The sequence below is a fragment of the Antrostomus carolinensis genome, unplaced genomic scaffold (genome assembly GCF_000700745.2).
Source record: "Antrostomus carolinensis isolate BGI_N321 unplaced genomic scaffold, ASM70074v2 scaffold12648, whole genome shotgun sequence".
Lineage (NCBI taxonomy): Eukaryota > Metazoa > Chordata > Aves > Caprimulgiformes > Caprimulgidae > Antrostomus > Antrostomus carolinensis.
The window spans coordinates 1-72028 of NW_010333738.1; the positions used below are offsets into that span (position 1 = coordinate 1).

At 40.6% G+C, this 72028-nt stretch overlaps 1 protein-coding gene across 1 annotated transcript; it reads left to right on the top strand.

Moving 5' to 3' along the window:
- Positions 1-4: 4 nt before the first annotated feature.
- Positions 5-53227, top strand: EFCC1 (EF-hand and coiled-coil domain containing 1; the record flags this gene model as incomplete). Its single annotated transcript, XM_010173970.2, has 8 exons — positions 5-55; positions 1433-1839; positions 38271-38416; positions 41652-41784; positions 42098-42263; positions 49006-49164; positions 51441-51510; positions 53094-53227. Coding segments are annotated over 8 exons (1266 nt in total), but the record flags the coding sequence as incomplete, so codon positions are not given.
- Between the last annotated feature and the right edge of the window lie 18801 nt (positions 53228-72028).

A 72028-nucleotide genomic window follows, 5' to 3' on the forward strand; every position in this document is an offset into this window, starting at 1 on the left:
GGAGGACATGCGGGCCGCCCTGCAGAGCAGCGACGCGCGGTGCCTGGCCCTGCAGGTGAGTGCCCGGCCCGGCCCGGTTCCTGGGCGGCATCGCCCCCGCTTCTGCACGGGTCCGGGCTCGGCTTAAGCGATCCCTGATTAAAGGGGAGCTTAGGAAAGGTGCTGCCCTCGGAAAACCCAGTGTTAACAACCCCTCTGCCCCCAGACCCAGTTCCAAATGGAGTGTGGCACAGACCGAGGTTACTCTGTCATCTTCAGCATTAACTTTTTAGCAAAGTTTGGCTACGCAGAGTCTTAAGGAGAAAGGTTCTATTTTCACCAGGTGACATTATATATATTTAAGGGATCCACTAAAAACCACGCTGCTAAAATTGTGTTAGACGTCACTTCAGCAAACCCAAGTGCATAACGCGGCTTTGCCTATTGCACGTGCAGCCAGTCAGTTCCACACCAGTTATGCACCCTTGTGGGTTCTTCTCCAAAGTAAGAAAGAACTTTTGCATTCTCACCTGCACAAGCACACGAAGTGACTCAGTCATAAATGCCTGACAGCTTTGCCTCAGAAACACTAGAAATGTGGCTTTTTCAGAGCGTGGTCATGAGAGGTCAGAGTTGGAGCCAGTTCTGCAAAGGGGCTGATGAATAGTCTCTGGCTCCAGTGCAGAGCCCCATTAATTCTGGGGCTGGTTTCTGTTTCTGCTGTTTTGGCTCAAGTGAAACACATAATACTTAACAGCAGTTCAACTACTCTGGCATAAAATAGCATAGAACAGGCACAGCACTGGAGGGCTGAGTTCACTGGGTGTCCCAGCAGGTCTGATCAGGTTGGATTTAAAGTTAACACAACACTCACAGAACTCGGCCCCAGGCGTGACAGACACTTCTGTCTGGCATCAGCTGGCTGTCCATCTTCCCCATGTCCAGCATGGCAGGTCAAAGCCACTTTTACCATTTCCATTTGAAAAGTGAAAGGAAGCCAGAAGCAAACATGAAGTCACCAAAGGCCCTAGAAAGAATCAGAATGACAAAGATTAGAGGTCCAGGAAACCATCACTAGCTGCTCTCTGTTCACTTCTACTGAACACGACTTAAAAATCAAAACTGGAGATATTTTTTTTCATACACTAATTGCTTTTTGAGGACAGACCAAAGTAATGAATTAAAGCTGTACAGAAACTTGTGCAATAACCTAATTTTCCATTTTAATTAGAAGTTTTAAAATTTTAAAATTTAAAATTTAAAATTACATTCCAGAGGTTGTTTTCTTGTCTCTGTATTTCACCAAGGTAAGTAGCTTATTAGTTGCTAATCATCACAAAAACAAAAAAAAACAAATCCAAAAAACAATCCAGCCATTTTCAGTCTTGATTAAAATATCAGTTGCTTTAAAACACATTAATTTCTCCCTGCTTTCTGCTCCTGTTCATTATAGGTAGGACTGCGGAAAAGCCACGCTAACCATAAGGAAGACGGGACCTGTTTTGTAGGGAGTAAGAGACAGTTAACACAGAACCACCCCCAGACCAAGTGCCTTCAAAGTGTCCTGAAGGAAGTGGAACTCATCCGGAGCTCCAGGGATGGGCAAATTGAAGAAGCAATCAGGTTCAATCAAGAGTTGGAAAGAGAGCTGAAGAGCTCTCAGGAAGCTCTGGTCAGTCTGGAAGACTGCAACCGTAACTTGAAGAGGGAACAAGCAGAAATGAGGAAGAAGGTGGAAGAGGCGAGACACGCCGTCCTGAACAGTCTTGGCAAAGTGAAGGAGCTAGAAGTGAAAGCTAATGAAGTGCCACATCTGCAAATATACATTCAGCAGCTAGAATCGGAACTGCAGCACTATAGGTAAGTTTGAGTCCGTCAAAAAATGCCTATAAAATCACAGTATTGGGACACAAGTTAGCTTGAACATCACTGGTTGTAGCTTATTCAGTGTCTCCAAGTGCACCTTCTGAAGCATAGCCACGGGGGAATTAGAAGCTACTTGGCAGTTTTCTTGGTAGAGATCCACAACAGAACTGGGCTCAGTCAGTGGAAGGTAGATCCAGGTAAGGATGCTGTTCTACAGAAAGCTGAAGTTACTCTTGAAACACACAGCACCAGGACTCAATGCAGTCATACTTCGAGAAAGCCTCAAAATAAACTGCTGACAGTCCTTCAGAATCCATTTCCAACATTCATTTCTTCACCTTCACTAATTAATATCAATTCAGACATTTCCTGGTAGTTAAGTCACACGTACAAAGCCAACTCTCATCCGATGGCTCATACTCTATTTCTCATGAAAGCTGTTCAACTTTTCATGCAAATTGGAGAAAAACACACAAGGCCAACTTCTGGCCAGCAGTTTTAAACTCTGCTGTGACTTTACTGCTTCTTCACTGACAGAGTAAGTCATATTCCAGAAGAGAAAAGTTAAAAAGTTTTCCTAAAACCACACAATAATAATGTGGGGGACTCAAACAAAAAATACATCATCCAACTAAACCCTGCTTTTGTAATAGTATAAATATGGTTCCAAAACTCAGAAAGTTGGTCACAGATTTAATAGTTTACTGCTTCTGTTGCTTTTTATCTCAGACAAAACTTGGACTCACTGATGGTTATTAAGTGCTAGGCAATTCTGCTCAAGTTTCAAGCTGACCTTTGGAATAAAATGTTTATATTTATACTGATCCAAAGTAAAGCTAATATTTAATATTTTTTCCTAACTATACTACAACCGTATTTTAGTATAATGTCTATTCTGAACTCCTTATCTCTTCCTAAACTTATACTTCCTCTGTTTGCTTATAAGAAGAATTTGTAGTGAGTTATTTGTAGCACCATAGCTATTGTACTGTTCTATGAAGTGAGGAAATTCTAAAAATAATCATTTTATCCGGTGTCTTTCTGTAACTATTGTGTATGCTAATACCTGTGTGGTTGAAGATAAAAGCATTTATTTAAACATCTATAGGATTTAAAAACACATAGTGTCCAAGATGACTGTCATTTACAGGGATACAACTCTTAGTGCTGAGAGAGATCATACTATTTGTCTATAGTCTATCGAGTTCTCCCTGGCACGAGCACCACAGACTTGAGATGAGTTCTTCTCCTGGAAAAGCAGAATTGCTTTTCCAAATTATGACGAAGCATAAAAAAATCACCTTTATACAGGTGCAGATGAACTAGTTAAAAACAATAAGAAATGACAACTAGGCTTTGCAGAGCAGGAATCTTCATAAGTTACATCAAAACAACCAGTGTGAGTTTTTAAAAATGTGAATTTTATGATCTTAGTAGGATAATCTTCATCTGTAATATTGATTTTAGAGTTGCATGCGAATTTAAAGTGAGTGTAAAGCTCAGGATTGGTGTTAGACTGACCATTAGGAAACTACACCCCCCATGGCACGTTTAGCACGGGACCAGGCCAGCTTCCACATGCGAGACCCTTTAATGGGTCTTGATCCTATGTCAGCCATAAAGCACTGTCCATGTCATATGGCTCTTGGCTTAAACAGCTTAACAACAGAGGCACTTCATGATGACTATCACTTACATGCCCGTGGTCATATTCCACTCTTCCACAGGGTATGGAATAACATATATCCACAGTGTGGCACAGAGATCATAGACTCACAGACTGGTTTGGGTTGGAGGGGACCTTAAGGCTCATCCAGTCCCTACCTAGTTGACCAAACAGTTCACAGGTAGTTCTTGTCTTAAGGTGCTCACCCCATTCTTCCTCCACTGGCTGCACGTGTTGAGTTTTTCCCCTTTCTCCCCCATTAGAAATTTGTACTGTCTTTTAGTTTTTAATCCCTGTCAGTTTAATGAGTCAGCTCAGATACTTTAAAGGTAAATTTAAGAAACTTTCCACTGAAAAGCATGAGTTAATTTCAGAGGAAAAAAACATCACAAGAAATTGTATGTTTATTGTGATATTACATCAAAAAAGCGTAATTCACAGTATCAGTATACAGAAAAGTTTAGGAAGTTATGCAATCCCTTTTTTTATGGAGTGCTGCCCAGAGAGTTACTCTCATTTTGTAGCGGTGCAGTTGATTTCATTTTCCCAGGTATAAGACTTTTCATTTGTTACTACTGAAGCTCAACTTTTTGATTTTTGGACTACTCTTCCAGTTCCTCAAGATGATACTGGGACTAACCTCCAAATTGTTGTTCTCTCCCAGTTTGGTGTCCATAGCACACCTGTATTTTCTCTTTCAAAAGCTGGAAGCCTCAGTGAACATACTGGCTGGGCCCCAGGGCAGATTCTGGTGACATGCCCTCGATAGACTCCATCCGAGAGCACATCATTAACAGCTATTCCCTAAACTCATTTTTTCCTAGCTCCAGGTGACACCATCCATGCATTCTCATATAGTTCTATGATTTGTAAGTATTGTTTATAAGAATGGCACATATAAAAATGTTACTACAATAAAAATGTCACATCCGCTGCTTCTCTTTATCCATTTAGCCTTTTTCCCTGTCAGAGAAGGAAATTAGATTGGTTTGACATGAATTGTTCCTGCCAAATATAAGTTGACTCTGTTTTCTATACTGCATTGTAGGTGGCTTAGATTAACTTAATAAAGTTTACAGATTTTTTTATCTTTAATAACATTGGAGGGCGTAACAAATTTAGCAACCTTTTTTTTGATCCCAGTGTACCAAATAAAAGGTCGGTCATTTAGAATTGAAATAGACTTCATAATGGAGATGTTCACAGAGTTTTTACATTGCTGTGCTAGCCAGCAGCACAGCAATTATATAGGTCAGTGAAAGGGGCCATAAAATACCAAAAATGCTTCCCATATGCGTGGTCTGTCTCCCGAATTACTTAATTATCCATCAGCATTTATACGTGTTAATGAGGAGGAATCCTTTTTACATGGAATGCAGAGGCTGGTTTCATCCCTTCACATTCTCTTACAAATACGAAGATGGAGGCCTCTACCATAGTTTCCTCAATTTGTTTCTTTCATAAAGTCACCAGTGTTATTTTTTCTGAAAAGTTATGCTTTAAGTTATCCTAGACTGGAAGTAGCTCAATTTTTCCTGTCTTTTTGGAGACAGTGTCCAGATCTTGTCAATAATTTCTCAGGTTATTATTTACTCTGCAAAATATGACAAGATGGACCAAACAGATCCAAGTCAATAATCCAAGAACAGGAGAGGAATATGGAAATATTCCTGATAGAGAGTTGGCTCTGCTAGATGAAGGAAGAAAAGCCCTAGGAAGGAAACCCCGATCCACAAAAGGTGGACATATAATAGGTTATTTCCAATCTGAATAGAATTTCCAATAGAATGTTGTGAGCTGTAAGGGACCCACAAGCATCATGGAGTCCAACTCCTGTCCCTGCACAGAACAATCCCAACATTCACACCATGTCCCTGAGGGCCTTGGCCAGATGCTTCTGGAATCTTGTTAGGCTTAGTGCCATGAGCACCTCCCTGGGGAGCCTGTTCCAGTGCTCCACCACCCTCTGCCTCAAGAACCTTTTCTTCATGGGCACCCTAAACTTGCCCTGACACATCTTCCTCCATTTCCCCTGGCCCTATCATTGGTCAGCAGAGAGAAGAGATCAGCGCCTGCCCCTCCTCTTCCCCTTGGGAGGAAGTTCTAGACCATGATGAGATCTCCTCTCAGTCTCCTCTTCTCCAGGCTGAACAAACCAAGTGATTTCAGCCTCTCCTTGTATGGCTTCTCCTCTAAAACCTTCACCAATTTAGCGGCCTCCTCTGGACACTCTCCAGGAGCTTTAGATCTTTTTTATACTGTGGTGCCCAAATATAGGCATTCTAGTTTTCTCTTTTTCCATTAAAAAAATTAGATATTAAATAAAGAAAATCTGGACAACTTTCTGCTTGACTAGTGTCATCAATATCAACTACTTGCTGGTTGTAAGGTGAAGTGCATCTTGGTAACTTATTTTGGATGGCGCAAGATTTACAGGGAGACTGTGAGTGTGTATGTGCTAGACTACAGACAAGACTGGATAGAACCGCAGACGCTAAGCACGTCCTTGGCCGAGACAGGGACAGGCAGGGAGTGGTGACTGATGGCAGTCAGTAAGAACGGTGACACTCAGGGAACTGAGCTCACAGAGGGAAAAATAAAATCTTCCTTTGCAGAGCCTCATCTGCAAGAGCACCCAAGCAGATTGTTCTGGATGAACTGATGTGATTTTATTTTCTAATTCTGCTTATACCTAATATTTTCTCTACTTAAAACTGTAAGAAGTTATATATTATGTAGAAATTTTCCCCAAACCCCAGAACTTAAAAGTTTTTCAGGAATGTGAGTATGTTCCCAGCACACAAAGGGACTCAGACTACTCGCATGTCCCTAGTCACGGAATAATCATAAATTAAACAAGTAAATCAGATTTCTACTCATTTGAATTACTTTTTTGATTTCACAAAAAGGGATAATGGAAATTATCATGTATGGTAGGGAGGACTGTACAGTGCAGTGCAAATACATTAACTTGGCACTGAAGATGTATAGCATCTCTTTCCATGGAAGGGTTAGTTTTATTTCTAATGGGAAAAGTGTCTTGCCATTTTTTTTAACATGACTACTTGGGTCCCAATAGCAAAACCTCGACTTCGAATCCATTCAAATTAATGCAAGTGAATTTATCCACAAGGAAGCTTGTACTCGTGTGCTAATTCTGACACTGGAAATGTAGCCAGTTGTCTGGCCTTTTCCAGTGCTGGACTCTTAGTTACACAGTGTTTATTCCTGGGAGACTTTCCCTGGTTTCTCACTAAATCCTCCTTTTCATCTGCCTTGCCTCACTTGCTGTAAATCACTGTGAGCACAATGGCAACGCCACACATAGGGACACTGCCCGTTCACTGGGTGGACATGCCTTCCCCGCGTCCCGGGCTTCCCCCCGCAGCTCCAAGCAGGCACCGTTTGTTGAACCCGCGGTAGCTGTTGCTTCGCAGCCCCCGTGGCACGTACCTTCCCGGGGACAGAGAGACTAATGCATACTGCAGGTGCCACAGTCAGCAGTAACAAAAGGATAGCTCAGACCAAAGGAGTTGGTTTTGTCATCTCATGCACAGTATCTGCCACGTGCAGCTGTCTCCTGCCCTTCTGTGTGCAATGTGAATCACGCTAACGCCTCCTACACCAGAGAGTGTTTTTTCCACAGGGAGTGCAGTCCGTGTTTCTGCAGCTACTCTCCCTTGAATTAGTGCCTGGAAATTCAGCCAGCAGTTTGGTGGACCCCACAGTGACAGCTGGGCACCTCCCTCCTTCATCTGGCTGCCCTGACAAGCTGTATCACACCTCTCTGGCTTTGGAGTCTTTCCCCAAGAAAATGGACACCTTTTACCGCCCAGATTTTCTAGGTGATGCAACATATTATCTATTTTAGTTTATGCCAGCAAAAATTAAAGATTAATTTAATACTCAAAGCTAACTTTAAATTAAAGAAAAACTCTACTCCTCTCACCCCTTTCATATCATTTCATAAGACCAGACTCCCTAGCAGAGGCTATGCCACACCTCCCAGAACAAAGTCACTTTCTTGCCATCATTGCAAGAACCAAAATCAAACAGAAATGGTTCTAGCCCATAAATAGCCCTCAGCTGCACCCCTCTGGATTGCTTGGGTGAGCTCCCGTACAGCTCCTCTCTATGTCAAATACTAGCAGTGTGTCACTTTCTGCCATAAAGGCGTCCTCGGTACCTTCTGCCTGGTGGGCCCAGCTGGCTGCTGACAGGACATCACTGCCATCTACTGCTGTTGTGTTCAATTTATAGACCTGAGAATTGCATTAACCTTGATATCATCCATCTGGCACATCCTGACACTCTGATCTCGCTGCATGCAGATACAAGCACAGCAAACTCCATGCACTGGGGTTATTCTGGGAATGGAGTTCTCAGCTTGACGAGACTGGGACCTATGGATCTCTCTTGACCTAAAAGCCAATGAACATCAGCGTAGGAGAGCTGCATAAAGAGAACAGTCATTTATTACCAAGAAAAATGCATCTGCAAGCCAAGAGTTTGTAGCCTCCTGTCACAAAGTGTCACAGCTCATTATGAACCTCACTGGGGAGCCAGGAGGACTGTTAGGTGTCACCTACATAGTCCCACACTTGGCCTCTTGTTTGTTTCTTAATCAAACCTGACAAGTTTGTAGCCACTTCTATGCAAAAGCAAGCTGGGGAGGGACTTTTCATAAGGGCTGTTAGTGACAGAACAAGGGGAAATGGCTTTAAGCTGAAAGAGGGGAGGTTTAGATTAGATATTGGGAAGAAGTTCTTCACTGTGAGGGTGGTGAGACACTGGAACAGGTTGCCCAAGGAAGCTGTGGATGCCCCCTCCCTGGAAGTGTTCAAGGCCAGGTTGGATGAGGCTTTGAGCAACCTGGTCTAGTGGAAGGTGTCCCTGCTGCTGGCAGGGGGGTTGGGACTGGATGATCTTTAAGGTCCCTTCCAATCCAAACCATTCTATGATTCTGTGATTCTATGAAGAGCACCTGCAGGAAAGGATGTTTGCCAGAGCCCTCCCATTTCCCCACCTCACTCAAGGGTCTCTGTATGACCAGGTCTCACTGTGCTGCTGCTCGTGCACTCCTGTGATCAGACCTGTTGAATTCATTAGCAGCATTCCTTGGCTTCTAGGAGTAACAAGACCACGACTGGGTAATGAATCTTTTACCCAATAGAAGTTTGCCAAACCTCCCCAATAGATGATTTGAAGAGCCAGCAGTATTTTAAAAATTCCTTTTTCTTCAGGTCAGTTTTGTAAGACAAAGCAGTAATATGTAACCTCAAAGTCTAACCTGTGGCTTAAACTTCGGGCTTCTACGTTTAGTTCCCTGAATGTCAAAGGTATTGACAAAAACCTGAAGTAAAAACACCAGGGGTCAGGTCCTGAGAGGACCAGAGCATTGACAAGTGCTTCTGGCAGGCGCTTAAACACACATGTAGTATAAAGTACTCAACGACTCCACTGAGCCCCTCCAGAGATAAAAGTAAATCAACCAACCGTATCTCAAGTGCGTTTAGTGCATCTTATTTTTACTGACAATTCACATAAGTTAGTTTGAAAACCAAACACAGCTGATCATGTATGCTCAGGCACAAACAGAATTCTGCATTCTTTAAAGCTTTTCATTCTGCTGGAGAAATAAAAAGGGAAGGACTTTTATTTTTTCTTTTCCTCATAAAACAAAATTCATGAAAATGAGGAGAGGTGGAGTTCTACTAAAGCAGCAAGAAGTTGTTATTTACTCTTTGTTCCTCATCTCACTTTCCTCCAGGGTACAAAACAGACAAGGTAGTTTGTAAGATAGATGCTGACAACCCAAGTTTTCAAACAGATTAAACTAATTTGTTATGTTAAAATAGTCTGCTTTCAGAATATGGAAGGATTCGTGATCTGCAGGGGAGGAGGCCTTATCTCTTGAATACATCCCAAAATGGACAATGATACGACAAGATGAGTGAAGTCACCCTAGAATAGTTCAAGGGAAATTTGTGTAGGTTATGCTTAAGAAACAAAACAAAACTCAACAAAAAGGCTTTTTAATTTATGCACAGAAAAAAAGCACAGAATGATGAAATCTGGAAATGCTAGAGGGACAAACCCATTCAGACCTGTCCTTTGATTTAGAAGAAACACGTTCTGTTTCAGCAGCTTTCTACTACAGTTAGCCATCCAGAGAAAGGAGTTAATCCAGCCTTTCAGTAGATGCACAGGCAACCATCCTATTTCGTCCTTAACTTAAATTCTCAAAAAGCTCCTCTATGTAACTGTGATAGTTTCAAACCAAAAACCAGGACAGTAACATAAGTACTAAAATACCTGGAGACCTGGGGAAACAACTAGAAAGTAAAATTAGTTGACTCCGTGACCACACTGGGAACTTGCCATAATGCAAACCCACAGCCAGACTAAGTCCTTAAACCCCATCCTTAGGGTAGCACAGGTGAGATCAAAAGATTTCAAAGGCCATCACATTACTGCAGACACTGCCAGGGATACTCACATAGAGGCAGACAGTTAATCTGTACTTAAAACTGCCTGGACTCTTAAGCAGGTTGGAGGATGAGCTCATAAATGTCACTATGTTAGGAAATACAATATAGGCAATTTCTGTATTTTCAATGACACCAGACAGTTGTTTAGCAGCACTGCAAATATTTGCTGGAGTTTGTTCTGTTTACCCATCTTCTCCCTGCAGCTGGAATTCCTGTTGAACCACTGGCCATGTTTATTGCACTGTAGTGGTCCCTTCATTCACCAGTACATTTTGTCAACTTTATCAGCATCTCGTCTGCCTGCTTAGCAGAATTATTAAAATCCAGACTGATATTTGCCTCTCTAGTGCCTGGTTTAGGGTATTCTCTTTGTGATACTCAGCATATTTTTGCTGGATTTGCCTGGGAATCTGAATCTCAGCTATTCACAACTGCAGCCACTGAAACAACCCAAGAAAAACTTCAGTCATAACCTAAGAAAAATGCTGCCCTCCAAAGAGAAAAGAGCTAGAAAAGAACACCCTGCACTCTAAGTAAAATTGTTATTAAATGCATCTGACCTCAAAGCTTCACATTTTAGGATAATCCTAAACTGGAAGAGCAAACACAGACTGAGATTTTTTGGGAGGAAGGGGAGAAGGAGGGCAGGAGGATCAGCTGGTCAAAGTATTTAATTCAGTTCATTATAAAGAAGAGATATTTCCACAATTCTAGATATGGAACCTATCTGTGTGCTCAAGTCAAGCAACCTGAAAGTTGTGAGATATATCAAGGGGCTGGCTTTAGTTGTTATTTACAGAGATCATGCTTTATCTATGAAAAAATGAATTTTAATACATTTTTATAGCTTTTCATAATGCCCATCTGAAAACCTGAGAAATTCTGATGAAAATGAGTAGCTATTTGTGTCCTTAAAGGATCACAAAGTTGCAGCTCAACTTCAGAGACTGAAAACACAAAGCATGGAATGAAGCTTGATCATTACTGCAGATAGTGTATCACAGGACACTGACTGTATTCTGTTCAATGCCATTTCACATAGAGATGCACTTTATGGGAAAAAAAAAGGTTGGAAAATAAATGTCAAATGTAAAATTTGGGCATGACACATCTTTAGAAATGTACTTCTGTGTAACAAGTAACTTCAGCCTTCACAGCATCATTCTTAAAACCACTTGAAAAATAAGGTGTAGAGGCTGTGAGTGACTCTGTGTTGCAGTCCCTCCTTGTTTGTGGAAAAAAGTGTTCTCTGAAGGGTGCATGAGCTTCACGTGCTAATTACCATCACGTCACACATCATCCATTTCAAGAAAAGAGGTGCCGAGTGTTAGGAATCAGATTACAGTGGAAAGACCCCAAAACCTCTCAATAAATCTAGAGAATAAAATCAGGCCCTGTGCTTTCTTTTGTGAAGAGTCTCTTTTCACAGCAGAATGTTTCAGGGAAGGTTTGTGATGTCACATTAATCATAACACTAAAAAATCTGGTATTCACAGCACATCTGCTCTGCTTTTATTCTCTGTACTTGACCCCATCACATGTCCTTGGCATTAGTTCACAACGTGAAAGTGTCTGGAGGTGAGGTTTACCTCCAGACAGAGCAAACTATATGGTGAGGTCAGCCAAGTGTAAAGCAGAACATTGTCAGGTTGAAGCTGAGCTCTGAGAACAGTATTTTCACAGTCCTGGAGCTGGTAGGTGTAAGCAGCACTGTGGTTAGCAGAAAATTACACAAGATGGAATATGGGCAATCAAAGCAAAGCCAATGCTTATGAAAGTTGTAAAATGTAGATTGTGCTACCCAGTTCTGTCGCAGCATATAGGCAAATGTGGGATTTCCAACAGTATAGATGCAGCTGGGGGTACACCTGTGTTCTGCTGTGCCTCAGGGTGCAGGCTCCCATCGAGCCCGCTCTGGGGCTGCGGGCAGGGTGGCTGCATCACCACGACCTCTGGGCACCCCACATCTCCCAGTTCTGCCGAGCTGCGCAGCACAAACACCAGCTCTTTGGGATTAAGGCAGCTGGTTTTACACTGCACAACATAGGCACACCCTTAAAAGCACAGGTCTCATAGACATTCTCTACTGCAGAACAGAGACATCAAGGGGGCTGTTTATAGCGGTTTAATTCGGTGGCCTGACAGAACTGGCAGAAATGAGGTAAATAGATGGACCACTCACCTATAGCAACTGCTCTGATCTAATTTCGACCCAGGCAACGTACTCAAGCAGAGTAGTTCATCCTCCAAAAATACAGTTTGGAAACAGTTTAAACTAGTTGCATATTAAGGTTACATCAGGCAAGAGTTCATATAGACAAAAATAAAAGGAAAAGCATAAAAATTGTGGTCTTTTATTTGGATGTTTCCTTGCTGGAGTGTCTTGATTTTTCCTATCTGAATTACATTACATCAGTGTAGCTAAACTGAATTTCAAAATACCATTTTAAGACATAAAAAGGAAATTAAACCAAAATGAAATATTTTATTTCATGTTGAAGAAGCAGTTTCCTTAGATGCAAAACTTGTTTTAATCAGATTCCTAATTCAACCAACCAAAAAAAAAGAGAAAATATTTTAACAGCTATAAGCTAAAGTTACAAGAAAAGCTGTTCTTAAGTCTGGAAGACCTGTGTTTCCATTAGTGAACATACATAGCTCTGCTTAATTTCCAGTGCTATCCACAGTCCCCAGGGACAACTCCTTTAGCAGAGGGAAAAGAGTAAGAAAACTAAAAATGAGAATGGTCTTAGCTGATACTGACAGACTGCCTATTTCTGTACTGCTGGAGCCCTGGCTGCGATGTGACTGGTTTTGCAGAAGGAGAGGTCTTCTGGCTGTAAAATATGACCAGCACTGGCACAATGTTCTCGGGTGAATGCACTGACTTTGAATGAAAGACCTTTCAGTGTAGCCAGGGGGTTGGTATCTTTCAGGAAAGTTATGATTAATCTCTATACAGAAGAATTATACACCAGGTCTATTCTTGTGCTGTCAATCTAACATCTAACTCTTGCTACTTTTTGTCCCTTGTTAAAACAAACATTCTTTGTACTACAATGTCCTTCCCGCTGTTTGTGTGGAGTTTTCTTCTGTTCACTTTCTCCTGTTGTTACTAACCTGCTTTGCTGTCTTTAGTTTAGGGTTTTTTGTTCATCCTGATTTACAGTTTCCAAGGGATGCTTCAAAGGCATAAATCAATTCAAAGCTTTTTAGGTAGATACTATGCAGTACATGAATAATCTAAGCTCTGTATTCATACCAAATAATCATTATTAAAGATCTAAAATCCTGTGATTTTTGAGGTGTTTAGATCTGTACTTTTATATAAATCAGAGAAACTGTCAGTCCCTAGGGCTTGAAATTTGGTGTGAAGTACAAGTAATTTATACTTAAAATTGCAGTTCTCAGTTAAGGCTCTGCTTCTGCAAAAAGCACTGTCTTGCATCAAAGAAGTCTTTTCTTCTAGTTAGGATACAGATTACTTATAAATTGCCTCTTTATTAAATTATGTAGTTCTTAGAAGAACATATAATATTAATGCTGGAAAGGTAGCCATTATTTCTTCCTCTTCCAAGCAAAGTGAGCTTTTCTGTGGCAGATTCCCATGGACTAGCTACATTCATGGAACAAGCATGGCACACAGTACAGAAGTCACCAGGAAGTAAAGGACACTTTGCTGCCTCATGTACTCAAGTCAAAACTCTAATTCCATTAATCTGCATTTACATGTCATTCTGCACAGGAAACAAACAGAAAATAACCCCTAAACAAAGCAATGACTCCATAAGCAGAGCCCACAAAAGACACCCTGAGCCCTCCAGTTTATCTAGTCAGTCCCTGGAAGGCAGAGCTGAACTGGCAATTCCTTGCCTTCATGTGACTCTCTAAAGAAAGAAAAGGCCATGGTGAACAGCAGCGGGGAGAGAAAGAGCAGTTCTGCTCATTACCGTGAAAAAGGAGCTGTCAAAGTGTCACCTTCTTTCATCCTTCCTCCCTTGCCAGCCTTTTTTTGACCCAGGGAATGGAAGCTTAAATCAGTCAGAATGACTGATGAAACTGCATAGTTTGTACAACACAAAACAAGAGGCTGTTGAGCAGGGTAAAAAGGGGGCCCATCCGAAGGCAGCGGCCAACACTCAGCTGTTATTTCCTTGATTTCATTAGGAGAGAGGCTGGTGCTTGAACAGGCGTGGTGGGAAGACAGACCCCCTTCCTTTTGCATCTATAAACACAGCCTGTAAGGTTCCTGCACGCATCAAACCAAGTGGGATGCGTGGATATCGATCTTCGGTCAAAGGGAGCAGGCTCAGCAGGACAAGCAGCGTAACAAAGATCTGAGCTGTCATCAGTCAGGCTGCAGAAAGAGTCAGAGTACGGGTTCAAAATGAAGTTTTAATATTGGCAACAAGAATGGCTGATTTTAATTAAGTTGTGTGTTGGAGGGAGAAGGTTGTAACAGCTCAGAACAGGCAAGATAAATGTCAACTGGGAGATCTGTTGAAATCCAGAAAGAAAACCATGGACTGTGTTGTTTTAAAAGCAGGCTTATGAATGATCCATCAATTCCACATGCAGAGGCCCAAGTTCACTTTTGGGTGTTTATTATTTTTGGTTAAGTTAAGCAAATCAATGCTTCTGAATGTTTGGTTTTTGTTTTAACCTAACTTAAAATAAAGCAACTTCTCAAAGACAAAAATCCTCCCAGGGCCCTTGAACATATACCTCTGCCATGCTTATGAAAATGCTAGATTTTTTCCATCCCTTTATAAATGAAACCGTAAAATCATGATCTGTCTGAGAATAATAATATACAAAGTGCCAGGTCAAAGGTGAGTGCTATAAAACAGGTGTAAAAAAGGTTTCTGTGGCTTAGATTGTGTATCTTAAATTTAAATGGCTTCCCCCCCCAATGAAACAGATGCATACTGCATGCATTGTTAGTGTACTTAGTGGATGATATGCATTATAGATTTTGTATTTTTAAGATATTAATTTGTGTTAAAAGAAAGGGTAGTCTGCCATACATTAAAAACCATGATATATCAAGAAGTTCCTATCTCATTAAAAACATTGCAGAAGATACCATAGTTCAGAGGTGAGTCTGAATTAATCTCTGAAATTAAAAGCAGTAAAGTTCCACCTCAGTAATTTGATTCATGTCTCAACTAAAAGTGCATTTGAATCACAAAGCTTGGATTCAGATCAGAAGAGCCACTGTCTGAGGGGGAGCTGGACACACAGCTTCAGATTAATCCTAATTCTAACCATCATTGGTAGTCTGCCTGTTAGTACTTGAAAACATGCTTCATTTGGTCTGTATTCTAGTTGGAGAAATATGCTTTATACCACATGGTAAGGAAAGCTACAATAATGTGATTATAATTTGATTTTTAGGGAAAATAAAAATTAAAAATTTTTAAAATTATTCAATTAGACAAGATGTTAAAATCAGGAGGAACTGTGAAGAATTGCAGAATGATTGTAGGATACTGAGTGACTGAATGATGGCACGTGATACCATGTGAATGAAAACTGATGCACTTTGGGGGAAAAAACAACCAAACAAAAAACCCAACCTCAAACAACAGTGCCAGCTTCAGTGGAACAGATACAATGATGGGCTCTGAGCTTATTGTAACTGCTCAGGAATTATATCTTTGAGGAATGTATCTGTTCAGTTGCTGAGTTGCAGTGAGAGAAGAAAATATAATATTAAAATTTGTTAGGAAAGGAATAGAGAACAATACAAAGAAAACAATTATGCACAGTCATAGAACACCAGTATCAGAAAAAGGAAAATATGATCCTTCCACCTGAAACAGAATAAAACTGGGAAAGGCACAGAAAAGACAACAACCATGATGAACAAAAGGCATGGCAACTATTTTAGCCACTTGCAGATGTGGAAAATAGATAGCTGAGGAAAGATGTGAGAAAGGTCTATAAAATTTTCATCGAGATGAAGGTGATGAATAGGGAAGAATTGTTTGGTGTCTTCCAGTGCAAGAGCTATGAGTCACGGCATGAAAGCAGGAGGCAGGTTCAAAGCAGACCAAAAAAAGTGGCTCTTACACAGCAGGTAAAGCAAGCTGTGAGTACCTTCCTGCAAGATGCTTAGCTCAATTAAAGGTTACATGGATTAAGAAAGCAACTAAAATACTGATTTAAAGAAAAAAAAAAAAACCCTTAGCAGGTATTGAATAGAAAGAAAGGTGACACCTCTACCTGAGTCACCAAGCAAATCTACACACATACTGCAGAGTGAAAGGCCAGGAAGGACTAAGGATGCATTAGGGTACGTGAATACCAGGGGAAACGTATGTGTAGGTGTTCTCTTTGAACTTTTCATAGATATAAAATGACAAAATACAGTTCAATTCCAGGAGTGTCTCTAAGATCTGAAGGAATCTTAGGTCACTGCTCCAAGAATCAAGCTTACCTCATGCAGCTGCAGTTTAGGAGGACTCATGCTCTAAGCTTGGCCCTGACTCAGACCATAGCTTTGGAAGAATCATTGATGTTTTTCCTTCACATCAGTTTCCCCATCTAAAAAGTTAAGATTATAATGACCACAGAAGTAGGGCAGCTATTACTCACATTAGTTAATGGTTCTACAATGGCCTTTAAGATAGCAAAAGATGAAGTGTAAGTTTACAGATGGTGTTTAATTCTTTATGCATTTAAATGAGAAGTGGTTGCTACAACATATTACTGATACGTGAAGATTAACAATTCAAAAAGGATTAATTATTACTCTGGTAAGAAGAACTTCTGAGTTACAGTGATAAATATTAGCTAGAATTTTGGAAAAATCTCTGAACCTTTAGACACAACTTTCCCACTAGCAACCTATCACAGGATTTCTTGCACACTCCTCAGAAGCATCTGCTTGTGGGACATCATGGGTAGGATGCAGGATTAGATAGCTGAAGAGTCCAGCCAAATTTTAGTATGCCAAACCCCTGCACAAGTCCCTGCCTTCAGGTCATGCTTTCACACTCTAGACTCTGCCTGAGGGATGCCTGTTGTCCAGCCTCAAATCACTTAATTCATTTCCATTCAAATCACAAAGTTCCCCGCTGAGCTGGAAACCAGCACAGCTATTCAACCTCCCTGTCAGGTTTTGTGTAAGAGACAGCCACACTAATATTGCAAAGATCCTTTTTAGCCATTCAGGCCTACAGCAAAATTTAATCTGAAAAGCTGGGCTTCGGGTTTCTGACATGCTGGCACAGCAAAGATTTTCTTCCATAACTGAAAAAGATCATTTGTCAGCCTATGGGCCCAGCGGTTACCCACACAGGCTGCCATCCGGGGCAAGCACAGCACTTGTTGTAAAATACTGTATCTTTATCAGAAATAAAAGATGTACTTTAACATTTATATTTATTTGGCCTTCATGCTGTTTGCAGCTGTCATGGACATATGCTGGTACTTCTCTGTTCACATTTTCTCACTTCACTCCAAGTTGCTTGGTACGTGCATATATACACAACATGAAATATTCTGTTCTTTCATGAACATAGCCCCCAGTACTAGAGGGCTATGTGATACCTTATGTTCACTGTGCATACATAAGTGCCTCACCTATATCTGCCCATAAATGCACATCTAACTTGGTTTCTCACACTCTCAGGGCTGTCAAGGAGAGAAAATGGTGTTCTGTAATCCTGGAAAGAGGGGTTTTTTTGTCATTGCTAGTCCAGGTAGTCTTGAGGTAGAAATAAAACATTCTATCTCATTGAAAAGTGAATGAAGAGGTTCTAAAACATATTAATAGGAAATCCTCTTTTCCTTTAAAACCTCTACAAGGGTATAAGAATAGCCTGGCTATACAAATGGAAGAGAATCAGACTGAGATAGCTGTCCTGTAAAACACAAAACTTAAGGAGATTACATGAAACAAATTATTAAATACATGGCACACATTCAGACCACGTGCATTATTCACTTAATGTTCATAAGCAAAGCAGTTATTCTGAACTTAGACCAACAGCATTGCTTAGGAATACAAACAATTGGATTTTAAATAGTGTTGCTGCTGCCATAAGCAGGAGGTTTTTACTAATAAATATACTATGACCACTCAAACTGTACTATTAGACTTACTTCAACCATTGTAATAATTCACATCACCAGAGTAACAACTGTTCTGGAAAGATGAGAAAGTAACTTTGCAACAGATCTTATTAATTTGTTCTGTGCAAGTGTGGCCAAAGATTTACATATAGTTTGAACTCTGATAGTGACATTTGTTATTTCAGAATCTACTATTATAGAGGTTACTGTGAACTTGCCAGAACCTAAGTTATAAAATATGGACTGTAGCCTGAATATTTTAGTCCTGGATAAATGTATATGTGATAAAGGAGCATGATGAAATTACCTGTTTAGATTATGAAGAAAAAAAAAAATTAAAAATATATACACATCAACATATGTCTTGGAGAAGACTGCATGCTATGAATTCTGGAGAAGCCCCTCATGAATACCAAGTACAGACAGTTTAAAAAGCAAACAGTAATTTAGAAGGGTTACACTTGGACTAGATGATCGCTGTAGGTCCCTTCCAACTGAACTATTCTAGTCTACAAGGAGAATTCATCAGTTTTGTAAACACTGCATTGCAGTCTTGCCCTTCAGGAAATTTAATTTTTAAAAATAAACCATGTTTTATCAGTTTACAAAGTTTCAGGTTTAATCCTCACAAAGTTTTCCTTTATGGATTTTTTTTGTGCTATTAACTTAGGGAACTTTTTTCCCATTGTTATAGGCGCTATGCTAGCAAGTAAGTATAAATACATAACAGCATGTGCTGCTCTATTAAAACTTATATATGTTTTTTGGTAGGTTTTATATATGATGCTAAAATCGATCTCTAAAGCACTTTTCAATTGGCCACAGACCCACAGGGAACAAAAAAAGCATTTAATTAAAATAACCTACATTTGGATTTCAGAGTTGTTGCTCAGGAAATGAACCTGTGCACTAGATGAGACTGGTTTGATGGCAGTTTGAGATCTGTACTGGCATTACGCTTCAGGTTTGTACGTTTTTATTTTGTTTTTATACATCTTGTAGAAGAAAAGTCAAATATGTTGCCTCAAAATGATGTTACTTTGATTTCAGCATTTCTTAGAGAGGGTTAGAGAATCTCTTGGAGAACATCAGGTATAGTTTGGAGAGGTCCTGCTGATACTGGCAGTCCACTGAGAGTAGAAAGAATGAGTAAATCTTACCTCTCTGTGTCAGCCATATCAGTCACATGAAGTGAGGCAATCCAAATTGTTCCACAGAAGATGCAGCTGCTAGAGGCAGTACAATTGTTATACTTACTATTTAAAAATAAAAAAGCAAAACCTAAATATGTAAAGAGTTACAGGCACTGAATCTTTGGCAGGTTTTTAAGGAGCAGAAAGCGAGTATCTTTCAAGCTGGCATCTCATGAACGTGTTCAGATTTTTCAGCTTACATTTTCTTCTGTAATGATGTAGTGACGTGAGAAATCAATAACAAGAGCAGCACTGAACAGGGCAGCACCATAACTCTAGTTCAAAATCCAATTTTCCTCAGAAAAACAAAAAAATTTGTCAACTAATCCCCCCCTTGGCAAAAAGGCTATTCTGCAAGCAAAACAGTCTGCTCAAAGCCAGTCTTTCCAATTCAGTGGGACCACAGCAATAGACAGAGCTCGGAAATAGTAAATGTGATTTCTTTCTTAAATCTTCTACGAGACCTCTGGGGCTTTCCGATGCACTGTGCATAAGCACAGTCTGGTTTTACTATACTGCAAGAAGTGCAGGTCTGTCTACTCAGCATGAATTACTGTCGGCTGTTTGTCTGCTGCTGCAGAGCCCCTTACAGTAACAGGCTGTAGCCCACGCCAGGCTGGCTTGGCAGTGCTCAGAGGGAGCCAGCAGCGAGAGAAAACGGGCACCCCACACAATTTAACCACAACACCGTTCTCAATGGGGAGGAATAACACTGTCCAAATTAATGATACAGTTCTGTGAAACTGTTTAAATACTCACAGAAGCTTTTACATGTCCATAAGGATAAGCTTTTGTACGTCCAGTAAAACACCACCCAAGTCCATATGCACAATCTGGGTGTGGAAATTTCAAAGTGCTGATTTTACTGGAACCTGGGAAAGATTGCTCTGGACTTGCTCTGTGCCTGCATTTTGTTTTCTGAAGCACCCACTATAGCTCCCTGGCAGAGACAGGGACAAGACAGTGGACAAGGTGAAACTCAAAGCATAGTATGGTTGTTCCTAAGTTCTTACCTTCTTAAATCCATTTCAAGATCAATATATTCTTGTAAGCCTTATATTTTTTTTGGATTTCTGTAACTTGTTATTCTCTAGCATGGTGATGTAACATCCCGAATTGTACTCAAATTGGGCTCTGAGTGGCTTAAATCAAGCCACTGGTATCATTTTCATGATATCAGATTTGGGTTCTAGATGATGAAGCTCCAACTTGTGGGCTTATCTCTGCGTAAGAAGGTACAGAAATTTGATTACCATTTGTATTAAAGGAGCAACTGAAAATCACAATAATAATTGGGTCCTCGTTCAACTTTATAAGCAACCTCTGCTTCAAGTCACTTCTAAAATTCAAATCAGTGCTTTAGAAAACTACCTTTGCTATTTTAGAATGCAATAAAAACTGGAACAAGGTGAACGTCACATCATTCTGGGGTTCTCTGTAAACATTTGATCACTCAATTTAACTTTCACACAAGTCTGTATCTGCTCAATGGCTAGGACAGTGGGCAGATCAACAGGGACACATTTGCTATGAACGTGTTCACAAATACTCTAAAGGTACAAGTTCAGGGAGTGGTTCCATCACATTACAGTTGTGTCTCTGGGTTTAGAATTGTACTGAGAAATCCTCCTCAGTCCTTCTGCAACTTCAGCTACTGAGTAAGTCACCTAAATCCTGTCCACGCCAGTAGCACACATCCATCAGACTGGGATGTGCTGGCACAACCACATTATTTCATGGGAACTCTCTACCCCGGTTTTAAAAACAAATAGTTGCAGAAGTAACAGACACCAGAATTTCAAATGTGATGGATATGGCTCTGCTGAGTTACCAGATATGTACTGGGACAGTAAGATACAGTGAACAATATTCCACTTGTCTCCATCTCTAAACACGGGCTAGTCAGTCAGCAGTGCGGCGTGCACGAAGTGGACACACAAAACAGGCAGCTTTTGTTTTAACAGCCCAGCTATCACTCCTACATCTTAGAATCATTGGCAACAGGAAAGTTATAATATACATTCAACTGAATAAAAGTACACTGGCAATATCAAACTGCACATGCCCAGAAAAAAAAAATATTTCCTAGAATCTTGCATAGTTTAGACTGGAAAATAGAGCAAATGAAACTTTTCCAGAGAATTAAATTGCCTGGGCCAGATTAGAAGGCTGCATACAAGAAACTCCCTGGAAATAAAGACAGGCACTGAAGTTCTGCCATCGGGCAAGATTTTGCAAAGAGCTTTACTAAATAGTAATGATACACTCTGAAGTAACGTTTGATCCTGCACAGCCTAAGAACTGAAGTAAACAGGGGTCTTAACGGTTACTGGGAACTTGTACGTACACCATCATGTCTCCCCTACACTGCTATGGACCTAAGAGCCTAAATTCCCATTATTCTGATAAGTGTATTTAAATAACAACTTCTAAAGCAGCTGCCAGAAATCTCACCACAAGATACTCCATCATCACCAGTATACACACCTGAAGGCTGCTTGAGGCAGTTGTGCGTGACATGGTTTTAAAGTCACCTGAAATACATCTGCATGTGACAGATCCTTTCTTTCTGTTACCAATGATGTGTTTGGGTTTTAACTATAGATCTGGGAATGATCTGGCATTTTGAACAAATGCTTCTGCTAGAAAATGAAATTTATGCACCAGTTGGGTTTTTTTTTTCTTTTACCAGCTTACACCCTTCATCAAATCTGGAGCCTGTCACTTCTCAAACAAGCATTCAGATGTCCCTTACATCTGAAACTAAGGTCATTTCTTTTCCCAATAGGATGGAGACCTGAAAATAAGCAGTATTTTTCCTAAATATTCCAGTCCTGGCCAGGATGAAAGCAACTCAATGAGCCTTTGCTAATGCAAACCAGACTTCTGCATGCTCATGGGATGCTGTCATTAATCCTTCAAGGACATAAACGTACAGCTGGCTTAGTTTAGTGCCAGCATCTTGTTTTTCATGACCCTACAGATATATGATGTTTAATGTACTCATGGCGTTTCAAGGAATTTACAATCAAAACTGCAGGCAGAGCATAGTAAATCCCACCTTTAGCTGTTGTTGCCAGCCTAATCACTATAGCGTATAAAAATTCTCTCACAGAGGATTATTAGAGTCTCTCTCAGTTGCTGAACAACATGGCACACTACAGAGCAGAAAACAATCACTTAATGGAAGATTGTTGTGAGTCCCTTCAAGTAATAAGTACAGTCAAGACAATTTTAAGAACCGTAACTGATGGTTTGGAGAGGGAAGGGGTCTCTACAGGTGAATTTCAGGCTTAACAATACAACAGTGTTGCACTTTGCACAATTATATTGATTTTTTTCCCCATTTAGTTGTTTAAAGTACTTACAGAAAACAAAACCAAGACAAATCTACATACACTACAAAGACCTATTACTGTTTTTTGGGTTTTTTTTTAGTTTATCATTTCAGATGAAACAGTATCTTTAGATTCTGTGTGAGATATATATAGACAGACACATCTGTTCAATAGTTTTAACTCAAGCAACAAACAAAACCCCTCAGGCTTCATTGTGGGACTAAGCTGAAAAAAACCCAGAAACACTGCAGCACATCAGTCCTGGTTTTGCTCTTATTTCAATCAGACTATTTCAGATCTGCAAAGCCTTTTACACTCACTCAAACGGCAACTTTAAAAAGCAGAATATGCCATACCTGAAATGTTTCCATTAAATTCTGGTACGTAGCTAGTACAGCTTTTAAAGTTAAAACAGCAACATTGCCAGCCAAGTAGTATGAATGAAAGGAGTTTGGGTTTAGATGCTTTTGGGCTGTAAGGATTTTGAACTTTTATTTCATATATCTCTTGAAACATAATGTTGCTAATTACTAAAAACCTAGCAGTAAAACTCAGGAATGTATTTTGCTTTCATTTTTTACCCATTTCTGTATTAGAAATTGGCACAGAATGTATTATGCCTAACGTTCTCAAATACAAACAACCTACTGTGAAGGCCAAATCCATCTTCTTCCTGACACTTGGCTGTATTAAATGTTGAAAGTGATGGTAAAATTAAGCTCAAATTTATTCTTAAGTATTTACAAATTTAAGGGTTTCTTCCTCAAAAATTGTCATCCCCCATAATACATCCCCATTTTCTAATTAGGCTAATAAGCTTCCTAATGCAGCCAGTAATCAACTGGAACATTTTCCTGGTGTGACTATATTTGCTTTTAATGTGGAGAGTTGCAAACTTTTCAGTGCTGGCAGTAAAAGTTAGAACAACTTCTCCATGACATTTGGAACTTCATGGGAGTTTGAAGATGGATCAGAAAGGAACTTCAGTGTGAAACTTCTAGAAGGTTTTCATTAACAAGTATTTCTGCATGTCAGATTTTGACAAATTTTATCCTAACCTGTCTTCCTTCTAATACATAAATCTCAGAATTTGAAACTGTATTGCAGAATGTAAAAAAACTGAGGGAAAAGATTAAGTCTTATATTGGTTACAAGAGGAATGGATCTGCATTAGAAAGTTTGGGATCTCATCCAAGGCTAAGGGAGATGAGAAGTTTTCCTAAAGAGTTGCCCAGGGAAATAAAGTGGAAATAGAAAATTTGGTGTAAAAACCTAGTTGCAGAAGTTTAAATGTTAGTCACCTACTGTCAACTAAAATTAAAGGCTAAATATATTTTCATAAATAGCTGAGGGTTCTAATTCTACTATAGCCCTATGATGTTAAATTTAATCATTGTTTTTATGGTAAGATAATACAACTTGTAGCACCTACCATTTCAAACAACCACATTTATTTTAAGTCTTCCTCCTAGCGCTGTGTTACAGAGAACTTCTGAGAACTGCTTCCTGTTTTTCATACAGATTTCCCTCTTTTCCTGTGGAAATCTATTGAGGAAACTCTATGAAAACAAAAGGAAGTATCTGTTTCTAAATACCTGTAAGACAGTCCAAAAGAACCATCTTTACCCACTGTGGGGCTCCTGTTGAGTGTAGGGGCTGCGTCCAACGTGAGCAGCACTGCGTCCAACGTGAGCAGCACTGCGTCCCACGAGGTAACTGTGAGCCCTCAGACAAGCCGCATCCAGCTCAGATGCACCAGGGCTGCTGCTTGGAGGGGTGGGGAGCCCAATAAAGAGGGAAAAACCTGCAATTAAGCCTTGTCTTAAAAAAAAAAAAAAAGAGAGAGAAAAAGAAGCAAAGAGCCAAAGCCTTTTGTTAGAATAATTTAGAGTAATGTTGATTGGGAAAACATGAATCCCAGTTACCCAACCTTCCTCTGAGGAATTTTCCAAGTAACAACTTCCATCTGCCCCTCTCCCCTTCACCTCATTTATTAGCTCTCCTACTTGAGAGGAACCATAGGGCTGCACTGCAGTCTGGGATGTCCACATATGACCAGCCATTACTCAGGGAATAAGCCACAGTAGCACTGAGCCACACAGGACTGAAGATCTTACCTACATCATGTATCTTTTTTAATAACCTAATGTTAGGAAGTTCTGTAATACCCTAAATATACAGCAGCTGAAACAGAATCACTCTCAGAATTGTTTTTTGCATCACTTCAATTACCTTTAAGGTAGCTCTGATTTGCTTCAGACATTTAAGTTTCTAGACTGTGGAGCTAGAAAATCCAAAACAAAAGTAGAAAATGTACTTAATGTATTTCAACATAATTTAGTGTCTGTTCCTGGCTTTTGACAGCCTGCTGGGCTCCACAGAATCTGGATGAAATTTACTCCTCAAGTACTGCAGTTCTGCTGCATGGCTGAGCATTTCAAAGAGAAACTGAGCCACAGGAATTGTTAAAGGATGGAAGGTGGTTTTGTTTCAATTTTTCATACTCTTGTTAAATAATCTATATGCAATTTCCAGGGCATTAACTACATGCTCAATCAAGTTTTTTTGCTTGTTCAATTAAAATGTAGTTGAAAAAAATAGGAGGGAGGGATGAGAATTACTTTAAGTTACCAATAAAATCTGTCTGCTCCTTTTTCCTGCAAGAAGAAGTCCTATTATCACTGATATTATAGTTCTTTTCAAGAACTCCTGTCAGGATTTAATTGTACCATTGTCCTAATTAACAGAGGAGACACCTCACCCTGGGCGCCTCTGAAGGGTCTATGTACATGCAATTTTAGAACATTATCCCAGCCACACGATATCACTGCCAAATAAATTATAACACCACTAGGTTTTACTCTTCCTTTTAGAGACCATTATTGATCTCGGTTTTATCTCAGTAATACCTACTAATTGCAAAAAGGTTAGGTCATAACTCCCTTACACTGACACAATACACATTTATGGTTAAGTTTCATCATTTACATCCAACAGTGCTGTGCTTCAAAAACACAGCCCCATGCCACATGTGAGGAGGGTATCACAAAACTGTCCCTACTAGTGCAGTAACATTGCAAGACATGAGAAACCATCGAGGGCTGGCCAATAATCCATTAGCATTGAGCAACACTGCCCAGCTAACACCAATATGACTGGTGACATTTTTAGTTTCTCTCTTTGCTGGCCCACCCTGTCCCCAAGTTATACTTCTTAAATGTCTTTTCATGTATGCTTATTCCCATACTCTATTTGCATAACCATTTTAGCTTATAATACCTTGGAATACCACGTTTGGTCTACTGTGAGTCATCAGTAAAACCTGGAGGTTTTGTATCCATTCATACATTAACCTACCTTTACAGCATCTAGTTTTTCAGAAAAAGGCAGAAACAAGTTACTCACACCTTTATCCACCATTAAATATTTATACTAATTTATGTTGACTTCCTACAAATGTTCAGTGATGTTGTGTATGGCCACCCTGCAAATTCCAGGTGATTCGAACTGATGGAAGAGAGGGGAAGAACTTTTCAGGGGAGTAACTAAAGATTGCCTGAGCCTAATACGAATCACAATTTTATGCTGCTGAACATCATGGAAATTAATACAGTATAATCATAATACAGAACCTGAAAAATGGCTTATAAGGCAAAAGCTTGAGGAAAGCCATTAAATGAACTTGTATAAACCATAATCTGAACTTGGATCAAGTGAATTACATTAAAACAGTAACATCGAAATCTTTGATTAGTAAAACATTTAAGGAGGTGTGCAACTTCATTTATATAATGACTGCAACTGATAAAGTGAAATTAAGATGTAATTAACCTGGTTTTATGTCAATGACACTGCATATTTGGTTAAAATTATGCACCTGCTTAAGTATTCTGCTTTAATATGAAAAATATTATGTAAAGTTTAAACTTAGAATTTTAAGTAAGTTTGGTGACAAACACAATGCAAACCTGCTTGGACTGAGGTTCATCAGAGAAAGAAATTGGAGGTACTGCTAAGACAAGCAGAGGTCCACGCTTGGAGAAACCAGATGAGCCTGAGTGCCAAATATAGTGTTAGAAATCAGTTCTCACATGCAGGGAGCAGCTACATATGGTTATGTTACATTACATTTCTGTCACGCTTTTTTCAGCCTCCAAATGTTTCTTACTCAACCATATAACCAATAAAAGACGAAATAGAAGCTGCCATATTTGTTGTCAAAATATACCTAGAGCCCTAATAAATGTAGGAATACTGGGCAACCTTTTCTGCTCTCTGTGAAATGGCAAATAACTTATAAACATTTGGAAAGGACAGTAATTAATTTGGGATTAATATAAAGGCAGTGTTATTTTTCACAAGTCACCTACCAGAGCAATAAAGAACATGCTGCTTTCAGGAAACTTAGAACTATTTCAAAAAAGCATCAGAATAGCAGGCACAGAGCTTAAATATGAAGGAGCATGCAGAATTATACAGTATCTACTGGAGAAGAGCGGTCTCTAAGGATGTTTTTACAAACATCAGTGAAACAGAAAACACAACAGTATGAGGTAATTGTTATTCTTGTTTCCTGATACAGGATCTGAGGAACATGGAAGTTGCGACTTCCCCACATTCAGAGCAGCCAGTTGCTGGCACTGACACTTCAGGCTCCGGTCTCACAGTAACTACGTGCTCCCTTCGCCCCCTGAGCCTCTGGGCTCAGCAGTAACAGCAGCACAGCTCTCCTGTGTGGGGTGCTTGAGAACTTCCAGGGACCAAATGACTAGACAGACCTATATGCAATTGTCCTGTGAGAGGTTAAGAAATACCTGGCTTAGATGCAAAGTCAATGGTTGCAGCCCCTCCTGTTAACATATATTGACATCATGTTTTCCCAAATGCTTACTAAGAGCTGGTCAGAAGTAACTTGCAGCCAGCTTAAGGCACGATGTTGCTGTTAAGTGAGCCACCATCTTCCTTCCTCTAAACCTATGAACTTCTGCAATAAGTCCTGAAGGAATTTACATGCTGGTATATAGGTAATTTCAGAGACGAGACCACAGCTGGCAATATCTGCAGTTTTGTGTACATCAGAGACCTGAAAAAGTCTTTCGTCAGATGTTTTAAGCTCTAAGAGTTGAATTCAGTAGGATCTCCACCCTGCTGCTAAGCACTCCCTGCCTCCGTTTACAAACAACCATTTTCTTATCTAGGAGACATTAAAAGGATCACTGGGCATTTGATCTTCACTGACATACACTCTAGCATGCAAGAGATAACAGAAGGACTCCTTGAGATTAAATAGCACATGTCTACGTGAAGGAATACATGAGGAGGTTTGTTTGTTACACAAGCAATGGCAGAAGGAAATTACCTACTGGATCACAGCTCTGCTGCTCTTCATTATCTGGCTTATGTGCCTTATACCAAGTACCTTGGTTACAGCTATCAGCGTTGTAGAATTTCATGGTATTTTAGTTATTAGTTTTTAGTTGTAGGCTTTCAAGCATCTTTCTGTAAAATATAAGTCAGGATACCAGGAGAGAGAGAGAATTTTAAAAATAGAAGTTTGGAGATCAGGAAGGACAAATAAACTTAGGAGAACACATACACACAATTCATGCATACATAGCTGTGGTGGGGTGGGGGTGGTGGTTGTTTTCACGTGCCTCTGTCACTATTCCTTATGGGCTGGGCTAAAAGGAGATCTCAAAAAACATCCAGAGAGGTTTTGCCAATGGGTCTGTCTGTCTGACTAGAAGCAGAGAGGGCTGGAAATCTTAGAATACCAGGTTGGAAGGGATCTCGAGGATCATCTGGTCCAACCAGATGCTTTTCTTGTCAAAAGCACCATCTTGAGTGAGAACTTCAGCCTCACATCAGACCCATACTTCCTGATCAGCTGGAGAAGTAAACTGTTTGCACTGCTTGTCTGAAATGGACTTGTAACATATTGCCAATACAGAGCCTTCAGCACACTCCAGACTCCACACTACATCCTGTCCTGGATGGAGGGTGTTGACCTGAGGAAGGGCACCCACAAGATGTCAAGTACCTTGTGGAAAGCTGCTTGGCACAGACCCAAGTGCTGGAGTGGCAGCCAGCAGGCTGGATCCAGGCCACTGGCAACACCATCATCCCTCTCCTGTTGTAGCTGGGAAAGAGCTGTTGTGGAAGACAACTGAAATGGCTGTCATGGCATGGTGTGAAGACCAACAGCAGAAGTCTTTGTAACTCACCTGCACACAGCCAGGTACTCTGAACTACTGCTGCACTCACATGGTCTACTGGGAAAGTCCACCAAGGGGTATTTGGTTCTCTGGGCTGAAAAGGTTTAGCCATGTTGGTGTAACAGGGAAATGCTGTTATTTAGCCAACAGTTACTCAGTGGGTCAGTACAATATTGAATAAAGCCCTTCTGGTCCTTCAGCTGTCCCTCAGTATCAACTCTTAAGACACAGACTGCTGTGCTACTTAGCATTATCGTGGGGTCTAGCACCAGTCCCAAGTCCACACACATTCTGTCGAGAACTTCTGATATTGCCAGCTTAACACAAACTTCAGTTATGCTAAATTAAAATAATTGTTCCAATGTGGAAGGAAGGGAAACTCAAAAGCAGAGCTGTGTAACAGATAAGAGGGAGTAATGGGTCTACGACTTCCATTTCCATTATTAGAAGGAAAGCTGAATCCAAGTTTTTAACTCAGGCTTCCAAGAAATCCTGTGCAAGCTTTAGCAAATAGCTTTTGTGCTAATAGTTCAATCAAGAACAAGTGATACTTCCACTTTTCCAGCTTTATTTAGGTCTCCATTGTGTGCATCCAAACTCTAGACTTTCAGTGCAAATATCTGAATTTCTAGCTAGCAGGGTGTGGCAACAGAGTTCTTTATTCCAGTGGAACAACATCTGGAAATCATTTCCTTGATTTTGTCACAAAAGAATTCATTAAGGGGCAGGAATATCTGAATGACATAATTCCAAAGTGATGTATGTTTCTCCTGGACAGCACAGTGACTATTAACCATAAAATACCCCACACAGAGCAAAAAGCAGTCTGATTCTCCAAGGATATACTCAAGAACTACTGTCATGCAATATAATCCCCTGCTAGGTACAGGATTTATAAAAGCACTATAATTACCTCATCTGTTTAGCCTAATTATCAAATGTTATCTTCCATGGAGCAGCCGAAATGGCTAACAGTTTATTAATAATGGTAAACTAATGGTTCAAGGCCAAAAAAGGTTAAGGAAAAGACCAAACAGTGCGACTGAGATCTTGAGCTGCATTTCAGAGCTGAAAGGAATGTATTCTGTAAGTCACAGAATGAAACCTGCCCATGCAGTTTTAATTCGGCCTCCTTAGTCATTTATTTGTGATAAATGTATGTATGCACGTGTGTATTCATGCATAAGAATACCTATTTTGTACTTAGGTGGGTCTTGCTTAATGCACTGATATTTATCTTAACTGTAAATGTGACCTTAAGCATTACATTGCAAATGGAATGATTAGGTTTGTAGTATGCTCTTCATCACAGTATAAATATACCAGACTAGACAGTCTGGTATATTTATACCCTCTGCCCAGGGAGGGTGTGGAGTCTCCTTCTCTGGAGACATTCAAGATCCACCTGGACACCTTCCTGTGTGATCTCATTTAGGTTCCTGCTCTGGCAGGGGGATTGGACTGGATGATCTTTCGAGGTCCCTTCCAATCCCTGACATTCTGTGATTCTGTAACATTTTCTGCCAACTTTAAGTGCCCACTCTGACTTATCTAAATGTTCACAGTACCTAGTATTTCAGAGCAAACAACACAAATCAGAACTTCCATGATCCCATGCTTCAGCTGCAGTTCTCATGCCCCACAGTCTCAAATTCCACACCAAAAAAAAAAAGTCAGGAGCCAATTATTATCTGTACACAAGTAACACAGTAATTATGTGCAGAAAGCCTAACTAAAGTAATTTGCCTATCATTATGTAAGGGCTCTGGCAGAGACAGGAGTCGAATCTGCTTCCTCAAAGGAGCATCTAGTTGATTTTACAAGGACACTATCCATTCTGTTCCTGTGTCTCACCCAACTTGCTACTTACAGCTTCTGCAGATGAGAAAGGAACCTCCTGGCAGAAGTTTCCTTCTCTCTGAAGCTGTGGTCCATCCACCAGAAATCATTCATCCCCTGTCTTGAAGGAGGCAAAGGTCACACAGGAAAAACAGACTGTGATTTGACAAATCACAACTACATGGTAATACACGTGCTCCAGGGGTTAAGGCAACCTCCTGACATCTGCTAAGTTGAGAATCTTAAAAAAACAAATACACCTAAAACACAAGACTTGGTATCAGGCAGCATCATCACAACATCTGTGCTTTCTACCAAGAGGGTCAGATTCTCTACATTCTCTGCATAGATTTCTGCTCCGAGTTAACTGAGCAACTGACAGCACAGTAAATTATCATCCTCCATGTGGACCTGGGGACGAGGGAGGAGACACTCATTTGTGGATGGTTTTCCCAAACATTTACTGATAGGAGAGTAATGGCAAGACTTCAAGAACTTGGATAATATCCCAAATTTTATCAGGGAGTGTGTTTGGCCCTTAAGCACTTCTTTCTGCATATTTCATCTTCTGCCCCTTTATTTCTACCCCAACTCTGTCTCCCTTCTCCATGTTCGAGTCTGCTGTTGGTGTAATTCCCATTCTCACTTTAAGCGCGGTACCTATTCAGGGTGCAATTCAATTGCATGTGTCCATCAGCAGTAAAACTCAATCAAAAGGTCTCTCCACCTGCTTGCTCCTGTCACAGCCCTGCATTTTGCCATCCCCTGAAAGACATAACTCTTAGGGCTATACACTTCACTCCAAAAATGAGAGGATGAAATATTTTAAACACACTTAATTTCATAAATCCAGTTCACAGCAGCACAAGCACTTGCACAAATCAGAGCATGCAGGATCAGATGGGATGATGCAGAATGGGAGCAAGGTTTAAAGGAGACAGATGGTAAGAAAGAGGGAGTTTTTCTTCCAAATTTATTTGGACTACTCCTTCAGGCCTAAAAAGCTCCTCTGGTCTTTCCTATATGTCAAAGTCCCCACTCCCTGTGCTAGTGTCCTTGTCAGGGAGAGCACTGAGAGTGCAAATCTTCCTGACCCCATTCTTGGCTTTATGCAAGGCATGCTGGCGCCAAACAGACATTCACAATGGTTGGCAAAATTTTATACATTTCTTTATGGCCGTGGACTGGAGGATGTTCAGTACTTCAAAGCTCTTAAAAACGGTGCTCCAGACAAAGGAGATACAAGGCCTTTTAGGAATGCACTTACTTCTGTTATTCTTGCTTACTCGAAACCTAAAATATCAGCCTAAGAAACATTTGGACTGTGAGAAATTCAACCCAAACAGCATGGAAAATCAATATGCAATGGAAGGTCTTTGCATCTAAATCTTTGAGAATCAAAAGTATCAGGAACACCAATGTACCACCCAGGAAATATATTTTTCTAATCTGATCTCAATTTTTAAGAAGCAGAGTAACAAGAAAGCAGTTGACAAATGAACAATAAAGACCTGCACTGAGAGTAGTTCATTTCAGAAAAACGATTTCCCCCAAACAGTCTGAGCTTACAGAAGTTTCTCTTTGGAACAGGACAGTGTGGGCAATGAAAGGCACATTTCTATTCTGTAATTTCACCATGTCTGCAAAGGTTTGTGTTGTCTCTAAAATGCCTGAAATCAAGGTAGGAAAAGCACTGCATGACAGCAAGGCACGACTTTGCTACTTGTGACAGCACCATTGTAAGCTTTATCTGTTTATAAACAATGTGCAGAAAGATGGAAAGATTCTGCAAAAACACCACACTGCCATCAGCAAAATGAATTCTTTCTAGAGGGTGGTGACTTTGGCAAGAAAATAAAAATCATCAGCCAGTAACAGGAAACCTCCCAGAACTGTAACCAGTATTATAGAGGCTCTTTAGCTACAAACTTCTCCTTATTTCAGTATAATCCAGGATATTTTGTCATCTTTATTATAGCTCCTAAAAATTCGTACTTCAAGCTATTTAAAACCTGAGATTAAGCAATTTAAAATAATTGATCACAGAAAGTTCATTCATACGATTTCTGTTAGAGAGGAGTTCACAGCTTACAGCACCAACCAAAGACAGATGGATTCAGAAAAGCTACACAAATACTTAGCTCCAGTGGGAAAACATATTTAATCTGAACGTTAAATGAAAAGTCATAAAGAAGTCAAAAATATGCACACCTTCTAAACTCTGTAATTCCCTGTAGGGGATAAAGCAAAACTGAAACCATTCTGACTTCTTTGAACTCTGACAGTTTGAGTAAAATAGTACAAAAATAAAAGTCACACCTCATTTTAGTTAAAAACCACAAGTCATACACTTTTAAAATAAAGTATAGCTTAGTTTGTATAACTGTACTTAGGGCAATGTACATGTTCACACAGCTGTTCGACCTGCTCCAAGTACATCTCTAAAGAGACTAGTTAAAGGTCTACGAATGCAAAGCTAAATAACTCCTCAGAGTTATTTTATGATTAGTCAGGAGTTATTTCAGTTAAAGATCTGTTTAGCACCAGAAGCAGGTGGGTTTTGCTGCAGTTAGAAGTTTCCATAACAATAACAGGAGAGCCAATTAAAAGCCAATTAGTCATGGACATTATTTTAAGGTCCGGTACTTTGCAAACTCTCCCCTCTTCAATTTTCTTTCCCTCCAGCTGCCCATTATCCTCAGTACAAAGACTTTAAAATGAATGTGGACTGTTTGCCTGTCTCCATGGAAGCCTTGCCATGCTGCTCCGTACACAAACGCTTCCCAGGCATCTTCAGCACCACTTTCACTCTGATCCTTGCCCTAAACAAATGTGCTGTTTATTCACTCTTCTCCTCATTTATGAAGACCCATTTGATGCTGTATGAATACTAATGAGAAAAGAATTAAACCTATTTTTAAGAATAAGTGAAGATTCCTCCTTTTTACCATGACAGCGAAAGCGTACTGGCTGGTGGCTTTCAGTATGCTCTCCTTTAAATCCCAAAACCTCTGCCACTCAAAGATTACGAGTTCAGATTTGGCATTAAAGAAAATAAAAAGCTCCCAGACAGGAAAATATGACCTAGTGGTTAAATCACACGAGGAGAAATCAGGAGATCATGGTGTTTCATTGTTCTGCTACCAAAGAGCACCACCATGACTCCACCACCTCACTTCAGAACAAGGATGAAATGCTGTGTACTCCAGCAATGTGAACTAAGGAGCATGAAGCAACCCTAAGAAATTAAACCTTCCATACTGTTTGGTTGGATCGGCTTTAAAGACCAAAAAACTGGGAAAATCCACTCAGAAATTTGCAATATCCTCCAAACGGAATGTAGGATCCTATAGCGATGGCAAAATTAAAAGGAGAAAACAGCCCCTTTCTTCCAATAGACAGCAAAGATTCATTAGGATCCCGAATGCTGTTCTTCTAGCTCTGTGCCACACTGCTGATCAGAACTTTCTTCGCTCCATCTCATGTTTAGTTTCTAGTTATAGTTTAAAGCAATGGTAGGTTTGCCCTTGCAGGTATGTGAGCAGTATCAGCAGCCCCTGTCCTGCTTCACAATTTCTGTATAGCCAGAAAGATCTCCAGCTGTGCCTCCCAATCTTTGGCACCAAACCTCACAGATTATTGCCTTAAACTCTTCTTGGATGACCTGAATGAAAACCAACTGTGGTGATACATCCCTCCTTTGGAGCTCTGCTGTGCAGGACACTCCCCCTCTCTTTACCTCTGTCACTAGGCTGTTGGTCCTGTCCCTCCCTGTCACCTTCCCTGGTCACTACTGTGGATAAGCCAGTGTCCAGCAGCACATTATAGCAACTCCTGGCAAGATGTACCAAAACAACGAATTTCTAGCTGTTATTTCCAATGGAACCTTGACATTATATATTAGCTGATCAAATATTAAATCTCTTGGGTTTGTTTAAATTTCTATATCTACTCAGGCTACTGCTTGCTTTTTTTCTTCATTTTTATCTGGCATGGACAAGCTCTAGAGTTCCAGCTTGTCTGACCACATGTTTCTTCACACACATTTAAAATCTGCCCCATTCCTAGACACCTTGAAATAATTTCCATGTGTGGTTCTAGAAAACAAGGCTGCATCTTAATCTGTGCTGCCTTTTTATTTAGGGTGTAAGGTACACTAGCTTCACTATGATTCTTCTGTTGGGGAAACTAAGGCACAATGCAACTTGATGCAAATGATAGGGCCTGTGCCAGAACCAAGATTTAAATACTGAAGCACCTGGGTCTGAAAACTCTTGCTGAAAATTTACATTTCTTTCTAGTTTCCCAGATTAATATCTCCAGAGAAGACAGCCATGGCTGTCTTTAATCAATGTATTGGGCAAAAGGACCTAGCAGAGCATGCTGTCTGCCTGGCTCCCTTAATTTCTCTGCATTAAGAGAGAGCTGATGAAGGCCTCTCAAGAAAATTACTACGGGATAATCAGAGTTTGTACTTTATATTTCATCAACTAATTATAAGTTCCCTTACAAGAGAAGTAAAAGCTATTATTCAGGTCTGTCTTGAATCTCATTAGGTAGAGGGAGTCTGCTATTCTAAGTTCTGAATTATATGGGAAGGATTGTTTTGTTTCACCAAACTACTTAATGTTCCTTGGACTGCAAGCGAAATTGAAACCAGGCTGCCAGATGAAACAAGTCACATCTCCCATTAAACTTCACAGCACTTACCCACTTCAGCTAGAAAAGATTTTCACGATACTTGAAGAGTCTCAGTATTTTATGGGTTAAAATCTTAACCAACTTTGAGACTACAGTTAATATTCACTGAAATGTCAACATCTCTGTATTATGTGAACTAACTCTAGAAATCTTTGAAATCCAAACGGATCTAAATTATACTGCAGCCCAAAACTACGAGAACAATCTGAACAATACCAGCTACAGTCCTCAAGAAATTGTAAGGCATTTTTATTCAGTACCAGACCCCAAAATATTTTTGTCTTAAAATGAAGGAAATTAGCACATTTCAGAAAATTAAAATGTAGCATTCTTGTGAAAGGATATACTAGTATATAGCACAGTAACTGTCCAGAACACTGGAGCTCTGCAATGCTTCCAGGAGGCCTCATTTTGAATGTCCAAGCTTAACACTAATTTTTATTTGTGCACTACTTCATAATTATTTCTTCCATAACTAACGAAGCTAAATGACTAGTCAGGCTCCATTCTGGAGACTGCCATTTCCCTTGATTTACAGGAAATCCAGTTGTTGCTACGCTAAATAATACCATCAATTGTAAATGAAACATGTCATTAGTTTTTATGCAGTCAGCTCTACTCGAGGGAGTACGTGCTGGTTTCTAAGCATGGTTTACCTCAGCTTCTGTCCTTACAGATATTTTGAAATACTGACTGTTGTTGTTAAATTCATGATCATATTTACTTACTATACTTTCAGAAGCAACAAGGGAACTAATATTGGTGTGGTTCTTCAGGAACTGACAGCAGCTGTGTTAGATTAAACCAAAGCTCTCTGCAATACTTATCTCTGACTTGGCATCAGCTTTTCTATTACTACATCCAAAGTCCTGTTTCTAGCAGCACTTGAATTTACAGGCAGGAAGTTTTTAGAAGATTTGTACAAAAAGATCATATTATACAACTGGTTTCAGTAGGAGCAATTTGCTAAGGGATTTAACTCTCACTTTTTGTTGATGAATCTTTAATGTGTTAAGTACAAGGAATATTTAATAGTCACCAGACCAAAACTAATCTTAGGAAGAATTTGGAAGGAACTTAATTTACTCTAAAACTCCTAAATTTGGTTAGCTTTCCTCTGCATACAGATTCCTTGTGAACTACATGACAGCTCCTACTAGAAAAGGTATAACCACATTATTATATGGTCTAAATAGGAAAGTAACCTGACATAACTATTGAAAGTAAACTGAAATAGTAAAAAAGGAAGCAATGGAAGTGTACTCTGTAGGAAATGTACAATGCTACATTACACAACACAGCTGTAATGTACACAAGCTTATAATGGACTGGACTCGGTGTTCATTTAGCTCCATACTGAGAGGCAGGTAGCTCATTCCTACCTCAGAGAACATCTGATATAAACCCTACATGTGTGGACTGATATGTCAAAATCCCATTTATCCAATGTAACTATGAGTTTCTTACTACATTATAAGAGTCTAATTTCTTAAATTCTACATAGCTCTGATTTCAGTAACATTTTGTGGAATTAAGTTATATATTATGTACACTGTGTGAAAAAACAAGACTCCTAAGATAAATTCAGTATTATGTGTTGCCTTTCAATTTCATAGACTCTATTTACTATTTTGCATGTAAACAGGAGTGTTTGAATTAATGTCCTTTGTCAACTATATCGCATTCTCCCATTGTATTTCCTCTCAAATAGGATACTGTCTTTCGGTACATCCCTGTGAAATGGCAGGTAGGATAGCCAAACTGAACCAAACCAAATGTATTCCAATAAAAAGAGAGTAGTAGTTCCAATGGACTCATCATGACTATTATTTCACATTCCATTCCCATTCTTCCCAAAATTTATTAGACTGTTAGAAAATAAATCTATGTCATTAGATTTGTTAGATTTTGTTTCCCATACAGTAAAAGTTTCCATTATCCTACACCAAATAACTTGTACTCTCTTACATGCTTGGGTCTTTTCTTGATTGGGTTAGAACATTCTCAACTCAACTACATGAAATAGATTCTGGATTTTTCCTCTAACATGTACTACCCTGAATTTCCTTGAAGATACTCCCCCAATACTGTCCATTTAGGTAACTATAAATTCCTCAGCCTGAACAATCACTGTTCTTCATTGAATTAAATTACTTTTTTCAAAATATTTTTTAATTTTTGATTTTGTTGGCAAGTTTAAGGACACATATTAATCAGTTACAGTGTTTGATCTGTGTAGCATCCCTTGAAAGGTGTTTCCTTTAAAACACATGGATGTAATATCCTCTACATTCCGCTCTGAAAAACATACAATTTCAGATGAGATTGTCAGCAGATCAGAAACCCATGGCCAAGTGACTTCTTACCTACAACTCACTGGTTTTCAGATGTGCCACTCTGTTTATGTATCGTTCTTTTTGACTTTTCAGTCTCTTATACTGCTTCATCTCCAGTACTCAGAAGACTTAGATCAAAACTGCCGGACATTTCTCAGTCTCAGTACCAGTCCAAGTGACCAGGTGCAAGACTCTCTACCCTAGCTCTGGTGCCCATGTAAAAATGAAGCATGCACTGCCATATCACTGTCAGTGGAGCAGGGAGAGCATATGGCTGGAGTAGACTGTTCCCATATACAGTTTCTAGATGTCTCTGACCTGATCTAAAAGCTGTAAGTAATGTTGTGTTCTTGTTACCAAAAGAACAGCTGAAATCCACCTTCTTTTGATTCTTGGTGAAGCACTCGAATGCAGCCCTTGGGGGTTTGATTTTACAGGCACTGAAGGTAGATAGCCCTGTTCTACAGCAGGTCTGAACAACTGCATTCAATCACAGCCATTCATGTGCTACGTTGGTTTGTCAAATCTCCTACAAGCCCATTTTACTTTGCCCTTCTTTTCCAGGTCAGAAATGGTGAGATTCCAGCTCCCCTCAAGAAGCAGCCCAGAGCAGAAAGAGGGAGCAGCCTCACCAGACGGCCCATACTGCCTGTCTGTCCTGCAACACGACCGACGATCTCCCACTGGTGGAGCTGGGATTGCTGAGAACGGTATCAAACCCCGTACCCAACTACTTTATTTCCTCACTGAGTTGTAAGATCCTCAGCAGAAAGCTTATTTAGATATTAAACCAACAAAGCCACAAACCAATCCTAATGAATCATGAAATCCTAGACCTAAATCAAAAGTAATATCCCAGTTTCCTACTTCTCATTCCCCACATAATTTTATGTTTAATAAAAGACTGAAGGTATCACTTAGAGCTCTGACTTAAAACTGCTTTTTTCCACACGATTCACCTCACTAAAACTTTTTCTTGGCTTAGAAGTATGAAGTTTTCATTATTTTTTTTTTTTAAATAAGACCTCAGAACTTCAGCTAAAATTATTTCCAAGGAAGCCATTTGCAGTTAATATTCTGTATGGTCACACTCTATGGAAACATCCCGGCCGCTTCAGTAACTCTGAAAAGGTCCAACCTGTTTTGCACACGTAGCACTAACGACTGCCCTAACGCTGCACACTTGTGATTGCTCACAGGACAGTGGGTTTGACTTACCTTCAGTGATTTTTTTTATTTAAATTTTTTTTTAACAAATCTAGTTCAAAGAAGACAAAAAGCATTTGTCTGACATTAAGTGGCATCTTTACTGCAGACTGGGGAGCGATGTATGTAGTGACAAAAAATCAGATTTTTAGGTATGTATTGAATGGAGCTGGCAAGTAGATGCTAAGGGATGTGAAAAATAACACATGAATACAATTAAAATGGTAGCATGTTCTCCACATAGTTAGACTTCTAAAACAAACCTGCTTTTACAAATATTTCTATCAAACCAGACACTTTGCCAGCTCAAAGACAGTTTCCATGTCTAACCTACACTACCCCATATTTCAAGTACAAACAGCTTCTTAGCAAAAGTTTTTCAAACAAATAAATTGTGCATTTATAGATTTTAAAATATGAAAAAGTGGTCCAACAAATAAAAAAGGATTAGTCAGGCAGAAAAGAAAAATAACTCAGAAAGTTGAAAAAATAAAAAAAAGTGTGAACATCTGGGATAAACCTAGATATACTAGATAATTCTGCATCTAGATTTATTTATAACTTTTAACATATATTCTAATAAATATGAATTTCTTAGAGCATAAGAGCACTGGGATTGGGTAAATTATTCTACATTAGCTAGTTTACAAATTAATATAATATCACAATAATAAAGTGCTCTATGATTCTACTGACGGAATTTTTTTTTAACTATTAGCTTAGTAGAAGAATTTTAATAAAATACTGGCTTTATGTTAAGAGAGATGCATCAAGTGCTGCTTCTTCTCTCTGATTTCTAGTCCTACTAATCCAAACCTACATGGGTGGTGTAAAAGATAATCTCTTTTGCATCCACATTCAGTCAGAGCAGAGGACGTTCCTGTGTGTGAGGAGATGGGGTGGAGTGGGGGGAGGAGGAAGAAAGCAGCATTACAAGTATCTTAGCATGAAGGCCACTTGAGATTCATGTTCCTTTTTCTCCAGTTTTAAAAGCCTAATCCAAGTGTTTGCTATGCCAGATACTGCAATTAATTTCCTGGATTAAACATACCAGTTTGAAGCTCTTCAAGGAATCCACAGTGCTGGGTGATCAGTTCTCACAGCTGCCACAACAGTTGTAAACTCTGAGTATTATCCCTTTGAACTCCTATGGCAAGAAAACGAATGATGATAGAAAGAGTTCACTACTAGTGTATCACAGATTGAAAATAGAAAGGTGTTTTGGTTTGGTTTTGTGGCTGGGCACAGCCTCCCGGAAAGAAAGCACATCTAATAAATCAGTTTGTACAGTGTAAGGATTGCCATGAAAATGCAGACATTCATTTGCTAATTAAAGAGCAATACTGCATGTCACTAAGCTTTGTTCCTGCTTAGGCAAGAAATTATTGAACATGATAACCTGGAAATTAGGCACACTTGATGCTACTGGAATGCAAACTGCATTCACAATAATAGGCCGAGTGTTAATCAAAAGAAAAAAAAAGAAAGAAAAAGAAAAGAAATAAAAGGCCATTTTTCCTGTGCTGCTGAAAACAGACCTGAAGGGATCCAGCAGCCGGGGCGGTGTGACGCAGCTGCCCTCCGAAGGGGACCCACCGAACTGCAGCGACTTCTGTCCTTGAAATGAGACACAAAATCGGTGACCTCAGAGTCTCTGCCGGGAGACTCACCCTCTTGAGCCCCCCTTCTCCTGTGCTGAAGGAATTAAACGTGCACAACACTGGTAATGCTACCTAAGGTCAAATTTGTTTCAATATTTGAACAAATAACAGCGTTTGACTTGATCCCTCTGTTAGAATTCATTAAACCTCTTTAATGAACTGACAGTGATTAAGGTAAATAATTCTAAAATTTAAAATCACGTTGACATTGGCTTAACCTGATGTCAACTCAAAAGAAACGTTCAGAATAAAGATGTGACCAGTGCCTTTCATGTACTCACTGTTTCAAAAGACTCCCTGGAAGTTACAAGTATTATAATAATCCTCTAAGTCCTGGTAAGTATCTCCTTGGGAGAAAAAGGAGTTAAATGCAATAGCTTTTATGAGATACAGCTAAAAAACATTGAAATATTACTGTAGTAGTTAATTTATATTTATATGTACTGTAGACAGCTCATTTATGATTTATTTGGCACATGAGGAGACATCAGGTTTAGGTAGAAAAAATGTAACTAAACATTATATAGCATGGGGTCTAATATGACATTTATATTATTATATGACATTATATGACATATATAATATGACATTTATATGTCCCTACAAAACACAGCAAGGGAATGAACTAGAGAATGTTTCTATCAAATTCCTGCACTCTGAATGTGTTCAGCTGGTGCCATGACTATGCAAAAAAACCCAAACTTACACAGTACAATGGTTTCTCACTCTTCTTGAAAAGTGTATATTCAATTGTACCCCTGACCAGTAATTGCCCTCCCCTAATAACACATGATCCTTCACACTTATCCTTACATTCTAGTCACCTAAAGAAGGGAACTGAAGTGAAATACCTACAGGTTACCTGCAAGAGAGTGCTGAAGTACTCAAGACTCTTAAAATAATGCTCTTTGCTGAGGCTCCTTAGCTTTAAAGCCCTTTTCCACAGATGCTGAAGGACCCTGCACTGTGTTTCACTGGAGTTTTTCAAACCTAAGGTCCCTCTGGAGTTTCCGTTGCCACAGCTGCAGCACATTAGGGAAGTTGTTTTGTTGCTAAGACTTGTTGGTTTCTCCAGCAGAGGATCAGCTGTTTCGCTCTGTGGAAGGCCAGGCTGCCTCTGATGAAGAGGAGGAGAAGTGGGCAGGAGACCAGTCAGCACAGGTGGAGCAAATGAAGAAAATACTGGCCAAGCTCCCTTGCTGTGGCAGCGGGTAGGTTTCTGAGATTAATGCTATTAGAGCCCTTTGCAAAGATTGTTCCATGACCCAAAGGCACCACGGCTTCAGTAAGAAGCAGTAACTATGCTGCACAAATTCAGCAGGCCCCTTTGCCCACCCTTCACAGCTCATGGGAAACAATGTGCTGCATGTTCCCACCTACCCCTAATCAGCCTCAGCAAGGACACTAATTTGTGACCTCTGCTCCCAAGAGTTCTGCAGGAAGACTGGCTTTTATAAACATGCACCTTAATTGTCAGGCTTCACTAACTTTTTATTTTATTTTTTTTTTAATGTGTGTATATAGATGTGATGAAAAAATGTGGAAAAAGCTGATGTCTTACTTGGAGACCCCCAACAGTGATGGCTACAAAACAGCCCCTGCGGAGCTGACAGAGAGGGTCACGCAGCTAACGGCTCAGCTTGAGCTTAAAGGGCATGGAGTGAAAAAACTGGAAACAAACATGGAAGAGGTAACAGTTGCCAGTCTGAGTGAAAGAGTTAGTTATGCATCTTTAAGTAGCTGCATTTATATACATATGGATTATACTGTATTCTGGCCATTCCACTCTCTGATGCTGTTTCCCACTGTGCCATTAGTTTGTCAGTCACACCTCATGCTTTCCTGTAAAACCCACATTTCCAGTCTGGTTCCTACCTGAAACCCCATTTCTTTGGAGGCTGAGATGTACACCAGCCACAGTCAGACACAAGCTCTCTGAATACTATCCTTGATCTAAATGGTTTAAGGTGTTCACTGATGCTGTGTTTGGGCCTGGTTCCGCTGCAGACCGCACATTAACCGTAGGGTTGCTATAGGCAGCTTTCAGGGGTTCCTCAGCTGTGGAGGACACACTCCTCATGTCCTAAGACATCCAGCTCCTCTGGGAACACAATAACTCTTCAAGAAATCCCTCCAGCTGACTGAGATACAGTGGCTCACCATTTTGTAATTCTTTGGAGGAAATAATCCAGTTTATTCTGGCTGGTTCTCAGGCTTAGATCAACATATTTATAAATAATAATTTAAAAAAATACTTCTCAGGCAGTAACAACTTACCAGCATGTTCAGCTTTCCCTCAGCAGACGTTATAACCATAGTAGTTAAAAGCTCCAGTGCAGTATCAGGGTGTTGATGGGCAGAGATTTAAATGCTAGCAACCTTTCTGCAAAACAAAAACAGTGCATCATATGCATTGCTTTGGTCTGCTTCGTCTTAAGGCTCAGCTAGTGCTTGTTCCGTATTTTATACCCCTTCTTTACAAGGAGCATAAGATTTCAGTAGTTCTGGAACAAATATATCAATGAGTAAACTAATTAAAGTAAGAGCAAAATATTCAACTCTTTTACATGTTGCTGTCCTTTGATTTTTATCAGTATTTCATAGCATTTTCTCCCTTGACGAAACTGAATGGAAGAGTTTACTTGTGAAGAAAAAAAATTAAAACAGATTAAAATCATGCTTGTGTCCTACACAATTTGCAGTATTCAATGACAATTTATTCCTGTAATACTCCCAAGAGCAACACAAAGCTTCCCTCTATACTACTTAGCACCAGCCCACATAACAAACTACATTTATTCTTTTACATTTATTTTTTGACAGTTTTCCCCTTTTTTTTCAGTTCAGAGGTACTCGTTTTCTGCAGTATCATACTGCCTTCTTTTGAATCCCCACTGATGGATATTAGCATCTTGTTCAGAAAAGTACCGTTATTGATAGATTAATACAAAATTCCAGGACAAAAATAGAATCTGTTGCTCTTGATTTAAAGACAAACCGGGAAAATAAAACAGCCTGACAAATAATAAGTAATTCCTTTCAAAAAGGTGACTGTTTCTGTAATCAACACAAAGCAAACTGTAAGACTGAGAAATGCTCTCTCTCATCTAACTTGCCAATAAATATATTGGCTTAATAAATAAACCACCAAGAACACTTCCTCTGATGACCTGACAAAACTACCTCTTCCATTGCTCTATGTACTTCTATTTGCACCTGCTCGATGCTGAGTATCAGACAAAAAACAACAAAGCTAACAAGTAACAAACTCAGCAGGCAAGTGAAGAGCAACACTGGCAAAGACCAATTAATAACCGCTTCAGTCTAAGACTCATGAAACCAGGGGGAAAAAAGAGTTCTGAAATTTGTCATGTCTAGAAAGTTCTGCTTGCCAACAACCAGACATTTAAAAATAGTTCTACTGAAGACAGGGTGATGAAGGTGTCAGGAGCTGGGATAACAGATAGAGAAAACAAAGGTGAATTCTAAAAATAAAGTGATACACTGCCAAGTGTAGTGTTGCAACAAAATGCCAGTTATTTTCCATAAAAGCTTGCATACAAACTGCCAGCTTAATTAAAAAGACAATGAGTTTATGCCCTGCCATACAGGGTCAAATGAAGAGTTCATCCTAATATCACACACCTGATGGCAAACAACACTTTGCTTAGAGAAAAGCAATGAGCAACAGGACAGAGGATCTTCCTCGTGGCATTACTCACCTGGTTCGCAGTACACTAGGGACAGACACATCTTGACCTGGGTGTCACTTGGAGTACCACATTTAATGGCCAGTATTGGTGCTATTTACCATGAATTTACCTTGCCTTTCTTTAAAGCTAGTGCTGCTTTTGGCACCTCAGGGCAAGAACTCTCACATACTAGTTAGAAAGGTTCACTGAGCCACTGTCTTCAAGCACAGTAAGACAAAAAAGGTTTTGAGGATTTGTTTTTGTCAGCTTTAAATCTGCTGCATGGAGGGCATGGAGTGAAAAAACTGGGAAAAAACATGGAAGAGGTAACAGGTGCCAATCTGAGTGTGAAAGAGTTAGTTATGCATCTTTAAGTAGCTGCATTTATATACATATGGATTATACTGTATTCTGGCCATTCCACTCTCTGATGCTGTTTCCCACTGTGCCATTAGTTTGTCAGTCACACCTCATGCTTTCCTGTAAAACCCACATTTCCAGTCTGGTTCCTACCTGAAACCCCATTTCTTTGGAGGCTGAGATGTACACCAGCCACAGTCAGACACAAGCTCACACTGTCACCTCGTTTTTGTGCTTGGAAGATCAGCAAATGATCTTTCCCTCATAATTTTACAGACTGTTACTACCAGAAATAATACTGCCTCAGTTATCACCATTCCTAGTCTGCCTCAGCTCGTCTGGTACAAAACCCATTACTTACTCTGTTATTCTATTTTATTCTTCCATGTACTTTTCAAGCTCTATTACCCTTTTTGAATGAGACGAACTGCAGATGTGCTTAGTATTCAAATAGCAAACCCTTCATGGCATCATCATATGTTCTGGTTTGTCCCTAGGTCCTTTCCTAATAGCTCCTAGCACGTGTCCTTTTCATCTCTGCCAACTGCTGAGCTATGAAAAAAATTCAGCAGGTTCCAGCTCTTCTAGATCCCCTTCTTGAGTGGCAGTCATCATCACTGCAGATGTATGACATTGTGTACCTTTCCTACAAGCCTTACTTGGCATTACTGACACGGAATTTCATCTGATCTTTTATTGCCCATAGTTATTCAGTATCATGAACTCCTGCTGTAACTCTTCACAGGTAGCTTTAGTTTTTATTACTCCCAAAAAATTGTATTGAGAGCAAACTTAACCACTTTGAGATTCACCTTTTTTAAAAATCATTTATCAATATTCTAAACAGCTCAGGTCTTAACCCAGCTCCTTGTGAGACCCTAAGGATTATCTCCCTCTGTTGTGAAACCTTCAGTCCTGGTCTGTCACTCTGTGCTCTGTCCCCATCTTGCAGCATCCCCAGCTGCAAGTCCATGGCAGGATCTGTGCTACTGCCCTCTAGCAGTTACTTTTTTATTTTTATTTTTTGAGTCTTTGGTGATGAATCAAAAGCTTTTTACAGGTTCAAAATACACTCTATCAACTGAATTAACATTATTCATATAAATTCATAGACTCTTTCAAAGAAATCTAATCGATTCTGCACTATGTTCATCTGTGTATTCACCTCCATCACAGTTCCTATCAATTTGACTGACAGAATTACTGATATTCTGGAGGTGATTTGCTGTTCCTCAGATCATCTCTGCAGCCTCTCTTGAAAGCTGGTGCTTCATTTGCCACCCTCCAGTCCTTTGAGGGTGAAATGATTTAAGAGATAAATTGCACAGCACAATTCAGCACTTTATTCTGCCGTTCTGCTACTGATTTCTTCCCATTTTGAAAATGTTTCTGAGGTTCATTGCTTGTAAAAAGGGCTCTAGTATGAGAGTCTCCTCAACTTCTGTGGAAAACACAATAGAATTATTTTCTCTTACATTCCTTAAGGGACTTTTGCATATTAATTGTTCATTATCCGAGAAGCATTTGTACTCACTACTCAAGAGCTCAGGTTTTCCCCCTTTCTCATCCTCCCCCCTTTTTGAGAGGGCTGGATATCGGCAGCTGATGACTTCTCAAAATGGGTGTTTGTCCAGATAGTATTTCCATTTCACAGACAAAGCACAGATCCCAAACCAGGCTTTGCTGAGGGACTTTCACAGAGCTAAGAACAAAAGCCACTCCTCTGAGCCCTGTGATTTAACTACTGACCATGCCTCCTCAGTATCCAGGTTTGAAAAACAGCTTATGCTCAACTATTGTCATTATCTGATTGCAGATGTTAAGATAATAAGAGGTGCTAGATGTAACCTAGCTAGGGAAAACAATTTGGGAGAATGCTTTTAATGGTTCACTGAGCCACTGTTTTCAAGCACAGTAAGACAAAAAACCTGCCTGCTCATCCATAGAAATGAAACAAAGGAATCGGGATGCTAGCATCCTGATATAGGAGCAGGTGACTCACAGAGTCACAGAATGTCAGGGATTGAAAGGGACCTCGAAAGATCATCCAGTCCAGTGCCCCTGCCAGAGCAGGAACCTAAATGAGATCACACAGGAAGGTGTCCAGGTGGGTTCTGAATGTCTCCAGAGAAGGAGACTCCACACCCTCCCTGGGCAGCCTGTTCTGGGCAGACTGTTACGGTACAGCTGCCATGAATGGCAGTTTACTAGCAGTAGCATAGGAAATACAAACAAAAAGGGCTTTGTAGGAGCAGTCAAAATGAAGAGGGAAGAGAGGCAGCAGCAGCACACGCCATGTCCAGTACCAGTGTTGGCACTGTCGGCGAGGCACACTGCCTGTGCTCTGTACAAACCCTGCAGCTGGGCCTGGTGCTGTGCAGTGCCCCGGCGGCACGCGTACCAAAGAGAGAAGTTTTTACTTCTCCTCCTTGTGTTTGTACACCAGAGCCACTGTGCAGCACCAGCCTTTCAGCCACAGGCAGCTGAGGACAGAGCAGGCCCTGTGCAGCGTTCCAGGGACGGCAGTCATGCCAGCATGACCAGAGCAGCAGCTAAAGCAGCAGCAAAGTGATGGCAGGGGCACGGGGGGCTGACAGGGTGCAGGACCACGAGAGCTGAGCGGCCGTTGGGAACTTCCATGAGCATCTGTCTAATTGCACATTGGGAGAGTCTGAAAAATAATGACATTTTTACCTCTCTGACATTTGATAGGACACTGCTTCAGCCATACAGGGGAACATAACTACTCCATGTGTTTAGTAGGTCTCTGTGCCAGGTGGCATTTAATGTGCAATAGAAGAAAGGAAAGCACATGTTGAATTCATCACAGACCTCCCACCGCCTCTGCAGCATTTGCTGTCTCGGGCAGACTGCTGCCACATCAGTGGTAACCAGGCTGGCTCTCCACACAGGAAAATGGTAGTGTGTGCATCTCAGAGGGGTGTTCGCTCAGGGGTGCTGAAATCATTGTTTGGCAGATGGACCAGACTAAGAGATCCAAACTTCTGTAGCTGGCACCACAGCACCTCACAGGGCAAAGCTCACGGAGAGTCATGGAACAGCCTGATTTCCATCTGATGGGGGAATAAGCACCAATTAATACACTATTAGCACAGTCAGAAGCTGAAATGACCTTCTAGAAGGCTCAGTGTGCGTCAGGGATTGTTTTCTTTTTTCACTCTGATGACACTTGTGTTTTAGGGAACTGAAGTTCCTTCCCATCTATTAAAGTTCATTAGGATACACAAAATATTATTAAATAGTGTGTATATTAAGGCCTTCAGCTTTTTGAGTTCAACTCTCTCCTTAAGTTATTTCTAAAACTGCAATAAAGATAAAAGATGACAACAAAAAAGGGATGAACAGAGCCAGCAAATTTGGCATTTACCCCACATGATTTTGTTGCTCAGTGCAATATCAATAAACATATTCACATTGTGTTTGCAACAAGCAATTGCAAAAAATGGTACCATTTCAGTAATGATTGAGAAATCATTTACTTTATTAATAAACCTGAAATCTATCAGTGCTCTCAAAGGTCCAAAATTAATATTAAGGGACATATTTTCCAGGGAATGCTTTTCAGGCTCTTTTGTGCAACTCGGCCATGTATCTGTGACAGGCTCGGGTCTGTGACAAACAAAGATAATTTACTTTTGCAAATGGTGTGGCAGTTTTGTAGTTCAAAACATGTGACTTAGATTTTGCATTGAAACAAAAGCAACATTTCAAATCCTAAACATGTTTTTCACAGGGAAGGCTGAGACAGCTGACAGGTCAGCTCAGCTTTGGAAGGTCCAGGTCTGAGGAGACCCCTCCTGCCCAGCACTTCTGTAGTGTTCAAAAGTCTCATTGAATGTTGACCTTTCTGTGCTTAGCTGCAAACCAGTGCTTCATTAGCACACATGACAGTGTTTTGCAGCACCAGAATATTTTTTCTCAAGACTTCTTTTTTTTGAACTAAAATACTTAGAATAAATTAGCTAATTACCTTCTTGTTTCCTGGAATGTACAGATGGTTGAGATGTAGGAGGTGCAAGACAAAGACATGATTACATTGGTGAGGGCACACAAATGAGTTATGCTTTACAGGAATGCAAATGGTTAGAAAACTGAAATAGTAATGCTAGTGTTTAAAATTTCTGAACGATCTGCTTGCACCCAGTGTTGAATGAACTGCCATTCTGTGCAAGAGCAAAGCATTTCCTAACAACTAGTGATTCTTCACTTCATGTAGTTGTTAAAGAATGTTCTTCCTTTCAAGATCATCTTCTGGAGTGAACTGACATTTACCAGATAAGGGGGAAAACTGAGCTTTGCAGTTATTGGGCAAGAAAGTGGAAAGCTCCAGTGCTCTTAATTTCCTGTGTCATTGTCCAGATGAAAGGCCCGTTGCTAGGTGAACTGCAGCACAAGGTGGAGGAGACCGAACTGCTGAAGATGGAGCTGCAGATGTTGGAGACTGAGAGAGTTAGGCTGTCACTGGTGGAAGAAAAGCTCATGGATGTTTTACAGCTTCTTCAACAACTTCGAGACTTGGTATGGCAAGAAAGCAGTGCAGACTTAAAACTGGTTTTGATAGTGTCCTTTACAAACCAAAAAGGATGTTCATACCTTCTACTGAGTACAAAGTTACTCTAGGCCACATTCTTATGTGTGCTTGCCCTGGGAACTGCCCAGTGATCACATAAAACTTTTAGACCCCTATGGCTGACTTTCTAAAAGAAGCCTAGAGATCTTCTTGGATCTAGATCTCATTATCCTCTAAACAAAAATTTAGAGGAAACAAGGAAAACAAAAATGCTAGTGATTAGAAAAATTCTAGAAGATTGTTTTTCCTTCTACAAAAGGACCTGTTCAACTGCATCCTCACATGACACCGAGTCAGTATTAAAGGGAAAAAAATACCAATAAGGTATTTTTTGTAAGAAGTTTCTTACCCAATTAATAATCCAAATATGGATTTATAAAAGCTGATGCAGTAGCATCCCAGAAGTACATAGCCAGTATGGCAGATGAGTCCTTTAGAAAATAAGTTTAAATCTCCTGTTTGGGAATGAGAACGGTAAGGGCTGGCTGAAAGCCAGGACAACTGGATAATCCACAGAACACAGAGTATGCTGGGAGCTGCACTGGACTGCTAGGAACTAATTTCTTTGATAATGACTGAGGGTTCTCCTCAGTTTTCAGCAAAGCTCTGCCTAATCTGTGTGAGATGAGAATGCTTCCTCAGGTGATCACTTTACTTTGTTTGAAGCATGCTCATGTTCCACTGATGACTCTAGGGAACAAGTGCAATATCTCATAATTTGGTAACTTATTTTAGCATTTGACATGGAAATTCTGCTTTGATATTGCAAGTCTGACACATGCATCGATAACAATTCAGTGAAGGATTAAATTAGTAAAGACTGTGACTGGCAACAAGCATAATAACCTTTTGTGTCAAGATTTCAACATGTCATTCACTGGTCAGTTGTATTATTGCAAATCATTTCTGCTTAGGGGACAATCCATCACACGAAGTGCCATATCTCAGCACTTAATGCTAATCAGTGCTGGAAACATGCCACCGCGTGCTGCCAGCTCCCACAGCACCAGCACAGGCAAGGAGGCTGTCAACAAACAAGATAATTTACAGCATTCCCAGTACAATTTAGCAAGGATCCCCTAAATCTCTGATGGGATATACTTCAGAGAAAAGACAGCTTATTTATCAGAAACTGTGGTTCTAGGTGTCACCTCCCCAGCATATTCACCTTCATGTTTCAAATACCCCCAGCATCTCCTTTGCAACAGAATCTACCACAAAGCAATGACTGGCCAAAGGCAAATGGATTATTAAAGGATTATTAAAGCCTCACACTGTGCTGCAGAGGTCATGTGCAATCCCAGCCTGATGCTAACTGCCTTCCACTGTGCCCCAGTCCCCACTGGGGCAGACCAGTGGGAGGCAGATGACCAGCATCTGTAAGCAAGGCCAGTATCACCCGGGCTGCTGGCAGGTACCTCATCTTTCTGCCAGAAGAGCTTCCATCTATTTTCACTTCTTAAAGTTTTAACAAGAACAACCTGTCCCTGCAGATACAGGTGCTCTAAGTGCTAATTAAACTGATTGCAAGAGCATCTCCCACAAAGCATGCATCAGTGTCTGGAGATGGAGATTAGCAGATGAAGAGAGTTTGTTTTTCCAGGCACATTATGTAACATCCCAACAGATTTCTAATATAAAACCACCACTGAAAGAGACCATCCAAATCCTAAATAGATTTTACAATCCTCTCGCTTTGCCTCATGTTTATTACGCCTCAATATATAATTAATTATTGCCACATGATACATACAATCTCTTCTAATTTGTACCTCAAATGGTTCCCAGTGATTCCCAGAAGAGCTGGGTCTGAGATGCCTCTTTCTGAGATGACACCACAAAATCTGTCCGTTCACCTTTCAACACAGGCCGAGCAGAGGACTGAACGAGCTTTTGTTGTGCGTGCCCTGCTTACGCTCCTGCCCATCTGGATTTCTGGGGCATACACTCTGGAAAATTCTGGGTTTTTTCCACTGAGTAACTGCTATTTGTCTTTCTACAGCCACATTAAGAAACAGGAGCCCTCCACAAACTGCTATTATTTGAGCAGTATCTAAGATAAAATGCTTGAAAAGAAAGCAAATTATCAGGTCTTGTGGTATCGGGATCCAGTTTAATTTTGTTTTAATTTTCAAATGCAAATACACTGTGCACAGATTTTGTTGCATACATTTAAACTGGTGAAGGACATATTTGTGCCATAATATTATTTTGTTTTTTAAAGAACATATCTAAGCGAGCCTTGGGGAAAATCTTGCTGAGCACTTTGGAATCCTGCCGTGACCCCCAACCTGGTAAGAACATAAATCACATATAAAGAGCAAGAGGCATGAAAAGTGTCCTCTTGGGAAAAACACTACATAATGAAAAGATAAGTAGGAAAAAAATATTTCAAATTCTGGGAGACAAGCTAGGGAGAAAGAAGTACTATGCAAGAAGATGTAGAAAGTGATGCCTTCTAGTCTGTGACACATCAGAGACAGGAACACATCCAGGGCTTTTTTTAGACAAATTTTAATTAGAATTTGGCCCTAGGGGAACAATTCAGTATCCCACGAATGTCTGTAGGGCTTCGTTGATATGAGAAAGTGGAAAACATGACCAAGTATGTAAGGCACCTATTTATCAGGTTTGCTATCCCACTGCGTGTTTTATTCCTCTGCTGCAGCACAAACAAATAAACAAACCAGAACATTTCTGTAAAGAAAGCGGATCAACCCTGCACTCCTCTAATAACAGCCTTTTGTGTTCCACCTATGAAAATTAAACTTGCAAACTCCTCTCCCTTGACAATGTTCTGGTGTGCCAGAGCTGCCTGTGTAGGAACCACAGAGGGCTCGCAGCCTGGAGGTTTAGATTTGATTACTTTGTTCCTATTAGCAGAGCATTTGTGCTTACCTTCAAGAAATGAACATCCTGTACCAAGCCTAAGAACATGGCTTGGAGGTGCTTTTAATAGGCAGACAGTAGTCAAAGACAAGATTAGAAAAGACTAGATGTGGCCTGAGGGTGTAATTTTGGAGAATATTATTAACAGTCATTTAGGGAGAAAAACATACAAACCACTCTGGGTTTTGTAGTTTCAAAGCCCTGTTGTTAGTAGTGTCCAGCAACTCAGGGCGCAGGCAGCCCAGAGCTAGGCTGTGCTGTCCCTGCACGCCTACAGAGGAAGCAGGGAAGAGAAGGCAAAGGCAGACCTTGGTTGGCTCCAGGACACCAACACAGCGAGAAACTGTATCTGCAGGATAGGTCAGATATTCTCTGGGTGAGAACAAGAGAAGAGGAGACTGTTAGTACCCACAGCACACAGGTGTCCAGAAGGTACCACTGCTCAGGAACACTGACTCCAAGGGATGGGGCTGAAACAAAGCACCTCCCACTGGAACTGCATCACAGCCCAGCTTCCCAAAACACCCCCACCAAGCAAAGGAACCTTGTGCAGCTCTCAGTCCATCCTGCATCACCATGAACTGCTCACCTTCTCTGCTTTCAGTTTTCTGGCTGTGCACCTGACATGACTTCAGCAGCTTTCCTAAGCCTTTGTAATCAAACATCTTCTTCCTCTTTCACAAGACTAAGTGTATAATTGGATTGGCAACTCTTTATTGTGACATGAAATAGTCTGTGTTCACACAAGAATATGAGAATTCAGTGGGCAGTGAAGGAAGCAAGAGGACTAGTAGAGAAAACAGTCTTTGAACCTATGTCCACTCACATTTTACAGGGACAGGAGTTCATTATTTGGTCTCAAAATTTAAACATTTTATAGTAATTACTTGAAATGGCACCTAGGAAGACAAGAGCTTGTGTTATGATTGTTAAATTGCAACTTTCTATCTTTGTTCAAATTATAATGTTTGCAATTTTCTTTTAAAAGGAAAAGCCCACCTATTTGAAGTCCTAGATACCCTGTACCAGGAGCTGACAGCCTGTGAACTCTTGCAAAGCCAGCCTCTAGAGAAGTCGCAGAGTCGCCAGTCCTTGTCTAACCCTCTGGTCATCTCCTGCTGACCAGCTACAACGCACACAACCAGCTGAACAACAGCCTCCTTCACTCAAACACCTGATGAGTGAATCAGATTCCTCCAATTCAATGGAGACCAGTAATGGACAAGATAACACCAGAATCCAGCCATGAAATCGAAGGTGCTGTGGTTCTGGGAGGAGCACCAATGTCAGAGCCCTCCCTTAGGCGAGCGAGCGTGCAGATGACGTGAGGATCACAGAATCACACAGAATCACAGAATGTCAGGGATTGGAAGGGACCTCGAAAGATCATCCAGTCCAACCCCCCTGCCAGAGCAGGAACCTAAATGAGATCACACAGGAAGGCGTCCAGGCGGGTCTTGAATGTCTCCAGAGAAGGAGACTCCACACCCTCCCTGGGCAGCCTGTCCCAGGGCTCTGGCACCCTCACTGGAAAGAAGATTCTTCTCAAGTTTAAGTGGAACCTCCTGTGTTCCAGCTCACACCCATTGCCCCTTGTCCTACCATTGGGCATCACTGAGAAGAGCCTGGCTCCATCCTCCTGACATTCGCCCTCAACATATTTATAAACATTAATGAGGTCACCCCTCAGTCTCCTCTTCTCCAAGCTAAAGAGCCCCAGCTCCCCCAGCCTTTCCTCAGCAGGGAGATGCTCCACTCCCTTCATCATCTTACGCAGCACTGTCTGTCTGATGGAAGCCTAACCACCCCTGTACCATGGCCCTGTAGCTGGACCAGTTAACCAAATAAAAACTACTCCAAATGCACTGACCTGACCTGTTTAGATTTACAGCCCTGGTCACTGGCTGGGCACAGTTTGTGGCTTTTGCGACAGCTCAATTCAAAAGCAAAAGGCAGCCTGTGCTATCACTGGTAGGTAAAGCGCTTCCTGAACACACCACTGACAAAATGACTGTATTACAAATACACACACGAGCAGATGCAAGTAGTGCAAGTTTTAAGGGCTCATGTATAAAGTGTGTTTGTGTGTGTCTGTATTTGTGATTCAATGATTCACCTTATTTAACTCTGAGGTTAGATTTGTTATTGCTCTGCTGAATTTTATATTTGTAATGATAGAGATGTCTTAGAAATCCGCAACAGTCTTTCCTGACGATAGTCTTAGCTTTTACATAAAAAGTTCATTTTAACTCCTTGAAAAAGGTACAAAGCAATCCTGTTGCCAGGCTCTCAGGGAAAGGAAGGGTTGAAAAATTCACTTTGCAAGAGCTGCCGTTGTCACATCAGCAAACAACACGTGCAGGACACACCTTTGTTCTCTCAGTTACTTTCCCTCAAGGCCACTGCAGGGACACAAAGCCAGGCCCCACCTGCAGACAGATGGATGTAAAATCCTGGGCCCAGTCATGGTGCCACACAACATTTTAGTCAGCAATAAAGTAATTCCTGGGGAAAAAAGTAAAACAAATAAGTTGCTTCCAAGTAGCTTTTGCTGTTTCATTCAACTATCAAAAACAGAAATTAAAGAAACAGAGTTTTTAAATGATCCAATGGAATTTATGTTATTAAAAAGATGCACTGTAGATCTGTTCAGAAAGTGAGATGATTTGCCTGAGATAATGCCAGCAATGAAATAAGCCCATTCAACTCACAACTGTGCATATATGAATTTTTCCCATGAAAATGGTTTTCATACAGGAATAACATCCATATCACAATGGAATCTGGGGAATAAGAAGATTTCTATTCCTTTCTCTTCATAATACACCGTACAGCTGACACACACCTCCACCCAAAATTGTGATACCTCGCTTAGCATTTAGAGCCATGCTGGTAACAAAAATTTGCAATAGATATTTTCATTTCATTTTAGAGGAGAGAAAAAAAAGTGTTTTGCAAATAATGGAAAAAACTCTGTTCAATGTTGTTTTACCTGGGTTCTTTCTGGTTTAATGGAGGAAGATTTGAAGAATAGAGATATATTTTTAATGTTGATTTTTCATAAAGATAAATTAGACAAGACATATATACATAGTGCAATAGTCACCCTGTAAGAAAGAAAACTGTATACTAGTACTAAATATATTACTAACATAATAGTAAGCATAATATAATATTACTTAGTATATACTAAACTATATGATAATATTATATATGACAAAAACTATACACTAAATGTGCAACAGATGAAATGAGCAGAAGTTAGTTCCCTGCTTGGGTTCATTTTCTAAAAAAACAAGAACAAGCCTCAGCTTCTGTTCTGTGCAGCCCCCTCAGACCTTCCCAGGAATACTGTAGGTGTGCAAAGAGGGGAAATGCCAGCAGCCCATTAAATGAGCATAATCTGGGTGTACAGTTGGCAGGAGAGACGCTTCCAGGACAGGATTATAATGCAAGTACATACCTGATTGTGGATCCTCTCATGTTCTGCAGGGTTCTTGCATCATGTGAATTAGTATTATTTACTGTATCCACTTTCTCTCTCCACACATATGTATTTGTATTATATATACTCCTGCATACCTTCAGATTGCTAGGCTAATTGTATACTTTTAGTGTCTTTTTCACTACTGAGTTTCCACTTCACTTTCTAATCTATTTCTAGCAATCTAGACTTTTCAAGTAAACTGATGTCCTGATGCCAAGATGAGGGAGGAGCAATATAATCTGAGTGAGTACTGCACAGCTTATCCAAGCAGTAGCTGAACTGGAAACTAGAAAATGTCACTGGAAACCTAAACTGGTGTCAAGGAAGATGCCAACAGCTGAGATAAAAGGAAGCTTTTGCAAATAAATAAACAGCATTTAACTCATGTAAGGAGCAGCAAAATCATATCTTGCTAAGTTAGCTTCAAATACTGCAACTTTTCTATTTCTTTAAGAAATGCTAGTATCAGACTCATTTTTGATATATCATATTTATCAAAACATAGGCTGACGTGATAGTTTCACTGGGCTAGCCAAAACACAGCTATTCTAACTACTAGGAAGAAAATTAACTCTATCCTAGCAAAACCAGGACAACTGATTAACCTTTTAATAATAAAAGCTGATTGTTTTAAGTCTGAAAATAATGCAAGTCAGACTTGCAGTATTTCCATAAAAATAATCTGTTCTTCAGGATGGATCAAGAAACAGTCCTCAGTCAAATTAGTGCTGGAAACAAGAGACAAAGCAAAGCACTGTACTCTGAAAGACCTTCTGGTGACCTCAAAATTGATTTCTTTCTTAAAATACTTTTAAGTTAATGTTTTATACTGAGCCTGCCAGCAGTGTTGCTGAGGCTGCTAAATATTTCATATGAAGCTGTATAAATATGTGATTTTAAATCAGTGTAATTGAGAAATTTCTAGCTCTGCCTCAAAAGCAGGTGGACTTCCACAGTTTGATTTACTACATGGAACATGTTCAAAAGAATCTGCACAGTAATCCTGGGAAGCAAACCCAAATCTCCAGGTTTTCTGAAAGACCTAGCTCCTTAAATCAAGTGATTACTGCAGTTTTCAGCTATCTTTAAAAAAAAAATTAAAAATTATTGCCTTTTTGATTATTGGAACTGTTCCCAGATAAACAGCAAACTGAAATATCTGATCAAGTCTCATTAACAGCTTCACCATATTTCAGACAGTAATGTAGGAGTTATTACCCACACTGTTGACTGCATAACAAACTCCTTTGAACAACCAGTGCAGTCACAGAATCACAGAATCACACAGAATCACAGAATGTTGGGGATTGGAAGGGACCTCGAAAGATCATCCAGTCCAACCCCCCTGCCAGAGCAGGAACCTAAATGAGATCACACAGGAAGGTGTCCAGGCGGGTCTTGAATGTCTCCAGAGAAGGAGACTCCACACCCTCCCTGGGCAGCCTGTCCCAGGGCTCTGGCACCCTCACTGTAAAGAAGTTTCTTCTCAAGTTTAAGTGGAACCTCCTTTGTTCCAGCTCACACCCATTGCCCCTTGTCCTCACCGTAACATACTCTGCAAGGGCTCATCTAGCACATACGAGAGCATGGATTTGCACAAACTGGTGCTTCACATGGCAGGGAACATGTACACATTTTAAATTGACTTTGTAAAAAATAAATTTCCCTATATGACAAAAACTGAAAATATAACAAAGCACACTCAAAAGCTTTCCATTGAAAAAGTACAACCACAAATCCAGTATCTCAAAACTCTGCAAACATTTTCTTTTGTTGTATGTTTACCAAACGGTAATAAATTGCCATTTGCTTGCATCTTGACTTGTCGGTAAAGAAAAAAAATCACAGAGAGAGAGTCAGTGCTATAACAAGTGCAACTGTCCATCTAAAAGTTTGCATAAGCAGACAAAGGCCATCAGCACGTGCCTTCCCAACTTTTCTTTCTTCAGTAGGAAAACCAGTTTGGAGGAGTACACGTGACATGTTACTAGGTGAGACCAGAGCCCTGCTGCACAGCTTCCAACTGGTACGGGTCACTCAGGTCTTGTCTGTAGAGGGGACCTGTACAACTTTGATTCTTAGTTAGAAAACCAACGGGCAGCTATAAAAGAGCTAAAGCAATCTAACTGTGCTGGTGCTCTGCGTGAACTCCGGCCTTAAACCAGGCTTGAGATTTTAACCCCTCCCCAGCATGCTCATTCCTCATTATAGCTGATTTTTTTCCCCCCATCGAAAATAATTCCACTCTTACACAAAGGCCAGTTTGTTTCAGCCTAGCAGTATCTTCTGGGGACTCCCTAATGTAATTCACCCCAACAAAAAGTTACTCTTCATCACCTCTTCTGTGTGTCCTTTCCTCCTTCATTGCTAATTGCAAAGCAATAAAGCCCTCAGGCTCCCAGATTTTGTCCTTTAAGACTGGAGTCCAATCTTTCCCTGAGTGAGCTGCCTGTTCTCAGCACTCCTAACCCCCACTCCTACAAGACCCAAAGAACGTGCCTGTTCTCTTGCTCACATGTCCCCTAAACCTGGTGATCTAGTTCTTGCACAGAGCCCATGGACTTTGCTCAGATAATGCGTTTGCATTTCCTTGGCCTTAGCAGTTCAGCATTAGATCTCCATAAATTGTGACCAAAGTCACTTTCTTAGCAGTCACCATCTTAATTTATTAATTTTCTATTAAAACTGCAAATTTACTTTATCAAGGAAGCTGGGGCATTTCCTCCACTGATCTCTACTGTGTTTCCACAAAACAAGCTTTCCGCTTTGACTTTGTTCTCACTCTGCTTTGTAGTAGTGCCCTTCTCGTTATCATTTGGCACATTGAGGTGACCTGAGGGGCTGCACACTTCTTAGCACAAGTTACATTTTTCAAGAAGAGTTTCCTCCTGCCATTATTTTTACTTTATATAAGGTATTAACTATTAGTAAATTTAAGTCCATCTGATATATAAAGTTATTCAATAACTGTCCAATTTATTTTCACTGGAGTATCTGGCAGTGACCACTCACCACAGATATTACACAGACTGATAAAACTTTTGCACCAAATCAGTGTGGCCATTTCCAGCCTGAGCTACTCCAAGGGTTTGATGGCATTTGTACAGACTTTCGGAAGAGAAAAAATCCTTGGCACGAGTATGCTTAAATCTGCTGAATTTGTTGGAATGAAATCTCCTCCCTTTCAGGATACCGTCCACTGATGGACTGCACGGTACAGTGCAGTGATGAAAGGCTGTTTAGATTTCATTCCTTGTTCCCATCTCACGGTTAAGAAGGGAACACTCTCAAACAGTGCTGTGCAAAACAGAATTGCTTGATATGAGAGAATGACAATAAACTCTCCCAGCATGTGTGTGACACATTGCATTACCAGCCAAAGGGTTTCTCTTAGGTTTATAATTTCATGGAGTTTAAGGCACTGAATCCTTTAATATTTCCATTATCTTATTTCCTTAATAATTTTATGCATAATTCTGCAAAACACAAAAGCTATAGAGTGTGTTTCTTAGTGTGAAATTCAATTGTTTCCTGAATTACATTTTACTTCCAAGAGGCCGGGATTTTCAGAGTTCCTGTTTGGTTTCTATTCTACTTCCCTGGCTCTTCTGTAACATGCCAGCAGAAAGCCCCTTCCCCATTTCCCGTGGTACTGTCTGTCACAGTCGTTTGGTGGCCCTCAACTGTGGCTGTCGCAGGCAAGTGGTCAGACTGAACATGCATTTCTTTGGGGATGCTGCCAGACCTTTCTAAGCCCAGCCAGCTCTTTGAAAAGAAGGAAGACAGAATCAGCATTCCCATCTTGACCTCCAGGCAGCCAATGACCCCACCGGCACGCTGCCCGTTCCAGCCACACGTGTGGCTGGAATATCCTCAGCGGAGTGTCTGTGGGCAGCAGCTCAGTGCTCCAGGCCAGTCTGCTCAACAGCTGGAAATCCTGGGGAGATCAAGGGGCACTTTTCTGCTGTTGCCTCAGCGTGCTAAAATAGCTCTACTTCATTTTGTCCCCTTGACTTTTTTTAAATTAACATTTGGCCTTGAGGCTGAAAGTATCAGACACCACAACTGGACCGAGGTGCTCAGGTTCTTAGAAGAACTCACCTTTAGCAAGGCCAAATCTCTCTGTTTTATGCAGCAAACTTCTTCACTTAGGATGGGTGTCTGTATTAGAGTCAACCTCCCTGAACTGGGACTCACTTCTGAAATGACATTATTTCCTAAAATGCTTACGTTTTTCTGAACTAGAACCATTTCAGGCTCTCTGTCTCAAGAATTACTGAAGTCTACTCCTCGACTTAATCCCCTATCCATTTCCAGACTGTATTAACAGTAGAACAAAAGAAAAGAATGAAAAGGCTCTGAGGAAATTCCAGAAATCCTAGCTGGCATTTTAGAACAAGTCACCAGCTCGACATCAAATTCAATTAATGACCACTTTGCCTCCTATTCATACAACTATATTTTTGTCTAATGAAACTCAGAAAAGGATATCTGAGTCTCAGCATCAGCAGACAAAGGTCTGTTTAAATTTCTCCATGTTTGCCAGTACCTGGGGCACAGAATACAGAGAGCTGTTTATTCTTAAATTAAACCACAGCTTAGGAAATATAAAAGAATTAACTCAGCATGATACTAATGCATGCTTCAGAGAATGCAGACTTTGTACCTCTGCCATTCAAATTTGTGAAGGAAGTAGCCCTTACTTCGTTTAGACTTCACTAGAAAGTTTTGTTAATGAAAGTTGAGCTGCTTCCACACAGAGCTGTCTGTGAGCTGAGAGCCTGGTGCAACAGCTGGGTTGCATGTCTTCCTCAGACAAAAGCAACCCTTGGTTTTCATAAGGCCACCAACATAAAGGTAGCACAGATGCACTCCAGCATCCACAGGGTCCCCCAGCAGCAGCTCCCAGGTGCCTTGCAGGTTAGCTACTCCTGTGTCAGCTTTTCGGTGTTACTGAGCGCTGGGGATGCCATGAAATGGAAATCCACAACCCTGAAAGTCCATGCTTTCCATCCACTACTACCTGGAAAATCCAGCTGAATGACAGGGTTCGTCACCAACACAAGCTCACACCACGATGCCGTGCCTGCTGCCAGAGGTTGGTGGAGGGGAGATGGACACATCCCACTCTGTGGGGACTACAGAAACAGAGACATTTCATAGAATCATAGAATCCCAGACTGGTTTGGGTTGGGAGGGACCTTAAAGCTCATCCAGCTCCAACCCCCCTGCCACCAGCAGGGACACCTTCCACTAGACCAGGTTGCTCAAAGCCTCATCCAGCCTGGCCTTCAACACTTCCAGGGAGGAGCAGCCACAGCTTCTCTGGGCAACCTGGGCCAGTGTCTGACCACCCTCACAGTGAAGAACTTCTTCCTAATATCTAATCTAAACCTCCCGTCTTTCAGATAAAAGCCATTTGCCCTCGTTTTGTCATTAACTGCCCTTATGAAAAGTCCCTCCCCAGCTTTCTTGTAGGCCCTTCAGGTACTGGGAGGCCGCTATAAGATCTCCCCAGAGCCTTCTCTTCTCCAGGCTGAACAGCCCCAACTCTTTCAGCCTGTCTTCATAGGAGAGGTGCTCCAGCCCTTGGATCATCATCATTTCTGAGGGAAGAGCAGAGGGTAGGCAGGCCAGGGTACGTAACGAGGCTGAACACAGCGCAGGGCTAAACCTACCACAGACAGTCTCTGCCAGCTCGTCTAGAGCTGCCTATCATGTTTTTCAGAACTCACACCTTACTCAGTGAGCTCAGCATATGTCTAGCTTATAAAATAACTTACCTCACCATGTCGTAACACCTTTATATACCAGTGGGATGAGGCCTATGAGCACTGTTCCTACTGAGGGTGCATCTCCACTGCAGACCTACCTGAGAGGATGAGCACTGAGTGCCAGGCAGTTTCACCCAGGCGAGAGCGCGTAGGCTTCAAAACCCCACTGAGTTACCACGTTCCCCCTGGTGTTCTGTAGGAACACTACTTTTGTGAGCACAACACAAATTACATTATAAATGAATGTTTTACGATTCTGCCTCGAAGAACTATGAGGTAACTTATCTTTGTCAAGGAATAAACGAGGACTGGAGGATGACAATGAAAAATTATCACTATTCAAGCGGTTTCACCCACGTCCTCGCTGCAAAGCAAAAAGGTCACAAGAGCTGAGTGTGCTGTTACAGTTAGGGATAATTTCTGTACTTTCATGTTTTATTGTTTGATAGTTCTGTTTTTGCTGATTATTTCTCAGTGTTGGGGTTTTTTTACAACTATACGTGGGAAAAAAGTTCTCTAATAAAGGCAAAGTCCAGTATTTTGTGAGGGATTTTCTACCTCTGAAGGTTGCCAAAAAATAGAAAACAAAGAGGAAATATGTGGAGGATGAGACGATTCGGCCTAAACATACCATTTAGATAAAAAATGTGATTTTAAAATAAAGAATATGTAATGCCCATGGGAGGATCTTTTTTGTTTTTAAACTAATCCTGGAAATAAAACTCATTGCACATGGACAGTGCTAGTCCAGCACATGCAGCAGTACTGCTTGCTTTCTTGTCAAGCACTGCAGCTCTTAGCAGCAGAGATCAGCTCTGGGGACGACAGGAGAAGTCAGCACGGCTGCTAATTGCTTATGAACAAACATCTGTCATGCCCAGGGCTGAGACACACCACTGACTCATCTACCAAAGGACTGATAGTCACCCAAAAATGTCACCAGCTTTTGAGAGTCATTTGAAAGTCGCTCTGGAATGGGTTCACATTTTAAACCTCTGAGCCCTGCCATCAATAGCACGTAGCACATCCCACTGCCATGGAAACCATTTCTAGGTCACCTTCACGTAACAGTGCAGAGAAAACATCTTATCACCAACTCCACCATTAAAGCACGCTCCTTTACAACGGAGATTGCAGGAACCAACGTAACATTTACTGTAGTTACACAGAATATACCACCAACACAGAGACATACGCTCTCCAGCACAAAGATGGGAACATACAGAGCATGCAGGATATGCTGTTATACTTCTGGTTTTCTAGTGAGAGAAGCAAAATGATTGCTTGATCCTGTGCATCTGTTTTGTAATTCAAGCTGTCTAACAGCTTGGGTTAAACTAATTCTGTAGAGAACATCATTAACACTGGAGAGAACCTACCAAGAGGAAAACACAGCTGGAGCTGCTTTTACATACGTGGCCAGAGCTACATATAAATAAATCTGACAGAAGCAATAATTCGCCTAACAAAAACAGATTTCAGGAGCCACTGAACTGAACAACAATATATTGAGTAGAGACAGAAAAGAGACAGGAAGCACTTCACATCCTGAAATACAGAAATATTTCAGGACATACGAAGTAAGAAATAATTACAGAGCTGATTCTTTTCTGTGCAGGGAACACCAAAGAGCGACCAATGCAGGAGGAAGAAACTGAATTTTTACAGTAACTGTTAGTGAATGCTCTCACCTAATTATTTTAAGTACAGAATCAGGACAAACAGATCTGTGGAGGAAGTGGCTTCAGCAAGATAGCATTTGGAAAGGGAACCTAGGAAGAAGGATAACAATGTTTTCATATTACATTTGTAAATCCAGAAATTTTACTTCTGTGCTGATAATTTTAACAACGAGTTGCTCTCAAGAACCTCAGTTTACACTTGCACTGCAGGACTTCCAGCTTATGTGCAGGGCACAGTCCTCCATTCCAACAGCCACAAATCCTTCAGAAAGACATTAATATTTATACTTATCATTTGTTTGCTTTTTTCAACTCTTGGGTTTGTTGTGGATTTTTTTTCCCCTAATGGAGAAGCAGAATAGTGTATCTAGCAACCACCATTTTGTAACAGGAAATTCTTGAAAATCATGATAGACTGACCTCAACTTATACTATTGTTTCATTGGGGGTACAAGTCATTCCCAAACTCTTGACAGTTAGAGCATGACAGAGATCACAAGCAATTAAAAAGTACAGGAAGAGAGGAAAAAAATATGGCTGAGACTCTGAATTAAAACATATTTAACGATGCTGAGACTATGGAAAAGGAGATTCTGCTGACAAGAACTGTACAAGAAAAAGCTCTCTAGAGTATGTAGGAGGAGAGGGTGAAATTTCCCTGTTTTTTTATCTCTTGTGCGGACAAGGATGTCAGAAAATGTGGAACTAAGACCATGTTGACAAGGTGAAAATGAGAAAAGCTGAAGGACAATTTTTCAAACAAATGAAAAGCCCAAGCTCCTTCAACACTGCCTACAAATGCAGCACTATACTATTACCACTATTATTTTAAAAGTCTAGAATGTGAAGGGTTTCATAATGGGCTAGGATAAAAACCTGCTTGCTCCTTTCTGAGGAATGTTTCTGAAGGCACTTTACTAGAACTTGGATTACTATTGGGAAAAGGCTGTGAAAATTCAGGTAGGAGAATATATGTCAGTATAATTACATAGAAATTTAAATATACATTACTGACTCATAAATTATATGAGAAATAACTAAAGAGCATGCTTATTTGTGCTATAAAACCATCCAGGGTTACAAGATCTAATATTTGAGCAATCCATTTAATTATAAATAATTAAATATCCAATAGGCCATTGAGAGACTGACTCGTGGTCAGAGAGGAACATGGAGGAACACAAAGATGCTGGGTTTTGCACTCAAACTGCAGCACTGTAGTGAGGAACACCCACCAGCACACAGTCGGTCTGAAGAAGCCAGGGGTCGGGGTACTCATCTGGGAAAGGCAGAGCTGGAATTCAGGTTTGTGCTCTGAATCAAGAGGGACTTGAATGACCATCTCTTTCAACCTAGCTGAAGGTCAGTGGGCTCCTGGGCTGCATGAGGCAGAGCACTGCTGGCAGGCTGAGGGAGCGACCCTTCCCCTCCGCTCAGCCCCGCTGGGACACCTGGAGCACTGGGCCCAGTGCTGGGCTCCCAGTACCAGAGCTGGCTCAGAACTGCTGAAGCGAGTTCAGTGCAGGGCCACAAAGACCTTCAAGGGACTGAAGCATCTGACACACAAGGAGTGGCTGAGAGAGATGAGGTTCCTCAGCCTGGAGAAGAGAAGGTTCAGGGGGAACCTTATCAATGTGTATAAATACCTGATGGGGGGAGTAATGAAGGCAGAGCCAGACTCTTCTCAGATACCCACTGACATGGCAAGAGGCAACAGGCACAATCTGAAATACAAGAAATTCCACTTAAACATAATAAGATTTTTTTTTTTTCACTCTGAGGGTGGTCAAACACTGCAACATGTTTCCCAGAGAGGTTGTGGACTCTCCAACCTTAGAGATATTCAAAGCACAACTGGACATGGGAAGAATCTTCTCCAGCTGTTATTTGGTCTCATTTCCCAAATAAGTGACAGGACAAGAAGGAACAGCCTTAAGTTGTGCCAAGGGAGGTTTAGGTTGGATTTTAGGAAAAAATTCTTCACTGAAAGGGTTGTCAAGGGTTGGAACAGGCTGCCCAGGGAGGTGGTGGAGTCCCCATCCCTGGAGGTATTTAAAGGATGTGTAGGTGTGGTGTTTAGGGACATGGTTTAGTGGTGAACTTGGCAATGCTGCGTTTATGGTTGGACTAGATGATCGTAATGGTCTTTCCAACCAAACTATTCTGTGATTCTATGATTCTGCTTTGAGCATGGCAGTCAGACTAGATGACCTCCAGAGGTCCCCTCCAGCCCCAACTTGTCTGTGCTTCTCAGAGCCTCTTACCTATAGAGATGAAGGTCCCTACAGTTGGTGTTTTTCATTACTAACATTATGAACAAGGAGAGTATTAGAGAAAATATACAGCAAGGAAACAAAGTGACAGCAGAACAGCCAGTGACTGTCTCAACATGGGAAATCGGTGTCCCTCACTTACCAGAAAGTATACCCTGGACAAAACACCTGTTTATGTTCACTTCAACTGTTCCACTTCAACTGAACCTCATTTTGTGACGGAAAAATAACAATGGCATGAGGAATCCTAACCTGTTTCATAATTTAGAGGCCTTTAAAATTAAAAGATTTGGCAATACAAAAACCTTGGTTTTCTTTATTCTTTTGCTTATGCAAGAAAACAGCAACTCCAAGCTCACTACTCTTTTTATATTTTTTAAGGAAAAGACAACTGAGAACGAAAAAGTAATAAGACTTTTTAAAGCCATTTCAAATATTACAAGACATTTGACATCACCTTATAAGCAGAAACAGACTTAACAACAAAAATCAGTACAGAAGCCTATATAGTACTGCTACTAAAAATGAAAAGAACTAACTCCAGCAATTTGTATGAAATCTTTGGAAATTCCTTGTTACAGACTTCAGATTCACTTCATTCCAAAAAAGAATAAACTCTGCAAATAGTTTTAAAGCTGCACCTGCTGTTGAATGATAACATTATGGAGACCTGGTCATAACTTCTGCTGAAAATAAACAGCTGGAGATCTTTGAAAGATAATGGAATTGTACTTTAGCCTTTGACTGACTCATAAATTGTCACACTAGGAAATAGGAAATATGTCACATTTTCCTTTCTTTCTTCCCTATTGCTCCTTGTCCAGCCAACGCCACATAAAAATTTCCATACAAATTGTAGCAGGCATGGAAGCAGGAAAGCTGACAAGTAACTTCACAGCCCTACTGCAATCATGTTACAGTGCAAGAGTGCTAAACAGACCCCCAAAAAGGTCTTTGGAAGCATTTTACATGATTTTGAGAAGAAAAAGGAACCATAATAGACAAGTCACTCAGATTCAAGTTTAATTTTTCATAGTAATAAATGGATAAGAACGATTCAGAAAGCATCCTTAGCAATCAGTGTGTTATGTGTATACACACTCCCACCATAATTAAACAGAAGGTAATTTTGCTACTCAGATACCTGGAGCATTGCACGTTCTCATTTGTTCTCTTTAACCACCAATGCCAACGTACATCTGGAGCACTCAGTCACTCACTTGACTCCCCCCTTTCTCAGCTCCAGGTCCTCCAGTATTCACTATTTCCTTTGACCTTAGCTTTTGCATTGGGAGAATAAATGGTTGTGTACCTGGCAGACAGCAGATAAGGGACATTTCCCAACAAACAGCTTCTGCTTGGCCTGATCAAGGGCACCTCCCTGTGCCAGTGCTTTACATCCCCTGCTTGGTTCTAACAACCCTCATCTGTCTTTGTGCTCCAAAGAGCACATGGTATTTATTATGAACCAACCCATCAAACTCCCACCATCTTCACAAGTTACATGGGAAATCAGCTCCTCATGAGTGAAACCTCCCTAATTGCCTTTTACCAGTCCATTCATTTATTTTCCTGAACGAAGTAAACACTGCACATGCAAGAACAAGAGAATATTTCATACCATGTGCAGAAACAGTATTTGAGAAGTATAACAGCAAAAATACTTGTATTTGAAAAGCCAGTGCAAGATAAAGACAGCAGGCAGGTGCCTTTTCTGGGTACACTGGTGGCCCTGACACATCCAACGCTACTAGAACTCTGTCATTGGGTCAGTCACATGCAGCAAGTGTCTTACAGATTTAACAATACTGGAGAGAGGTACCAAGGGAACTGATGCCATTCAGATCCTGAACAGACTTGTTCAAATTAAGAACTATTCTTTATGCTACTCATCCAGAGCACATTTGTACTAAGCATGGATCAAAACTTCTGATGTGGCCTACTCTAAGCACTGCTGGACACGCTGGAAAGACCTGTCCACGCTACAGGGGTGCACAGCACCAGCAAAAAATCCCTGGGGAGCTCCTGCAGAGAGTCTTTTAGGCCACAGTCATCCTCCAAGGCTTCTTTTGGCTGAGGAGAGCTTGTTTATCCCTCTGAATATCTCAGGGGAAAATGGGAAAGAACTCAAGGATTATCAGGATGATCTAACTGGCATCCTCGGTACACAGGGGTTAGTCCCAACCACCTCAAAACAGCAGCGAGGTTGTGAGCACCCATGTGTGTACAGGGGGCAGGGGCTTTGGGGGCATCTCACTTCAGGGGCAGCAGAAAGTTAGGACATCCTAAGAGTTGTCTCAGCCTGAGTGACAGGATATCATTTCTTTGCAGCTTTTAAAAATTTTCTGGCTTGAATAATAGGGAGGGGGAAATCTGATTTCTGTTCAGAAAGTTCCAACAAAACAAAAAGGGGGAAAAAGCAAAGATACCAGATAACAGAGGAGAAAATAATGTAGCCATTTTGATAGACCTGACACTATAAAAATCCAGCCTGGCAAGTGAGTGTGCCCTCCCTAGAATGTGAAATTAGTCCTGCACATGCTAACGCCTGCTAAGCACATCACTATGGAAACTGAGAGCTCGCAGCAGGCCCAGGGAGTCTCAGAAATGGGGAAAATCAGTGCACTGGATGCTGTGGTGAAGAACAATTCCAGCAGAGTGACCTTTAAACAACTTGATGGGTTGTAAGCAAGCAGAAGGGACACGCCGAGCGCAGGAGCCAGCAGCAGTGCTGGGAGTTCCCCAGCAGTTCGGCCCAGCAGTGGCTCTGTGGGATGGGAGGAAGGAGGAGTATTGAGCCAGGTTTAAGGGAAAAGGCAGCTATTTAACAGTAACGCTACGAGATAATTTGGGAGGAGAAATAAAGACTACCCCACACTATGGCAACTACATAGCATATTAAGATAAAAAGAAAACCATTGATGAATTTGGTCAGGACAGCTACACCAATGGCTATTCCTTCCAGAGAGTGACGAGGACCTTGTAAGTGAAGTCCTCAGGCTGGCAGAGGGAAGAGGAGGTGATATATCAGTCCCTTCACACAGCTGGAGGAAGGACAAACCTAGCACGCAGAACAGACCAGGAATTTTCCAGCGAAATACTTTGGCCAGAAAAAAATGCACTTCATTAAATTGAATTTTATTTTGTTGATATAAATGGCATCAAGAGCTCTGCAGAATAACCAACAGTCCAGGGAAATGGTGCTCACCCAGGAGGGGGAAGATTGAATATAATTGAGTAGGGACCTAACTTTGGTCTCCCACATCACCATGAATCCTCTAACCATTGCACTACTGACCTGCTGGGTTCTCTCTTAATCTTTCCTGTTGGAGCTGCTCCACTTTGCATAAATAATTGCATGTTATGCAGAGCAAGGAATTAAACCCAGTTCTCCCATATCTTAAATGAAGGCCCTGACCAGTAGGGCATCCACTTCAACTTTACATACACCTCTTAAATTAAACCAGTTTAAATCAGCTTTCTGAATAAGGTGTTAGTTATCTAAATCAAATCAAACAAATCTGAAATAAGCAATTTACACTCAGTTTTCCCTTCTTGTCCCCAGAACAAGAAAACCTATTCACAGTGCTTTTTGCATTGGTTTCATTACAGCAGTGTAAAATAAGACTTTAAATCGGAACAATGCCAACTGCTAGCACAGAGCAGAGCTAACCTGAAATGAGCTGCTCCTGGTCACAAAACCCGCTCCCAGTCACTGTTGTTTCCTTGTGTCCATTGACACTGCAGGGTAAGGAAGAGTGATTCCCTTTCACCCTGCAGCCTGGGGGCTCTTTTGGGGCAGAGCTGGGAAAGTGGAAGGGGGAGAATGGCAAAAGCTGCGTTGGGGAGGCCTGTCCCTGACCTGCTGTGTGTATGCAGCTCCCTCGTCAGCAGCACAGCTCCCTTCAGAAAATCCAGCCGTGTTAGTTCAGAAAAAACTTGAGCATATTTGACCCACAGAACACTGGCAATGATATTTGCTGGCATGCCTCAATTCTGAAGGGTATTTTATTTGTAATAATCTTCTTAATAACATATCAAAAAGAAATAATTCAAAATGTGAGGAGAAATTTCCTATCTATCAAAAACACACTGTGGAAGAGTGTTGTCCTGGTTTGTAGCTGGAACAGAGCTGGGGTTCGTTCTGCAGACTACACAATGGCTCTGTGAATCTCTAAAAATTACTGGAGACCTCAAGCACACCTTCTGCAAAAAGATGCTTTTTTTTCTCCCATACATTTTTCAATTTTTCTAGTGATTCTTGCTTCAGATACTTAAAATTCTCTTCCCATTGTTTCAAATATTGTAAATACTTTTACCTGTCACTCACTCAGTGCCAGTCTGGTTTACATTTCCTCTTACCTATGGTTTATATGTTATGCTTCAGGGTTAAACCAGAGCAAACATTCAGAAAAATAGCTAGCCATATAGAAATGCAATTTATTTTGATCGTCTTTTCCTTCTCATCAAGAACTAAATACCTATAGAAATACAATAAATGCTACAATCCTTTTAAAAAGCTTCTAACTTTTAATATTTTCCTTTTGCAAATCATAGTAATTTAAATGCAGTCTCCCTGTAAGAACATTCACTATCACCTCATTTAATTTAAAAACACAGTACTTACGATCCAAGAAAGTTGTACATTTTCTTATATGCTAACAGATATTTTTTAAAAAGTAGTAGACAAGCTGTATTTTAAAATCAACCTCAAAGTTTTCACAGGCTTAATGAAAGAGCTACGCTCTTTCGTTTGTGTTTCTAAGCAAAGGAAACACAGTTAGTATTACATTTGTATTACACACTTCTCCAGAGAGAGCTTAAGAAGACCTTGATTTCAAAAGGTGGCCAGTCAGCAGTTCCTGAAAATTAGGGCTGTTAGTAATTTCTCATTTTAGATATGAAACATGGTGACATCAAAGTCAGTATTTCCTTTTGAAAAAAACCTGTTCTGAATTAGTTTTTGAGGAGAAGGGTGCCAGTCTATTAATGTCACTACAAGCATCTCGACGCTGAAGCATTTCACAAGTGATAATTTTTAACTCCAAAAGCAGCAGAAGGGAGTAAACACTCCCCTTTCCTGCTTCACTGAAAATGGCTTTGGAAAAAAGTAGCAACTATGTTTCAGAAGGTGTTGTTGGGGATATAGTTCTGAAATACCCTAAAGGCAAATTCAGAAGTCAATATGGTCAGCCATACAGAGGCTTCAAGAAACAGTTCAGATAGTAAAAATCTTTGGTCACTAAGAAAGCTAGTGGTTAATAATAATAATAATAATAATAATAATAAGTGGATTGGGAAGAGCTTGTATTTCTTCAGTCAAGCAATCTGAATGAAAAACATAACTAAAGATTGAAAAGCAGAACTAAAGATTAGTAAAAAGATCCTTGAGAACTTTTCTATTTCAGTAGTAGGTAAATACTGATATTTTACCTGCTAGCACAATCTGCTCAAACACAGTATTTCTTCTTCACATATTGTCTGTGCTACAATCTCATTGTGTCACTGGGTTTGACACTCCCTCTTCCAGGCTGAACTTCCTTTGCACTTTCTCCAGTTTTTACACCAGGATCTGAAAATGATTTTTATCCTTAATTCCCTTTTTTACCTAGCTCCTTATATATACATAAAGAAAAAACACCTTTAGCCTGAAAACAGTGGCATATGGAGAATTTAAAGGGTTGAAAGGAACTTGCTTGAGACTTACAACATCAGCATCAATGGTTCAAAACTGTAAAAGGGACTGAGCCCTTGTTACAGATTTCAGGCTGAAGAGGCGGGTAATAGACTTACGGTGGGTTTTTTGTCAGAGGTATTGCCAAAGCCAAGGTGTGGGGGAGAATTTATTTTGTTGGCTTTTCAGACAGATGGTAGGATTCCCACTCATATTCTATGCACTTATTTCATCAGTCTGAGACAGTCTGGTGGGTGAAATGTCAAAAGCTGTAAGATTTATACCTATTGCAAAAGTCTAATGCAAAACATACTCCTACAGGGAAAGCCAAGCTACCTGGAGTGAGCAGTGAACGCCAGGAACATCACTTAACAGACACCTCAGCAATCCTCCATTACCTGATTTGATTTTCCTGTAAGAAGCAGTTAGGACACCCTCAATTCTTCACGGCATTCAGGCTGCAGTGCTGGCTAAGCCAATCAACCCTTCTCACGAGGAGACAAAGTGCATGCAGGCTTTAAAATGCCACAGAGAAGGTCCTTCTTTTCCACCTTTTTTTTTCTTAAAGTAAATGGAAAGCTTTGGAATCCTTGTTATCAGTACCACCAGTATCAGCTAACCTGCAGACCAGCTCCCACACCTTCTGCAAAGCCACCTCATTGAGCAACTCTGTCCATGTGCTGGGTGACCCTGGCTGGATGCTCTCTCAATCACCTCCTCAGCTGGACAGGGGAGAGGAAATGTAACAAAAGGCTCGTGGGTGGAGATGAGGACAGAGAGATCATCCACCAGTTACGGGCACAGGCAAAGCAGACTGGACTTGGGGAATTTAGTTTAATTTACCACCAACCAAATCAGAGAAGGGTAATGAGAAATAAAACCAAATGTTAAACCCACCTTCCCCTCACCCCTCCCTTCTTCCTGGGCTTAACTTTGCCTCCAAATTCTCTACTTTCTCCTTCCCCACAGCACAGGGGGACGGGGAATGGAGGTTGGGTCAGCTCATCACACTTTGTTTCTGCTGCTCCTTCCT